At 48.1% G+C, this 71,419-nt stretch overlaps 2 protein-coding genes across 2 annotated transcripts in view; both read right to left on the reverse strand.

Annotated features, from left to right (window-relative positions):
• The window catches only part of MAPK8IP1 (mitogen-activated protein kinase 8 interacting protein 1), a 29,155-nt gene extending 16,647 nt beyond the window's left edge, over positions 1-12,508 (reverse strand). The window contains exon 1 of the mRNA XM_027837829.1: positions 12,402-12,508. Within this exon, the coding sequence (XP_027693630.1) occupies positions 12,402-12,508 (107 nt within the window). The remainder of the gene's footprint in view (positions 1-12,401) is intronic.
• Positions 12,509-16,265: 3,757 nt separating this feature from the next.
• On the reverse strand, positions 16,266-46,141 carry CRY2 (cryptochrome circadian regulator 2). Its single transcript, XM_027837821.1, has 12 exons — positions 45,807-46,141; positions 36,408-36,516; positions 34,420-34,562; positions 32,692-32,876; positions 32,294-32,382; positions 30,018-30,158; positions 28,587-28,898; positions 28,241-28,392; positions 27,617-27,819; positions 27,148-27,240; positions 26,120-26,303; positions 16,266-18,158 (listed from the first exon to the last, which is right to left on the reverse strand). Exons 1-11 carry the CDS (start codon positions 46,139-46,141, stop codon positions 26,164-26,166), a joined length of 1,902 nt encoding a protein of 633 aa, XP_027693622.1. The 3' UTR covers positions 16,266-18,158; positions 26,120-26,163.
• Between the last annotated feature and the right edge of the window lie 25,278 nt (positions 46,142-71,419).

A 71,419-nucleotide genomic window follows, 5' to 3' on the forward strand; every position in this document is an offset into this window, starting at 1 on the left:
CTATCCACTGCACCACCTAGCTGCCTCCTTTTCTTGACTTTCTTCCTCTACATCAAATTCTAAGATGGGTCAGTCAATTCTTCCCAACTGGTCAATTCTTCTCATCATTTTAAATGCAATTACTCCTTGTTAGTGAGAATCAGACCCAGACTAGAATTTCCTTCCCGGTTAGTTCCTTCACCTTTTGAAGGATGAATTTATTAAAGGAAGCCACATTATTAACTGTACTGTTTTGGGCAGAGGGAACTCTCTGTAGATGTCTGCTATTTGTAGTCATCCAGTGCTACAGTTTCATGCTTCCATGCCAGGCTTGTGACCCGATTCCCAAATTTCTTATCTAATTTTCTTTCCATCTCTGTGGGTCCTCTTCCAAATACTTGCCATCATACTTACACGTCCTGGTTCCTGAATGTCCTCATATAAGGATGTCATTAAATTCAATGCTACAACAATAACAACAACAACAATACACACACACACACCCCAACACACACACACATTTTCCCTATTCTGCTCCTTTTAAATAAGGCATAGCCTTCTAGAAGCATATCACATATACCTAGGTTATTAGAATGTGAACCACCTTTCTATTAAGCATTGAGAGTTATTCTACCAAATCTCAATGACACCTTTGACGTCAAATTTGTTTCCTTGTACTAGGCTTTCCAGTTCAATTTGCTTTTTATCCATTCTTTCTGCATTTGTATACAAACATTTGAGGTCATGGGTTTTGTTGCTGGCTCTTGGGTTTTGTTTCCTAGGAACATCTGGGTATCTTGACTCATTCTGTGGTATCTGGCATGGGGCTATACATAGGGAATTATCTCCATTTTCCCTTGCAATTTTGGATGAAGAATGAAAAAGCATTTATTATGCACATGCTATGTGCCAGGCAGTGTGCTGAATACTGGAAAAATAAATTCAAAAGTGAGAAAGTTTCTACTCTCAAGAAACTTACATTCTAATACATGAAGGCAATATATGTGTGTGTGCGCGTGGGTGTGTGTGTGTGTTGTGTGTGTGTGTGTGTGTGTGAGAGAGAGAGAGAGAGAGAGAGAGAGTGAGAGAGGTGTCAGGGAAAGGAGTTTTGGTCTGGAGATTCACAGGGATCGTGAATTTCATAGGACAGTCATCTGACATGCCCTTTTCTAGAGGTAATAGTATTAATGTGACTACTATGGCCAGAACAAGAAGGGAAAAGGAGGGTGGTACTATCCGAAAGATGGCTTGGGTAGATGACTGGGTGGGATGGTTAGCATCATCTGCTCTAGGACCCACTAGATATAGTGAGCTAGGTAATTTTGCATTTTCTCAATTATCGATCAAGATTGCTTGGGCTCTAGGAGATATGCAAGACTCCAGCAAATGCCTCCTTATGAGGCCTTGTTAGGTGAACTCCATTCCTGGACAGGAATCTGCCATTTCTGTATTTTGAGCTGTGGTCCAGAAATCCAATTCAATTCTCAGTTGCCATTTTTTTTTTTTTACTTTTTGATAAGGCAATCGGGGTTAAGTGACTTGCTCAGGGTCACATTGCTAGTAAGTGTCAAGTGTCTGAGGCTGGATTTGAACTCAGGTCCTCCTGACTCCAAGGCCAGAGCTCTATCCACTGTGCCACCTAGCTGCCCCTTCAGCTGCCATCTTCTTAACCATCTGTTCATTCCTGAATCTGCCTTTCTCTTCTGAAGCCCTTTGCCTTCTATCACTGGCAATAGGGATAAAACATAATCTCTATTCCTGAGGTCCTCAGTTTCTTACCCAATAACTTTTTAGCAATGTTTTCTGGATTTTTTCTGGCAGTGTCATTTGTACCCTCATGAAATGCCAGCAGAGGGTAGTGGTTATTTGGTTTGACAAGCCTTGGGAGATTCTCTTTAGGTCTTCATTCCCTCAACTATGAAATGATAGGGTTAGACTCAGAAGTGTGCTCCAGTCATCTCGAACTGACTCTCCAGGAGTTGATTGTTAAATTTCTGGTGGGAGCATTTACACCTCTAAAATCAGCAGCAAATGTTACAAATCAGCACTTGATCTGTTGTTTTGTTAATCGTCTAGACTTAATTATTGGAGAAAATATTAATAATGCAGATTAAAAATATGTCATGAGTATGTTGAGAGCCAGTTGTTAAACATTCACAAGCCAGCACACTACTGGTTGGACAATGTACCATCTATATCCTTTCCAACTCCACATCCTATAATACACCTACAGGCTGTACCATATAATTGAGCCTCAATTTAGAAGAACCTTGGGGCAGCTAGGTGGCACAGTGAATAGAGCACTGATCCTGGAGTCAGGAGGACCTGAGTTCAAATCCAGCCTCAGACGTGTAACACTTACTAGCTGTGTGACCCTGGGCAAGTCACTTAACCCCATTGCCTAGCCAAAAAAAACCCAAACAAACAAAAAGAACCTCCTTTCTCATCCATGAAAGAGCTATTTCACCCATATAAATGAATTTTCTAAACAACTGAAATTCACTCCTTTAAACACTAGAATGTTTTAACATGTTAAACCTTTTGGGGTGATATTTTTCTAAACTGCTTCAGACATATCCTCCCCTTCTTAGGAGGTGAATGAACATCATTTAACCTTTGTTTGGTGGCCCAGGATCATCATTTTCCAGACTAATCATTGTCCTGGGCTTCAATATCTGGACATTCTCAGGACCTCTAGGGTGGGTAAGGGTTGTTTGTCCCTGCACTGAAGAGGCCCAGACCCTGGGGGAAGGGCTTTTAGTTACAGAATCTCAGAGCTAGTAAAGTCTTCAAAACATCCAGCTCCCACTTGAAATCTTCCACTGACAGGGAACTCACTATTTCTTGAGGGAGCCCAACCTTTTGGGCATCTCTCATCATTAGGCAGTTTCCGTGTATTGTGCCTAGATCTGGCCTTAGTTCTCTTCAATTTTTCTTTCCTAGAACAACTCTTTGAAGGCAGCTATCATATCCCCCTAGCCCCCACCCCAGTCTTTTCTTCTTCAGGCTAAAACAATTCCCAAATCCTTCATGGTTTTGGCCTTATCTCAAGGCCATTTGCCGTCCCTACTGCCTTCTTCTATACTTTTTCCAGCTTATCAATGTCTTTCTCAAAACTTGGTGCCTGTTTTATTGTGGACACAAAGACAGGAAACAAAGCAGGTGCCCATCACTTGGGAAAGAGGAATCAGATCATGGCACGAGAATGTAATGGAATATTATTGCAACATAAGAAATAACGAATATGACAAATTCAGAAAACACATGGGAAGACAGGGCTGAACGGATTCCAAGTGAAGAAAGCAGCCCTAAGGAAGAGTCTATACCATGGCGACAATAATGTGTATGAAAGCCATACTCAAAGACAGAAGGACACAGAGTCGATGTAGTGACCAATCTTGGCTGTAGAGGAGAGGGGATGACATACATTTCCCTTCCCTTAGCAGAGGTGGGGATCTCCAGGTGCTGAATGCCCCTTTGCCCCCCCACTGCAGGTCAGCAACTGTTCTGTGATTTATAACTTCAGAGAGGTGCCTGTAGCCATTGAAAGGTTAAGTGATATGGCCAGGGTTACAAAGTCACAGAGAGGACTCAGACTCAGTTCTTCCTCCCTCCAAGACTGGTTCTCAATCTGATAAACCACCCCGCCTCACTGATGGGGATTATGATTCATACCCCAGTCACTGCGGTATCAATTAAGCTCCATTTTTCTTAAAGAAAAAGGTAGGGAAAAAAGTGAAGTAAACCACGGAGGCCACAACCAAACATAATACTCCACATGTCGTCTGACTAGGGCAGAGGACAAATCCAGCCTTAGACACTTCCTATCTATGTGACCCTGGGCAAGTCACTTAACCTCTTTCTGCCTCAGTTTCCTCATCTGTAAAATGTGGATCATAACAGTACCCACCTCAGGAGATTGTTGTGAAGAAAAAAATTAGATAATATATGTAAAGAGCCCTAGACCCCTATATGAATTCTAGCTGTTATTATTATTCCAACTCCTAAATACCATGTTTCTTTTCATGCAGGTTAAGATGTATTAGCTCTAGAACCAGGAGAACGTTGTACACAGCAACAGCCATATTGTGCAATGACTAACTTTGATAGACTTAGCCCTTCTCAGCAATGCAAAGATCTAAGACATTTCCAAAGGTCTCATGATGGAAAATGCTAACCACATCCAGAGAAAGAACTATGGAGTTTGAATGCAGATCGAAGCATACTGTTTGCTCTTTTTTTCCTTGTTTTGTTTTGTTTCTTCTTTCTTGTGCTTTCTCCTATCGGTTCTAATTCTTCTTTACAACATAACTAATGTGAAAATATGTTTAACAGGAATGTATATAAAAATGTATATTGGATATAGGATGTATATAGGAATGTATATATCAGATTGCATGCCATCTTGGGGAGGGAAGGGGGAAGGTAGGAAGAGAAAATGTAAAGCTCAAAAGCTTATGGAAGTGATTGTTGAAAGCTAAAATAAATTAATTAATTAAAAAATGTGTTAGCTCTTTGGGCTTCTATGTTAGTTCTTGTGTCTTCTTTTCATAGTTTGTCTATCTGCCTCCTCCACTGTCAGCAGCTGCTTTTTGCTGTAAGGATGCCTGCCTTCGCTCCTCATTCTCTGCTTCTGATCTGCTGACAATTATTGATCCCAATTATTTGGGAAACCAAATAATTAGCCTTGTCTAAAACAACGGTCAATAGGGGCAGCTAGATGGTGCAGTGGATAGAGCACCAGGCCTGAACTCAGGAAGATCTGAGTTCAAATATGTCAACAGACCTTGACTAGCTGAGTGACCTTGGACAAGTCACTTAACCTCTGTTTGCCTCAGTTTCTTCATTTGTAAAATGGGGATGGTAAGAGAACCTGCCTCCCAGGGTGGTTGTGCAGCTCAAATGAGATGATAGTTACAAAGTGCTTAGCACAGTGCCTGGCACACAGTAAGTGCCATATAAATGTTAGTTGTTGTTATTATTATTGTTAATCTCTGAATGAGGGCTTGACACAATCTAGTATGACAGAAAAAGTCCTGAGCCAAAAGTCAGGAGACCTGGGTTCCAATCTTGGCCCTGTAGTTACTAGCCCTGTGACCTAAAGGAAGTGGCTTACCTTCTCTTCCCTATGTGCTCAACTGGAAAATGGGAATAATAATAATAACTCAAAACACTATAGTACTTGTAATATTTATCAAGTGCTTTCCTCCCAATTGAAATAGACAATGAAAGGTCCATTATTCCCATTTTGGTGCAGTCATTTTTCAATTGTGTCTGACTCTTTGTGACCCCATTTGCGGTTTTCTTGGCAAAGACACTGGAGTGGTTTGCCATTTCCTTCTCCAGCTCATTTTACAGATGAGGAAACTGAGGTAAACAAGGCAAAGTGACTTGCCCAGAGTCACAGAGCTAGAAAGTATCTGAGGCTACATTTGAACTCTGGTCTTCCTGATTCCAAGCCTAGTGTTCTATCCACTGCATCACCCAGCTGGCCTGTTCTCCAACTCTTCCTGGTTGTCTTATAGTCCTCTTCTATGGAGGTGTCTTATCTCCATGTCTAGGTGGTGGCCTCCTGAGGACCTGGCTCAGGGCTGGTCTTGGAGAAGACCTTCAGTGAGTAATTATTGAATGAATGAAAATGCAGGCCCTGCAGTCCCTCCCATGTCAGGATGGCATGAAAGAGCTCACAGAATCGAGAGCTGGAAGAGGTCTCAGGGGACATCTAGCCCAAGCCCATCACCTAAACAGGAATCTCCTCTATGATATCTTCAATAAGTCGTCATCCAGGTTCTTCTTGGAGACATCAGGTGATAGGGAGCTCACCACCTCTTGAGGCAATCCATTCCATTTTGGGGTAGATCCAATTGTCAGGAAATTTTTTGCTACCTCAAGCCAAATTCTGCCTCTCTCTAACTTCTAATCACTGCTCGTGTTCTTCCTTCTGGGGCCAAGCAGAATTAGTCTAATTCTCTTCAACAAGGCCAGCCTTTCCAATATTTAAGACAACTCTGATATCCTTCCCTGAGTCTTTTCTTCCTCAGGCTAATCATGCCCTTTCCTTTAAATGACCCACATATTATCTAAAGTCATATGAAAAAATGCTCTAAATATATAAATAAATTATATTAATATAAATAAACATATTAAATAAATATATAAATAAATATAAATAGTGATATTGATTAGAGAAATGCAAATTAAAACAACTCTGAGGTACCACTTCACAACTATCAGATTGGCTAATAAGACAATAAAAAAGAAAACGATAAATGGTGGAGACAATGTGGGGAAAACTGGAATACTAATGCATTGTTGGTGGAGTTGTGAACTGATCCAACCATTCTGGAGAGCAATTTGGAACTACACCCAAAGGGCTACAAAACTGCATATCTTTGACCCAGTCATACCACTACTAGGTCTGTATCCCAAAGAGATGATAAAAAAGGGAAAAAGACCCACATGGACAAAAATTTTTATAGCAGCTCTTCTTGTGGTGGCAAAGAATTAGAAACTGAGGGGATGCCCATCAATTGGGGAATGGTTGACCAAGTTGTGGTATATGAATGTAATGGAATACTATTGTGCTATAAGAAATGATGAGCAGGTGGATTTCAGAAAACTTGAAAAGACTTACATGAACTGATGCTGAGTGAAGTGAGCAGAACCAGGAGAACATTGTACACAGTAACAGCAACATTGTGTGATGACTAACTCTGACAGACTTAGCTCTTCTAAGCAATGAAATGATCTAAGACAATTTTAAAAGACTCATGATGGAAAATGCTATCCACATCCGGAGAAAGAACTATGGAGTCTGAATGCAAATCGAAGCATACTATTTTCTCTCTTTTTTTCTGGCTCGTGGTTTCCCCTTTTTGTTCTGATTCTTCTTTCGCAACATGACTAATGTGGAAATATATTCAATATGATGGCACATGTATAGGCTACATCAGATTTCTTGCCATCTTGGGGAGGGAGGGAGGGAGGGAGAAAAAAATTTGGAACTCAAAATCTTATAAAAGTGAATGTCGAAAACTAAAAAAAATAAATTAAAATAAAAAATTAAAAATAAATGACCCACACATGTCAGAGTCTCCATCTCACCCACTATCCTGGCTACCCCACTCTGGAAGCGTTCAGCTTGTTGTGGTAAATGTGATACTTCAAACTGAACCAACCTCCTCATTTTGTGGATGAAGAAACCGAGGTCCACAGAGGTTAGGGAATTTTCCCAAGTCACGTAAGGACTTGTCCCAAGCCTTAAATAGCAGAACTCGCTCCTTTGACTCCAAAGATGGTGTTTATTCCACTGAGAGGTTGCCTTCTACGAGGGTTGTTTCCCTCGGGAGGGAACCCAGCTTCCTTAGCTCCCAGAGGTGGAGACTAAGGAGGTAACGTCATAACAGAGAAGGGGAAAAGAAACAGGAGGGGGCAGGTGCCCAAGATAGGCTCACCCTGTTACTGTCACTTCAGCCATGAGTAGGAGGCCAGAGGTGGCCCGAATGCACATCCCTTAAATGGGGGTGGGACCAAAGAGATCTGGGATTTCATTGGCATAGGTAGCTTCTAGTGGAGTCACTCTCTACCAATGCAGATCACCAACTGGCTGATCACTCATAATGACAGGGAGTTGCGTGGGACCCTGAGAGGTCAAGTAACTTGCAGAGTCACCTGGCCAGGACATGTCAGAAGTTAAACTCAAACATGGGCCAGCAGGCCCTGAGGTCAGTTCTGTATCCACTACCCCATATTCTTTCTCACATGATTTGCCACAAAATAAATTGCCTATGGGTCATTGGGAGCAGAGATTCCTGACATAAAAAATGTGTATTTATGAAAAAGTCATATTAAAAAGGGCAGCTAGGTGGTGCAATGGATAGAGTCCCGTCCTAGAGACAGAAAGACTTGAGTTCAAATCCTGTCTCAGACATTTTCTAGCTGTCTGACCCTGGGCAAGTCATTTAACCCTGTTTGCCTCAGTTTCCTCATCTGTAAAATGAGCTGGAGAAGGAAATGGCAAATCACTCTAGTATCTTTACCAAGAAAACCCCGAATAGGCTCACAAAGAGTTGGACACAACTGAAAAACAACTGAACACGCACATACTTTTAATAGATGGTTTTATGAAAAATTGCTACTATCTTCCAGTACCATCCACCATTAGAGCATCATCCCTTTCCCTCCCCTCCACTAACTTGCTTTGCAGCTTTGAGCAAGGCATTTGGCTTTTGTTTCCCCATCTGTAAAATGAAAGGGTTAAACCAGATAATTGTTCTGCCTTCCAAAGCTCTAATGTCCTGACATTCTTCAATGCATTCAGAAGCAGCTGTGAAATAGAGTGAAATAAAACAATCCACTGACCGCTCTGATAATGTACACTTTATTCTGCACTGGTAGCTCACCACACTTCTCTGCCACTGTGGAGGGCACCCCAATCTTCCAAGCTCACAACCTTGTATCCTCAGCTTCTCTCTCCCCATGCTTCTCCAACCTAAACAGCATCTCTCACATGTCACCTTCTCCCCACTCACACAGTCACCGCCCAAGTTCAGGCCTTCACCACCTTTTGCTTGGTCTATTGCAATAGCCTCTATTTGGTCTGCCAGCCTCCAATTTCTCCCTCACCACAATCCATTCTCCATTCAGCTAATAAGGTGACATTTCTAAAGCCCAAGTCTGACCATGCCCCTCTGCATCCAATAAATTTCAAGGGCTCCCTATATTCTCCCGGATCAAACGTAAAATCTTCTGTCACTTAGAGCCCTTTATAACCTGGCCTCTGCCTATTTTTCTAACCTTCTAGTTTTCCACATACACATTCTACAATCCATGACACTGACCTCCTTGTAATTCCCTAAATACGTCACTCCATCATCACACATATCTACGCCTTCTTATGGATATGTTTTCCCTCCTTACCTCTATCTAGCATCCCTGGCTTCCTTCAAGACTCAGTACAAATCTCACCTTCTGCAGTAGCCTTCTCCCAGTTACCCCAGCTAGAAATGCTTTCCAGTTGCAGGCTATCCTATAATGACTCTCTCTCTTTATTCTCTGATTTTATCTGTATCTGATTCTATATATCTTTATCTATATATCTATGTAGAGAGAGAATCTCTTCATCACTCTATATCTTGTCTGTACCAAATTATTTATATGTCTACTTCTTCAAGGGAGGGACTGTGTTTTTGCTATTCTCTGCATCACCCATGCTTGGCACAGTGCCTGGCACATAGTAAGAGCTTTATAAATGTTCATTGACTGACCTCCAATTTTCTCTTTTTGAAGACCTTTCTAGACTTCCTATCGGGTTCCAGTTCCCATCCCCCCTCCCCCTCCCTCATCACTCCTTCAGTCTGATCTTTATAGGGGTCTCTCTCCCCAGTCCTTTGCATCTAGGTGTCTCCACCTTTGAAATGGGTAAATCCTCTCTATTGTCTCTTCTGATGTTTTAAGAGGAAGGAAGCAATGGCTTTGGGGCAGCTGGTACTTTCTTACCTCTCGGAACAGGGGTCTTCTTCAACCCTCTCATGATTCCTTCTCTCTCCTGATTCCTACATCCAGGCCTCCCCACAATGACTTTCTCTCCTCTCTTCTTCCCTCCCCAACTCTGGTCGTGGCATGGACGTTGGACCAGTGATCCCTGGGAAAGTCTAGGCTCTCTTCCACTAACTTGCTATGCAGCTTTGAGCAAGGCATTTGGCTTTTGTTTCCCCATCTGTAAAATGAAAGGGTTAAACCAGATAATTGTTCTCCTGCCTTCCAAAGCTCTAATGTCCTGACATTCTTCAATACATTCAGAAGCAGCTGTGAAAAGAGAAGCTGACTTAGTATCAGGAGATTTGGGTTCAAAACCTAGTCTTACCAAGTCTTTGATTGTGGGCAAGTCATTTAAAGGAAAAACCTGTTTCTATAGGTCTTTAAATCTATTCATTAGGAAACAAATGCAAGCATTATTCCCATTTTACAGATGAGGAAATTGAGGCTCAGAGAGGCCACTTGCCCAAGGTCGCACCAGTAATTGGTTGAGCTGGAATTTGAACTTGGGGCTCCTAACCCAAATCTACACCACAATGCCATGAAGTCTTCACTGAGTCTCAACTTCCTTAAATGAAAATTGAGGTGACAATACTTGCTTCTTCTACCTCACAGAGCTGTGAAGGAAATGCTCTGCAGACTGTGAAGAGCTTGGTGCCAGGGCCACTGGGATTATCACCCTTGGCCATTGTAGGGATGAGGAAGGGGGAGGAAGAGGGTCAGGGAGAAAGAAGTTGAGAGGATTTGAGAAGTGAGAGCAAAGCGATGGTGGAGGGGATAGAGAGGAGGGGAACAGCTGGATCACGAAGCGTGCCTGATGCCTTGAAGCAAGAATCTCCCTCCTTGAAACTTGGTAGATCATAGTTCTTACACCCCCAGTGGAGCTGGGCTGCACAGAGCTATCCACAGTCTTTCTCCCAGGCCCCCAGATAGGCAGCTGCCTTGGGGGGTGCTATCTGGAGACCCAGCAGGGATCCACTCCATGACCTCAGGCCCATTAGCAATGAGTTCCCCATCTCAGACCGCCACTGTGGCTCAGGTGCTAAGTCTCTCCAGGCTCCTCCCCACTCCCATCCCTTTCACCAGACTGGAAGTCTCAAGGGCCCCTGTGGCTGGAAGGCACCATTAGTGACCCTCCGGGGGCCTTCAGTCTCTGGCATGTGCTAGCAGGAGGAGACAGACACAGACACAGGAACCTTCAGGCACTGGGCCCCAGCTGGGATCAGGCTGCCAGGCGGGGGGTGGGGAGAGCTAGTGTCATGGGAGAAGGGAAGGATTATTAGCAGGAGAAAGAACAATGATGTTTATTTGAACCTCTTTCTCCAAGGATCTCCAAGCACTTTGTAGACATGCTGCTCTCTGTCATAAAACTCCTGGGGTTGGGGACTGGGGGTGGGGTGGTGGGGTGGTGGTGGAGGAATGACATAATGACATAATTCAGCGACTGGAGCTCACACCTCCCACTTATCTGAACACACATACATTTCCTACTTCCTGTTCCATTCCCCCCTTGACCTATACCCTGTATGAACCAGGATCTATTCTAGGGCAGCTCCAAGAGGGAAAAAAGGTCCAGAGATGAGGGTCCTTTATGAGAGTCTCCCAGATTCAGTCCAGGCTGAGCAAAAAAAAAAAAAAAAAAAAAAAGGGAAAAAAAATCTCTAAAAACAACTTGCCCCTTCTGATGTTGAACTACCTTCCCAGGACTGCTTGGAGCTGCCTATGATGAGGGTAGGGGAAACAGGGAAAATAGCCTTTTCTCTCCTCCTTCCTCTTCCTTTAGCTGTCCTCCCCAGATGAAATGTCTGCCAAGGGACAGTACTCAGTCCATGTGGGAGAGATTCCCGAGGTCTGGGACCAATAAGGAGGCGCTAGAATAGAAACCAGAGCAAGTGGGTCCAGAGGCTACTCTTACCTCACTTGCTTTCTCTTGGGGGGGGGGGGGGAAAGCCGGCCAAGGAGCTCCTGTCGCTCTCCAAGGTGCTCAAACCACCTTTTATGTGCTCGGCGGCCATCCTGGCTCCCCACTTGGTCCGACCCGTTTGGGGGAGTTGTCAGCCCTCAGAATATCTCAGAGATTACTCCAGGGATTAGATCTAGGGCTCTCTCCCTATTCTCCTGGGGCTCTCCCATCTTTATAGGCTCCTAAGATTCAGAACTGGACTGTACCTTAGAGATAATTTAGTCCAATCCCCTTGACTGACGAGGAAGCTGAGACTCAGAGAAGTGACTTACCTAGGGCCACACACAATAAAAGGTCAGAGCTGGGTTCAAGCCTGGGTTTTCTTACTCCAGATTCAATGTCCACCTCCCCCCGCCCCCAGTATGCCTTGCTTAATCTCCGTTCATCTCATGTACGGTCAGTCAGAGGCCAGCTTTGCCCAGCACAGACCTCAGCCTCCCGATGGTGATGGTGGGGAGAGACAAGGACACGTGGCTCTGAGGCCCCTTCATTCTAAGGGCCAAGCACCGGCCTTCTCCACCTAGGAAGTCCTATAACCACCAGCCAAGGGAGAGCGGAACCAAACGTGAGCTGGCGATCCGGGTCGCTGGCCCAGAATCCTTATCCTCCCCACCTCGGCTGAAGCCCCCCGCCCACTGACCCCACCTCCAATTCTGGCGGAGGGGAAGGGGGACCCAGAGCGAGTCTGGGAAATGGCATCCGGCACCCTCTTCCTCCTCCTCGGTGCCCCGGCCTCCCTCCCCTAATACCGACCCCCGCCCCGTCCGCTACAGCTCCAAGGCGGGAGGGCCTTGCTCCTGGGGTGGGGTTAGAGGCTACTGTCCTGGATGGAGGAGAAGGGGATCCCCAGTTACCCCGGGATAGGCGAGGAGGGTAGAGTGCATGGCGGGGATGCGCGCCCTGGGCCCCTCGCGCTTCTCACCTGAAATTGGGAGGCGACACGATATGCAACCCCAGGAACGGGGAGACCCCGGGCGTGGACGCGGCGCCCCCGCCCCCGGCGCGCCCGCCGCTTTCTCGCTCCGCCATTCTCCCGCCGCAGCCCAGGCCATCCGGGCGGGCGGAGCGAGCCAGAGAGGAGGAGGAGAAGGGAAAGAAGGAGGAGGAGGAGGAGGAGGAGAAGGAGGAGGAGGAGGAGGAAGAGGGGGAAGAAGAAGAGGGGGAAGAGGAGGGGGAGGAGGAAAGAGAGGAGGGGGAGGGAAAAAAGGTGGAGGAGGGGGAGGAGAGAAAGGAGGAGGGGGAGGAGGAAAGGGAGGGGGAGAAAGAGGGGCAGGGGGAGGAGGGAGAGGAGAGGGGCGGAGAAGCTGCTGTTGTAGCCACCAGGCATCCGGAGGGGAGGGGGAGGAGAAAGGGGCGGGGCGCACCTGCGGAAGGCTCAGCCACACCTACAGCCCTGGGCTGCCGAGTCTTGGGGCTGGGCATCTGCAACAAGGTAGTACGGGGGCAGCCTGGGGCAGCCGAGAACTTGGTGGAGGCAGAGACTGGAAACGGTCCCAGAGTTGGAATTGGCTGGGTGGGAGGGACACCGAGGGACACGAAACGCTCTCTCCTCTCCTCCTACGCATCCCTGCAGCCTCCAATACCGCGGGGTAGCGCCGCTGCCGCTCTCCAAGGTGCTGAAACCGCCCTTTTTGTGGTTACCTACTATCCTGTTTCCACCCCCAACCTGTGCACTCTATTTTGGGGGAGTTGTCAAGCCTCAGAATATCTCAGAGATTATTCCCTTCCCTGGAAAAAAAATGCAGAATTACTGAGATTTAAAAGCCTGTTGTTTATGTGGGACCTTCACAGTCTCCTCCACTGAAACTCAGGTGGAGTGGAAAGAGCCCTAGGTACCTCGCCTCCACCACTTACTCTCCGTGGGACTCGAGACAGGTCCTTTTCCGGTCTGGGCTTCAGTTTCATCTGGGCCTCAGCATGTAAAATGAGGGGATTAGACTACACGTTCTCTAAGGCTCCTTCGTTTTGGGAGCTGTACATACAAAATGAGGAAAGGGTGGGGGGGAAGGGACGGGGTGGAGAAGGTGATCGGAATACATGTCTCCCAACTCGGATCCATTTCTTCCTCGAATACTTTGGATAACCTTTGGTCCCAGAAATCTGGACTCTATTATAGGCTCGAATGTTAGAGGCTGGAAAGGATCACAGAAATAAAATCTAATTACTCCCACTTCAGAGAAAAAAGTGGGTCTGGAGAGGCCCTGGAGCTGTAGAACTTGCAAGGTCCCACAGCTCATGGGGTAGCAGGGTTGACTCGAACCCAGATCTCTTTATTCCAAGGACAATGCTCTCTCCACTACATCAAGCTGCTCCTTGCCCTCCCCTGGAGCATCTTCTCCTGGCCCCTGAAGTCCCCTTCCCAGTCTTGGTCCTTTCCCACCTCCCAGCCTCCGATCAGCTCCAGACTAGGGACACTGTATCCTCTCTTTCCTAGTCCAAGTCTCCTCAGACTTCCCCACCCCCAAGGCTGTCAGCAATGTCTCTGATTTTCTCACCTCTCTGACTCTCTCTCTTAGCACCTCAATAGCTTTTGCTCTTTGTAAAGTGCTTCTCCCTAGGTTAACAAACTCTTCTTTGCCAGGGCACAAGCTCTGCCTCCTGGATAGCCACCTACTAATTTCATGACTTTCTGAGTTTCATTTCAGACTCTAGGGTTCTCCTACCCCTTAGCCATTTGAGATTATTTCTGTTATTATTTTTTCTTCTTTGAGGCCTCCACCGACACAAAGCCTAGGCTGAGTGGCTCCTTCCTGGTATACCTGCCTTGGCTCTCTCCTCTCCAGAGACTGGCACCTATGCTCTTTGGGCCCTGGGAGCTCCTAACACACCCCCAATGAGCTTCCTATGGAAATTCACCTAATGAGCCAGCTTATTACTGCGGATGCTGGCAAAGACCAGGGCCCCTGCAGCCTGTAACAGGCTCCAGCCCCACAGTTGATGGGGTTGTCCTGACCCAAAGATTATGTCCTGGATGTGTTATCTCAGCATCCACACCTCCACTCCTCCCTAAACTCCAGAACAGCCTCCTACTTTCCCAGGTTTCAACAGTCTGGCCCCAAGAAAGCATCTTGCCTAGAATTCCACCCCAATGGGCTCCTGCTAAGTACTAGAATGAATGCTGCACTTGAAGTCAGATCTGGTTTCAAGTCATTGTTGCTCATTTCTAGGGCCTTAGGCAAGTAACTACATCTCTCTGGGCCTTGGTAAAGTGAGGGGGCTGGACCAAAAGGTTCCTCCCACCCCTACCCCTAGGATTTCTGTAAGACTTGAATGTTGTAACCTTCTCATGTCCGCCTTCTGACACCTAAAAAAAGATGACAAAACAAGCCCCCCCCCCCCCCCCCCCGGGCAGCTTACCCAACCTTAAGTGACTAATAGGTGATGCTTAATAAAAGAGGGACTGGGGTGTTTGTTAGGATCCCCACTGCCTACTTAATGTGAAAACTCCTGATCCCAGCATTCAACTCCCCAAGCTGCTTTTTGGCCTCACCCCACTCTGCATCCTTTTAATCTATGCTACCCTCTCAGGTGTCCATGTGTTTGCTCATGGTCTCACAGCCAGAATGGGGTGTCTCCGAAGGCTAACTCAAGTGCCACCTTTTCCTCCAAAGAGCTCTCCAGGTGATGCCAACCTTGTTCCTAAATTTTCTCAGAGGATTGTCCTTTACCCTTGTGTCCACTTCATTCGGGGTCTTGTCCTTTCTACCCTCCGATTTGGGGCTCTGAGCTCCTGAGGGGAGCTGGTGTCCTACCTTAGCTTATGCAGCCCTGGCTTAGTCCCTAGTATATAATTGTGCTTAATAAACACTTGTTGAATTGGTTGCTTGGCACAAATCCCCACAGACACTGGCTCCATGGATGGAACACTGCTCAGAGCAGTCAGACCAAAAGCATCTGCAGGGAACATTCCTAGAATCCAACAGGCTGGGTGGCTCACTCTTCTCATCCTGAAGGATTAGGCCCTATCATTGTATTGCCGCTGGAACATCAGGGCCTCTTCCTATGGGCTTTCTCAGCCTCTGTAGGGAAGTTCCCTCTGTGGGAACCATGGCTGTCGATGATTATTTCTGGAGGTATGGGTATATAGGGTCCGTTCCCAGCCTGGCCTCCGCGCCCTGTGAGGTCTCTCGGAGGAAATGGGGAGGTGAAGATTTCTTTCCCTCCCAGCTCCATTCCCCCTACACATTTACGCCCTAAACTGGCCCTTCATGCTCTAGAATCCAGTCCAGACACAGATAAAAGGAAAGCTGGCCCAAGGCTGGTTTACAAAAGGCTATTGCTCAAAAGTAGTTCCAAGAGCGAGGGAAGGACACCGTCTTCCCCGCTGGGCTACACAGGCTTGGCATCTAAGGGGGCCAGTGCTTGGCCAAGCTGACATCACAGTGCCTAGAAAGTTGAGGGCTGAGTTGCCACAGCACTGTGCCATGGCACCACTGTACCAAGACCAGAAGCAAGCTGTCCTAATGGTGGCTGGGGACTCTCCCGGCAGGTGCAGCAAAGGCCAGCAGATAAGTGTGCTAAGACCCCACCACTCCCCGTGGGACTGCTGAATTCAAGGTTCTCAAGCTACAGAAACAGCCAGGGCTTCCAGGGACCCCTTTTCTGCCCCCTTGAGGGGGCTACAGCTCTACTAAAGGATCCTACCTTGGGCCCAGGCTTGCAACTAAGCAGAATTTGCCTCCCCCAACCCTGAGTCTGGAGAACAACTTCCTCCATCAGTCACGACAGCCTTGCCCACCCCCCACCCCTGATGGCTGCTGGACAGATGGCACGGCCACAGCACAAGCAAGGTCAGACGTTTATAAAACAAAAATATATTTTACAGGCAGACCACAGGAGAAACAACACACCTTCCAAACAACAGAAAGCAGCTTCTGAAGTCTCTGTACAAAGGGCACTGGGCCTATTGCCGTCAATCCCCATGGCTCCCTGAAGAACGAGCTGGGGAAAATCTTGGTGCAGTGGGCCCCAGAGGCCAGTCTAAGGTAGGGAGGGAAGGAGGGCTAATCCAGGCCTGGAGAAGGCTCATCCTGCTCCATCTGCAGCTCAGACTGGGGACGGGCTACAAATGCCAATAAATTAAGGAGGGGGTGGGGGGCAGAGGATTGGAGGTTTTGCTTTCTTTGGGGGGGGGTACAACCATCGAACGAGATGAGGAGAGGGAACCAGCAGTTATCTGACCTGGACCCCCACTCTGAGGCTGCTGCCCCATCTTCTTGCACTTCCTCCATGGTCCACACACCATCAGGCCAGTCTGTGCCCTGTCAGCAGCAGCAGCCCCGTCAGTCAGCAGAGAGGGCAGGGCCGTGGTCTACTGAACCCATTTCCCATTGCTCTTTACTCTCATGACCCTCTCTGGGACAAAGTGCATTTCTAGAGAAAACGAGCAGGGTAACAGCTGAATGGTGAAGGTAGCTCTTTGGACAAGAGTTGGGGGAGGTTTCGGGAAGAAGGTGGCCAAAATCTATGGATGAAGGACAGGAAGGCCGAGGAGCCGAGGAGGCTACACAGCTTCTGATTACAGGGAGGTCAGAGAGACGCAAGGCCCTGGGACCACCTCAGTGTCACAGAACCAGAACACACACAGACACACACACACAGACAGACAGACACACAGACACAGACACAGACACAGACACAGACACACACACAGAGTCTTTCTGCAGCCCCACGAGAGGCAGGAGTGGGAAGGAAGACTTTTCCAGGTCGACTCCAAGTTTTATTCCATGCTGGCTTCTGACTCAGCCCAAGGCAGGCCTTCACCCCTGTACAGGACGAAGATGAAGCGAGGCCAGAGAGGGGGGACAATGATGGAAGCAGGAGGCCACTGGACACCCCTGGAATTTGGGCCTCCCCTCGGCTGACTTCTCCTGGCCATCCCAGCACGCTGACCAGTTCCCAGGCCTTGGTGTCCGAAGCAGCAGGGGATGACTCCCTGGGACTGGATTGGCAGCCCCTCGAGGCCACCAGAAGAACTCCATTAAGAATTCAACCTGCGGCTGGTTGAAGGAGATTGCTATCCTCTGAGGCCCAGTATCCCTTTAAGCTAAGAAGCCATGAGCAGACTCTGCTTTTTAACAGAGTTTAATTTCTGCACCTGAGCTGAGGCAATGAGTCCTCGGGGAGCACGGCAAGGCAGGGTGGGCTGGGGCAGGTTCCCAAAGGGTCTTCCAACAGCCCCCTGCATGATGCCACGCTCCTCATGGTGCTTAGTCCTGCTCTCGGAGGAGAAGAGAGCTTCAGACACCCTTAATCTAGGAGATGCTCAGGCTCCACCCTGAGACAGCAGGGCCTGGCACTGGAGGGCTGGGGTCTGGGCAAAGCCGGGCAAGCGCAAGGCCTGGTCAGCATCACGGCCCTGACGGGAGCAGAAGCATGGACCTAGAGCCCTGATACAAGGAAAGGGGAGGACAAGGTCACCTGCTCTGGAGGCCCCTCCCAGGGCCCGACCTCTGGGCTGGTGGGGGGCTGGACAGCTGCAGCCCAGGGTGCCTCTGAGTGGCCTCCTGCCCACGACACATCACGTCACGCCCCTCCTTGGCTCCTCCCCACATGTGGGCACACACACAGGCACACACATACACTCTCTTCTCAGGGAACTCGCTTTCCCCGCAGTCTGCGGTCTACTGGCATTGCGGCCACCCTGCGCCCATCTTTCTGCATCTGCTCAGCTCTGCAGCTGGAAGAGGAAAAAGTTCAAAAGCAAGAGTCAGCCAACATCAAACCAGAGGAGCACACTGCCCCCTCCCCAACATGTCCCCACTGTCCCCCTCCCCAGGACAACCAGCCTGGGGCCAAGGGACAATAGAGGTGGGGGCTCCTGCTATGGGCAGTGCTCTGTCCACGGAGGACGGATGGGCACGCCATGCTGAAATCCAAGGGGACGCTCTACTGAGCCAGAGCTTCAAGGGCGTCAGATACTCAAAGGACAAGCACACGGGCCTCCCAGACAGGAGAGAATGACTGCTCAGGGCAGGGCCTCAGGACGAGGCTGCTCTGAACCACTAATTTCGAATGGGAAGGAGCAGGGTGGGCTCTGGGCTCGTGGCCCTGCCCAACACACATAGTCAAGGGAGCCCAGGCCAGGGTGGGAAGGGGAGCAAGGGGACCAGCTCGGGAAGACAAAGACGTCGCTCAGCTGGAGCAGAGGGCAGAGGCGGCTGACGGGGGAAATCCAATTTAAAACAGTTCTCCCTGAAAGCCAGGGCCTGTCTATACAGCGTTACTGAAACAAAACTGGAGGACTTTTGTCACCTGGAGCAGATTCAGTCACATGCATGTGTGTGAGTGTGTGTTAAGTGTAAGGTGCCGGGATCCTACAAGCAAAGGTCACGGAAGTTGAGGAAGCTGAGGAACCTAGGAAGGTGGGTGCCGTTTTGGGGCAGGGAGGCTGGGGACAAAGACCACTGAGGCTCCCCAGAAGACGGTAGCAGGCTGGAGCGGACTTTGAAGAGGGTGCAGCTGCTGAATGGCAGCACAGGAAGGGTCTGAATGTGGTATGGGGACTCAAGAAGGTGCCACCTGTTTGTTTCCCCCCAGCAGAATGCAGGCTCCTTGTGTCCGGTGCCTAGAATGGTGCCTGGCAGGCAGATGACAAATGCTTGGGAGTATGAGGGAAGGAGAGGCCTGGTCCTGGAGAGGAGGCCAAGACACCAGGAGAAAGTGAGGATTCACCGAGCACAAAAGAGGCAGGAAGGAGAGAGGAAGAGCTGAGAGGAGCAGGCACAGAGGCTGGGAGGAATGCTGGTGGTCATCATGCTCGAGGCTGAAGAGCCTCAGAGGTGGGCGAGGGGGGAGAGGCGGTAGAGCTCCAGGCCCAAACACGGACCTCGGCTCCTGCTCCACAGCAGCACGGAGGGAAGGGAGCAGGAGGACTGCCACGGCGGAGAGTCAGGGTGGACATTCCCATGGAGGTGGACACAAGGGCACAGGCCCAGGCGCCTGCCTGGCTCTGGCAGGAAAACAGTTCAGGAGGCGGCGGGATAGCCTCAGGAGCAGGGTGGAGGGATGGCTGAGGCCAGGCAGGGATGGGATGTCAGCAGCTGGGGCAGAGCCCCGGACACTCCATGCTAGCTCCAGTTTTCTAACCTGTACCTGTGAACGGACCCCCTTTACACCATCCTCACCAGGCAGGTACTAGCCTCTGCTTGAACACTTCTCATGATGGGGAACTCACTACCTGTGGAAGCAGCACTTCCATCCTCTGTCAGCTCTAACTGTTACAACTTTCCTGGCATTGCTTCCTTTGGGAGCCAAACAGAATGAGTCTCCTCTCTCTCGTAATGATTGAAAGGAAGAGACCTGAGATGCTGAGTCCATAGAAAGTTCCTAAAAGGCACCGTCTGTGTCTCAAGGTATTAGGAAGAGAGCAGGGAGCCCCCTGGAATGCTATGGGAAAAGACTGCTGGTTGGTGTTAGTGATCACATCGGTGGAAAGAAGGCATTCCACAAGGTGGCACTGGGTCTGATGGCACAGCACTCAATACACGGGGGGGGTGGTGCCATCATTCATTACAAAGATCCTGGAGGCCATAACTCAAGGTGAAATCCCTAACCTATGGAGATTTCCAATCGCTCCATAAACTCCATTATCTGGGTAATGATTTGTCTGGGAGAGGGCAGGATGGCAGGGCGGCTGAGACAGAAGCGTGTGTGGCGTCTGCGACAGTACGCTGTCCTCACAATGTGAGCGCTTGGGAAGATGCACTTCCTTAAACTATGTGCTAGACCCCAATTTTCATGACCAGTAAGTACAGGTTATCAATAACTAAATGTTGTTAAGGCCTCTTTCTGTTTCAGGCAGACACCTCTGTGTTTGATACACAGGTACGTACGTGACTGTCTGTATGTCAGCGAGCACTTTCGCACTCACTGCATTCCAGACACTGCGCTAAGGACCAGGAATAAAGAAAGCTGACCACAGGCCCTGCCCTTCAGGGCCTTGCAGCTGAGAAGGTGCAGCCATGCTATGAGCAGGGTCGGGGGGAGCCAGGAAAGGCCTCCTACACAAAGGGGGTGCTCAGCTGGGAGGCCTGGGCACATGAATGTCCAGGACCAGATCGGAGAAGACAAGAATACGAAAGGGCCGGGGAGGGCTGCGCAGCAGGCCAGAGGACCCGCTCCCCCAGGGCCTGGCCCAGTGCTTCACACGCCAGGGCTCCTGAGAAACATTTGTTGAAGGAGCCAGTTAGTGACTGATCTGGCTTTCTGAAGGGGCTGCTCTGGTGAAGATAAAACCTTCTGCCCCTTAAGTCTGGAGTCACACTGGCCTGGGGAAAGAAGGCTGCTTTCATCAGCCTCCCCCCATCCCTGGGACCTCTTACCCTAGTCCAGCTGCACAGAAACCCACGGGGTTGGGGTGGAGTGAGGCCGAGCTTGGGCCCCAGATCACTATGCTGCGTCAGCAGATGAAGACCAGTATGTTATCAGTAGAGGGGTGAGTCTGCAGAAAATAGGGAGCCCAAAGGTACCTCACAGCAAGAGATGATGGAGGCATAGCCAGAAGAGGCGAGGGGGGAAAACCCATCTGGCAGGTATCTGGCTCCTTTCAATCTGCCCTGAGCACGAGGCAGACAAAAGACTGCACACAAGGGAGGGAAGGCTGCCTGATTCCTTGTTTTAACAGGCTGGACAACTGTGCACACACAGCACTTCCTGGTCCCTAAACAATGCCCCCAGGAAGCCCAGAGCTCCCTCCAGGTCCTGGCTGGCTCACCTCCCATCCTGGGCCTGCTGAGGCTGGCACTGGGGTGGAGTGGGAGGGGGCCAAGCAGCTAAAGGAGCTGGAGAGCCTTGGCCCAGAAGCTGCAACCTCTGCGGGGGAGGGCAGGGCTTTGGTGCCTTCTGCAGAGTCTCCTGTGGGGAGATGCGAAGGCAGCTCTGTGCCCGGAGCAGAGGGCAGGCAGCAGACTGGCAATCATTCTGACCAGGCCCTGCCCCTACCCACCCAAGGCCTTGCTCCTAAGATGACTGAGTCTCTTCTCTTAGGGCCTCAGTTTCCTTCTCTGTAAAATGAAGGGGATGGAGATGATCCTCGAGGCCCCACCCAGCTCCAAATGCTGGGATTTTGGGACCCCACGACCAGAATTCCCTGAAAGTTTCAGACATGCTAGGACCACGTGACCACACAAGTCTTGTCCAGAAGATACTTTTGGCCCCGAGCGGCCAAAGAATAAATCGACAGGTAGCGAGACACAGGTCAGAAAATCAAGGAGCCACATTGTTTCTGGAAGCTCTGGAGAATGGGGAGCAGAAGGTTGGGAGAAGGGATGGGATGAGATGCTCCTTGCAGCCCCACCGCATTCACAGGGCTCTCTGCCAAGGGAGGGAGGTAAACACGTGCTCCTGCTCTCCCCAAACAACGAGAAAACTCTGCAAAGAGCTCGAGTACAATGGAAAGGGGACAGTAAGCAGCTTTAGGGATTCACAGGGAACCAGCTGGAACGCTGGCCTGTTCTCTTGGCTCAATGGGCAGAGCACCCTGAAAGCTAGCCCAGGGAAGAGGAAGCTGTGAGCATCCACTCTGGAGAAAGTTTGGACCCGGTGGTTTCAGGACACATATTCTCAAGAGACTGACTTAAGCTGCCACCCATCAGCACATCCTGTGGACGGCCACAGCCGTGAGCCAGAGATGCCAGACTCTTAGATCTTAGAGCTGAGAGGGCCCTCAAGGACTAGCTGGTCAAGGTGAGGGAAGAGAGGCAAAGTGAGTCCCCTAGAACGGGGGACAGCCCAGGTGACTAGTGCCCCCATTACCCCCTGCTCTTGTCATCCATCAGTCCCACCATCTGCTTATCCAGCCTGGGGGTGGGGCTCTGACTGAGGGGAAAGCGACATTGAAACTGGCATGAGGCATGGTTTCTGGGGTTCAAAGCGCTTCCTTCACACCGTGACAGCCCTGCTTTATGTGTACAAGCCTCCCGTGAAGGACGGAGGCAGGCAGCTGAGGGCTTGTCTTCATTTCACAAACAAAGTGCTGAGAAGGTCCCAGCTTGCATGCAGGGCCAACGTGGCTGTGTGGTCTAATGAAGAACATGCCGGACAAGGGGCAGGTAGAGACCTGTCCCATTGGCAATTCTTTCTTCAAGACCACTCTCATGGAGCATCACAAGACGTAAAATGGATAAAGTTGGTATTAAACCAAAAGGTTTTGCACAAACAAAACCAATGCAGCCAAGATTAGAAGAAAAGCAGAAAGCTACAAAAAAATTTTTACAGCAAGTGTCTCCGATAAAGGCCTCATCTCTCAAATACATGGAGAACTGAGTCAAAATTCATAGGAATACAAAGCATTCCCCAACTGATAAATGGTCAAAGGATATGAACAGGCAGTTTTCAGACAAGGAAATCAAAGCCATCTATACTCATGTGAAAAAATGCTTTAAATCACCACTGATTAGAGAAATGCAAATTAAAACAACTTTGAGGTATCACCTCACACCTATCAGACTGGGTGTGACAGAAAAGGAAAACCACAAATGTTGGAGGGGATGTGGAAAAATTGAGACACTAATGCCCTGTGGGTGGAGTTGTGAACTGACAAGCAGGCTGATTTCAGAAAAACCTGTAAAAACTTACATGAACTGACACAAAGTGAAATGAGCAGAACCAGGAGAACACTGACAGCTATACATACTGTACAATGATCAACTGTTAATGACTGAGCTACTCTCGGCAATGCAACGATTCAAGACAATCCCAAAGGACTCGTGATGAAAAATGCTGTCTGCCTCCAGAGGAAGACCTGATAGTGTCTGAAAACAGACCAAAGCATACTATTTTTCACTTTACTTTTTTGTGTGTTTCTCTTTTTTGGTCTATGTTTTTTTTCGCAACATGACTCACATGGAAATGATGTTTTGCACGATGGCACATGTATAACCTATTATCAAATTGCTTACCATCTCATGGAAGGGGGAAGGGAGGGGGGGAATTTGGAACTCAAAAAATTTTTTAAATGAATGTTAAAAATTGTTTTTACATGAATTGGGAAAAAAATAAAATACTGTCATGGAGGCCATACCCTTCCTCTCCAGTCCAAGGGTTACCATCTGAGGTTGGGTGTCTGCCTGGAGGGCAGCAAGAAGCTCCGCTCCTGCCAATCTAACTTGTACTCAATGCTACAGCAATCTTTCTATCCCTTCTTGGATTGAGTCACTCTCCTCAGCTTAACAGGCTGGCTCCCCATTGGCTTCAGAATAAAGTCCAAACACTTTTGAGGGGCACTCGAGGTTGACCCCTACTTATCCGGATACATCTCCTATACAAACTTCCCACTCACACCAGACCTATCATGTCACTGGCCCTAAATATGTCACAGCCAATCTTGCCTGCATACATTTTTTTCAGAGTACTTCCCTTCCTCATAACCAAGTCTTGGACATAACAAAGAAACTGGCTCCAAGAAATGAAAGGTCATTTCCTAGAGGACAGTCTCGGTTCAGTTGTCAGAGAACCCGAGCTCTGCCACTCGTGTGAGATAAGGCAGGACATTTCATCTCGGAGACTCTCCACGCTCATCTGTGAAATGGCAATGTTGGACCACGTGACCTCCAAGCTCCCCGGCAAGTCTGAACCTGGGGCCCTCTTGTGTGAGCTCTTCCTGCTCTCTGGCCCCTGCCTGGCTAAGCCTGTCTCCAGTTGTGGACTGGACAGAGCAGCTAGTCCTTGAAGCTCTTGAGCATTTTCCTCCCCTAGCTGTAAGCTTCCCATCCTCCATCACCAGGTCTTCGATGACCACAGGCAGTTTCCCTTTCATGGAGGCTCAAAGCTGGAAGGGACATGTCAGAGGACACCCGAGAGGCCAATCTCAACCTGGACGAGAGTCCCCTTTACTACATGCCTAGCAAATGTTGTCTTCTTTGCTTGAAGACCTCCAGTGGGGGGAGTCCATATTGGCCTCCTGGTAACCTCTCTCCATGGCTCCTGGCTGTGTCCTCAGGGGCCCAGCAGAACAAATATAATTCCTTCTCCTTCAGACAGTCCTTCAGCTACCTGAAGACAGCTTCCACAGGGCCCCCGAATCTCCTCTTCTCCAGATTAACCAGCTAAATAAATCCTGTCTCTGAACTCCTGTTACCCTGCACCATTCACGTGTTACTTAGCTCACACTGTCTTGTACCATTTATTAATTCTTTCCTGGGCATGTCCTGACATCATCCTCGCAGGACTTCACCCTTCTAGCACCAAGCACAATGTGGGACCCCAAGTCACAGCTCAGAAATTGCCTGCTGCTTTATTGCAAGCAAGTCACTCCATCTTTCTAGTTTTTTATGTCCAGGGCATCATTTGCCTCCTACAGCTAGGAAAACAAAGGAAATCGTTTCTGCTCGCTATCTTACAACCAGGACAAGTTTCATGAGGTCTTCAATGCTCTCAGAACAATGCGTGACAACTCTGGTAGTCCTCAGCAACAGTAAGAAAAACAACAAAGAATTGAGAAAAGGAATAAAGGACAGGTAGTTTTGTGTGTGTGTGTAAATGATACTGCCCTGTTGAAGGGAATTAACCTAAAAATAAAGACAAGCTAACCACCAGAGACCTAAAGACAGTAGGGATTCAGAAAGAAAGAGAAACACTAAGTAATGTGGATGATGGCATTGTCAACTCAAGAATCAAAGAAAGACTAAGACAAGGAAACAAATTCCAACGATGGGGCCTCCAGGGAGAAGGTGGACTCTGGGTAGGAATCCCCAGTGTAAAGAGAGAAGCTTTTCTCCAGAACTAAGGAGGCTCCTGCTAAGAAGAGGACTAACCCGGGCACCTCTGAGCTGTGCAATGAGGATAAATGCCCAGGACAATGGCGGGGAATGACGGACAGAGTGACCATGCTGGGCAGTGTCTGGACGGTCCTGGCCCAGCCATGGTCGGTCAGCTCCCTGAGGCCAGGGATCGGGGTCTTCTTCATACCTATAACCTCCCCAGCAACACTGAAGGGTGCCTAGCATGTTATGGGCAGTGCTAAGTAAGCACTGTTAGCCCAATGATTCCATGGGCATCTTAGCATCTTCTGAAGGGTTAGTGCTGCTCTCTGCTGGCTGGCCTAAGGAATTCAATGTGCTGGGAAACGGGCAGGTGGGGAGGAGGAGGAAGAGGAGGATGGAGTGGAGATGAAGGAAGGGGAAGGGGGGAGGGGGAGGAGGAACAACAGAAGAGACAGGAGTAGGGGGAGAAAGGGAAAGAGCAGGAAGGGGGGAGGGGAGCAGGAGGTGAGCTGCCTCAGAAAGCCTGTGTGTGCGGCACACACCTCTCCTTCCTGTCTGCTCCCACAGCACAGGCTCTGACTGGGCAGTCTCTCAGGGCCTCACATCCGGTGTTCATTCTCTGTCTCTCTCTCCCTTCCCCTCCCCCCTTTCTTCACAGATTCACTTCACTTTGAGGGGAGGAGGGATTGGGAAACAAACATTCTCTTAGCTGGCAAGGAGAGGAAAGGATTCTGACTTTTTTTTTCCATTAGGATTTTTGAAAATACTCAATTTCACACAGGTCCTAAGCAATACCCTGCAACTTCTGGATGGTGTGGGCTCTGCCCAAGTGAAAACAAGGTTTAGGAGGTTGGGGTTTGAGGCGTACTGAGCTCCCCTTGGCCACCCCAGCTCACCCTTGGATTCCCAGAGAAGGCCGACAGTGCCCAACACTCACCCTGTCCCCTGTCCCGACGCCCTCAAGGGAGGGGTCTCACTCTCTCACACTGTGCCAGCCAGCTCTGGGACAGGCAATGCCGCCATCACACGGGCCCGTTTGCTGTGCTCCTCTCCAGAAGCCTCCTCCATGGCCTCCAGCTTGCGTTTGGGGGATGCTGGGCTGCAGGGCAAGGGCTTTGGGCCTGCAGGGAAAGTAGAGTCAATTTAGAAAGACCTGGAAAGACTTGCAGGAACTGATGTTTAGTGAAGTGAGCAGAACCAGGAGAACGCTGTACGCAGAAACAGCAACATTGTGTGACGACCATGAGAGACTTCGCAGAAGAGATAGCTTTTCTCAGCAACGCAACAATCTAAGACAACTCCAAAAGTCTCATGATGGAAAATGCTATCCATATACAGAGAAAGAATTATGGAGTCTGAATGCAGATGGAAGCTACTATTTTCTCTTTCTTTTGTTGTTTTTTCTTTCTCATGGTTTTTCCTTTCGGTTCTGATTCTTCTTTCATGACATGAGTAATATATTTAATATGACTGTACAAGTATAGCCTGTATCAGACTGCACCCCATCTTGAGGAGGAAGGAGGGGAGGGAGTGGGAAAAATTTGGAACTCAAAATCTTATAAACACAAGTGCTGAAAACTAAAACTAAATAAATAAAAAAATTTGGGGGGGAAAAAAAGTTGAGTCCAGTTTTGTGTGCCTGTGTGCATGTTCAATCAAAAGAGATGGAGATGGAGAAAGAAGAAGAGAGAAAAGAAGAAAGAAGGGAGAAGGGAGGGGAAGAAGTGTGTCCAAACAGTGATGGTACTACACAGCTGTGGCCTCTGGAGGCTCCTTGGAGCGCCTCTGGGCATCAGCAGCAGCAGCAGATCTGCACCCCCCACCCCACTCCCCAAAGCCCAGGTCTGTGGGCTGTGGCTCCCAGCTGCCTTGGATGCTCTGAGGGCCAGCACCTGTCCTCTGGGAGCAGGGGCTCATCAGAGCAGCCACTTTGCCATACTGACCAGAAAGGGTAGTGGAGCTCACCTGTGCTGCTAACGCCACTGGCCTGGCCCATACTTGTCTCTGCCATGGGGTTGCTGAGGTCTTCCATGCAGGATGGGACGGAGGCCAGTAAACCTGAGGAAGGGTTGGGAAAGGGGAAGGGGAGGCAGTGAGACCAGTAGAAGAAGGGGGAATAAGGCTGGAAAGGATTGTGAGGCTTCCCTTCTGCCTGTTCACCCCCACTACTGCTTAGTATGAGTGTGTGAGTACACGCTCATCTGTGTGCCAGGGAGGACACGCGCAGCATTAGAATTGGCAGCACGGCCCTCCTCTCTGCCTAGGGGACCCTCACGAGAACAGGCTCACAAATGGCTTTCCTCCCCATCACCCCAGGGTGGTCACTGGGGAAGGACCCTAAGGCTCAGAGAGAAGGGATAGGTCTACATCTGGAGGAGTCCCCAGCACCCTCCCACTCCACTGGGCCTCCAGCCAGACTGGGCTCCACACTCACAGAGACCCCGGTAGCGGGAAAGCTGCTGGTAGATCTGCTTCATGCGCTCGATGTTGAGCCGGCTGGTTTCGGCATGGTTGACAATGGGCTTGGGGTAATCTACCCCGATGATGCACTTGGCTGCCTTCTGCACAGATTCGGGGGCGTTCCAGGGCTCATAAATGTAGCGCGAGGGGAATCCTTTCAGCTGGGGTAGGTAGCGCCTATAATGCACAGAGAGCCCTCAGTACACCCACACTCTCTCACACTACACGGGGCCCTCAGTATGCCCCAACTCTACGCAGGCCCTCAGCACACCCACACTCTCTCGCACTACATGGGGCCCTTGGTACGCCCCCACTCTACGCGGGCCCTCAGCACACCCACACTCTCTCACACTACACACAGCTCTCGGCACACCCACACTCTCTCACACTACACGGAGCCCTTGGTATGCCCCAACTCTATAGGGGCCCTCAGCACACCCACACTCTCTCACACCACACACAGCCCTCGGCACACCCACACTCTCTCACACTACACGGAGCCCTCAACACGCTCCCACTCTACTCGGGGCCCTAGGCAGGCCCCCAACTCTATCCTCTATGCTCGGCACGCTCCCACACATAAAGGGGTGGCCCCTACCTGACGTAGTCTCCACTGGGGTCTGTCCGGCGGCCAAAGCCCACAGGGCAGTAGCAGTGGAAGAACTGTTGGAAGAAGGCGCTGCAGGACAGCCACATCCAGCTGCCCGCATTCACGCTGAAATCAGCATCAAGGAGCAGCTCATCAAACACCTGAGGGACAAGGGGATGGGGAGACTCACTGGGGGGCGAGGGAGGGGGATTTCACCTCTGAAAGCTGAGGTCCGCAGAGGCCAAAGCCTTTCTTGTAATGAGCACAGAGCCGGCCTGCGAACCCAGGGCCTCGGCTGGGGGCACCTCCTCCGCCCAGCGTGGCCACCAGCCAGGCCTGGCCATGAGACACTCACCCGCACCCCGCTCTCCCAGCTGAGCCAGAGGTCTCCGCGGGTCAGGAAGCAGGCCACGGCGTGCCTGGCCAGGTGGTGGATCCAGCCCTCCTGCCGCAGCTGGGCCATGACGGCGTCGATCCAAGGGAAGCCGGTCTTGCCCTCTGCCCACTTGGCCAGGGCTTCCGGGTTGCGGTCCCAGGGGATCTGGATGCAGATGGGGTTCCCCTCCATTCGGTCAAACTTGGGGTTGTTTGTCGCTGCGGTGTAGAAAAATTCTCGCCAAAGGAGTTGCCCATACAGAGACAGCGGAGGGGTGTTATTCCTCTTGACCTGAGGGCAGAAGGGCAAGAGGTCATCTGAAAGACCCAGGCCATTAGCCAAGACTTTCCTACGGGGAAAGCTTGGGGCCACAGCAAGCCTGAGGACAGGGAGTGGTGTGGTGGTAAGAGTCCTGGACTGAAGTCAGAGGACCTGGATTCAAAGCCCTGCTCCTTATGACCCGTGATGACTCAGGCCAGGTGACTTCATCCCTCTGGGCCTTGGCTTCCCTTCTTTGGGCTCTAAGTGCCTCTTCTAGCCCTAAATCCTGGGGTTTTATAATGCCGTGGAGCCCCACCAGGAGCAATGGCACCACGTGTGTGAAGAGCAGTCAGTGGCCCAAACCTAGACTTCAAGTGCCACAACTCTTGGCTGGACGGCTAGAACACGTCAGGCAAAGAAAGGGGCGCCACGTCAGAGCGGGTCAAGCACCGGCCAGAATGGGCCTGAGGGTCAGGAGATCACCTTGAGCCAGAACAGACTCTGCCCTGCGGTCTCTTGTCTGGCCAATCAAAAACTTTGAAACTTTTCATTTGTAAGTATGAATAATGCTCTACCTCTGGAACCTGGCAAAACCAGCCCCACACAACAGCCTGGGGGTGTGGACACCCAGGACTTCAAAGCAGGCGGACCAAAGCTACTTTACGTAATCAGATGCTATGATAAAGACAAAGTCATAATTCAGAAATGGAAATAAAAGCCTATTTAAAAATCTACACACTCCATGCTGACTTAGACAGCTGGGTATGCTTTCTCTGGTCACTGGCTTTAAAGTCAGAAAGCCCTGGAGAGGCCATCTGGCCCAACCCTCTCATCTTCCCGATGATGAACCTGAAGCACCCAGAGAAGGGGGAGGGGACATTACTTGAGGGCAGGCCTGCTGACTCCAAATCCAGAGCTCTCTCCACTGCTCCATGCTGCCTGCTCTTCTATTTCTAAGGCTGGGGATGTTTTCTGATAGAGCCAATCTAAGGTAACCGTGGGCAAACCACAGCTGGCCGGCCCACTACCACCTCCTTCCCTGAGCCCCTGCCCCACGGCCAGGAGGACGGCCTGAGCTGTGGAAGGGCTACCCGGGCTCGGGGGCTCTGCAGCCGGAGGCCTTGCCATGTGGCAGTGTGCAGGCTTCACCTTCTTATACAGTTCCCAGAGACGGTAGTAGAAGAGGCGGCAGGATAGGCAGCCAAAGCGCAGATAGGGGCTGAGGCCCGTGGGGCTGGCCATCAGGGAGGTGGCGTTCATCCTTGGTCTCTCGTAGTTGGCGACCCAGGCCTAGCAGAAAAGAATCAAAACAAGAAGCATTCCATGTGCCTCCAGAGCTCCCACAACAGCCCACGAGCCAGGCATCGAACCCCTCTGTCCCCTGGCCCCTTCAAGAGGCCAGGTGTCCTCCCGGGCTCTGCTCCCTTCCCGTCAGCAAGAGAGAGTCTGCTAAGAGAGCACCCAGCCTGGGGTCGGTGGCTGATGATCGCTCAACATTTTACATGTGTGCATTTAACAGAACACTCTTAGAGTGACTCTAATCATGGGACGTCTCAGGCCCCGAGGCAAGCTGAAAGGGGCTCTCTCTCAACCGTACCATGGGGCAGCCATTTGTTTCATCTACGATGAGGCGATGACCTCGAGCAGGTCAATGCTTGACCTGAGGCTCTTCATCTCTCTCGGGGCCAGAGATCTCAGAGAGCACAGGCGGAGGGGAAGACTACCGGATAAAAGTCCAGTCCTGGCTCAGGCCCTGAAGCTGCTGTGTGCCTTTAAAGGCAGCTATCTAATCCTTCTGGGTCTTGCTCACCCAGCAAACCCAGGCCCTCTCGCAGAAATGCAGAGAATAAACATGAAGGGGCTCAGAGGACATGGGAATGCTGAGGGGGGCCGATTTCTCTCCCCTACAGCCACCAGGGGTCCCCTCCAACTTCCAGGACAACAAAAGGAGGGAGGTCCCGATCTTCTCCTGGGACCAGCACCATCACTCCAGACACCCTTTCCAGAGAACCACAGGCACTTCACCTCTATTCTCTTTGTTGTCTTATCTCTAGAATCAGGTCAGAACTTTCCTGGTCCACCTACAACTTTTCCATCTTTCAGCATTCCCAGGAGGCCCCCAGTATGCCTGGATGGAACTGGCTCAGCGGCCCAACAAAGCGGTTCCTAAGAATGGTGAGCCCACGCTGGGCAGGTATGGGTAGAGCCTTTACAAAGGTCTCCTTAAGACCCCAAACAACAAAGTCGGCCCCTTTAGCTCTCCCAACTAGCCCTGGTCCTGCCATCCCGTCTCTCATCTGGCTCCTCCTGTGCATCTCTGCCACCTCGGCCCAGCCCAGCCCAGCTGTGAGAGGGATGGACTGTCCTCTCCCTACCCTTGGGCATCAGGCCTGAGGTTCGGAGGCAAGCCTTTTGGCTGCAGCACACAGCAGTGCCCCATGAAGGAGAGCAGAGGCTGCTGGCAGGATCAAATCATGCACATTGTGCTAGGCTGTTGGCTAAGTATATGAAAGGCCAGGGACACGTTTCCAGAAGAAGCTTTGTCTGACTTTGAGGGTCCAATTTCCTTCATCTGACTTCTGGCCGAATTGCCCTGCATCTGAAAAGGGCTTGGGTCAAGATGGTACCCCTCATGGTCTCACACTCGAGCACGTCAGAGCTGGAAGGGACCAGAGCCCTCAACTGACTGGGTTGTTAAGCCCAAAGCACTGACTCTGTGTCAGCCAGCTGCTGGCCATGGGAAGGACCCAAAGACAAAGAACATTCACATCAGGCCCAGAACCCTCATCTCGTGGGAGAGCTGGAAGGCCTCTGCTGTGGACACATGAATCAAGTGGTCTCTCCTGAATCTGGCCCTGCTGCCTAGCTGCCCAGAGGGCTGTGGTCCTGATGGCTTTTCCTCCCCCTCGTCAATGCCTCCATCACTGCACGGGTGGAATCTTCAGCAATGCCACTCATTCAGCTCAGAAGCTGGGGAGCAGTGCACCGGAGCAGATGCAGAAAAAAGGGGAGGGGGAGGGAGGGAGCCCAGAATCCTGGGCTTAGCGTGGGAAGGGACCTGAGAGGTCACCCTCCAGTGCCATACCCACTGGCTCCTCTTCTCTTGGAGGACCTGGAGGCAGCTGGGGCTGGGCAGTGCTCACGCAGGCTAATGATAAGAGCCCACATTGGCCACCGGACGGTTGACAGAGCACCGTTCTCAGAACTACCCTCTGAGGTGGTTCATACAAGGACCACTGACTCCATTTCAGAGAAGACGACTGAGGCAAAGAGACACAGTGTGACTTGGCCAGTAAAAGGTAAACTAGACGTCTTCTCTCCCCAGGTGCACCGCTCCCTGAGAAGGGAAGGGAGGAAGGAAGCCTGGGCTTCACACTTCCTCTAGCAGGGATGTGCCCGCTTCCCCCCACCCCACGGATACCCACCTTCCTTTCCAAGTGCTTGTCCAGTCGGGCCAGAGCTTCCATCTCTCCTCCTTGCCAAACAGCTGGGCCAAGTCCATCGGTGGGGAACCCTGGCAGAGGAGAGCTGGGTCAGGGGGTGGAGGTGCCCCACAAGGAGGCTGCCACCCCCGCCCTACCCCCTCTCCTAAACGGCATCCTTCCAGGTCTCTACTCTCTGGTGGGCCCAGTCTTTCCTCCTCCTGTGACTCCTTCTCCCTTTTCTTTCTGCCCCCAGGTGCCCCCAGCCCTCTGACGGGAGGAGCCGTCCCTAGACCCCCGCGGCCTCCAGCCCGGCTGGCAGGGACCTCAGTGCTCCCTTCCACATGATCCTGGGAAGGTCCAAGGAGGCCAGCATAGACCCTGTGTGGGGGGAGGCCTACCGAGCTCCTCCAGGGAAGGCACACCATAGGTGTCATCGTGGTTCTCCTGAATCTCGGCTTGGCACCGCTCCATCTGCTGGCTCGTCACGCAGCTCACGGGCTTTCTAGGCAGCTCCATGCGGCTGATGATGGCCTGAAAGCGCTTGTAGGTGAGGGGTGGCTTCTGCCCGTTCAGCTCAATGATCCTGGGGATCCCAGAGGGTACTCAGAGTCACTCATGAGGCCTATGGCTGGGGACCCTGCCTGCTCACCCTAAAAGTCACCTGCCCAACACGCATACCATGAACAAAGTGCTGCTATGACACTTCACTGACTTGAGAAAAAGTAGAGGGCAGTATCACCATTTTACAGAAAGGGAAAGTGAGGCACCAACGAGCCAAACAGACGTGCCGAAGCAGGGCACTGAGCCAGCCAGGACTGGATGTCTAGACTCAACTGCCGAAAGAAAAGAAGGCCAGGGGCAGCTAGGTGGTACAGTGGATAGAGCACTGGCCCTTAAGTCAGAGGACCTGAGTTCAAATCCAGCCTCAGACCAAACACTTGACACTTACTAGCTGTGTGACTAAGTCACTTAACCCCAATTGCCTCAAAAAAAAAAAAAAAAAAAAAAAAAGATGGCGGCCAGCCATATCTCAGCTGCCCCGCTCAGCCACCTAGGTCACAAGATCAAGTCCCTGTGAGCCCATTTCCCTACCCTGGAGTGAAAATCAAAGGGGGATCTTTCAGCATGGCCTTTGGGACATTTCTTCCCCTGGTGGTAGGAAACAGGGCAAGGCCAGCTTATGTCTCCCCCCAAATGGGCTCTGCTGGGATCAGCCCCAAGGACGATTAGCTCAGCTCCCGACTCCAAACTGGCAGCAGCAGACACAGGGTAGCAGGGAGGGCTGAGGCTGGGCAGGCCACATTCCACAATGGTCCCCTTGAGCCCCCCGGCACCTCTGGTGGCTAGATGCCCCGTCTGTGGAGGGGGGAGGTCTGGGATGGTTTACATCATGGGGCATGCCCTTTCCTAACAGCCTCCTCCGTCAAAATGAGGGGCCGGCCCGGCCGAGCCAGATTCCCGAGACTCCTGCGGGCATTTAGGCCAGTGCATTAGCTCAGAGGTTTATGCAAGACTGGGCAGGGTGTGTTCAGTTCTCAGGCTTTCCCCTTCGTCAGAGACAGCAGGTGGGCGGAGGCCTTGGGCCACGCCCCCTTCCTCCCCTTCCTCCCCCTGGCCCTCCTCACGTGGAAGGGGGAGGGGAGCCACGCTGTGCCTGCTCCAGCCGCCTGGCTCACATGGAGGGCCGTGTGACCCAGCCTGTTGCAGTCACCGCTAGGTGGGGGTCCTGCGGCTGGGAAGCAGCAGGAGCGTGAATGCTTCCAGCTGGGGTAATCAGGGAGAGGGTTTCCTCCCTGCATCTCCCCTTTTCCCCTGAAAACCTACTTGCGAAGGCCTGGGAACACGGGAAGCCAGCCGCCCTCAGCAGGAGCTGCCACAGCTAACTACCTCCGTGGCCTGGAAACCCAGATCGGCGGGGCCCATCAGAACAGAGTTCTGGGAAGGGGTGGCTTGGACAAAGGGCAGAAGGGCAGCCAGACCTGCCCGTCTCTGGGGGGCCTCGGATGGGGATGCTGACTCTTCCTCATTCCCCCCAACTCTGACCAAGCAGTGTGACCCCGAGGAGACAAAGTGTCCCCGACGGCTCCCAGGGCCCTCCCCAGCGCCTGAGCCTGCAGGCCCCTCACCTGTCCAGGTCATAGAGGGTGTGCGAGTTTTCCGTTACCACCTCCACGCCGGCCTCCTTGGCCATCTTCACAATAGCTGCATCCCGCTCTTTCCCAAAGGGCTCTGAGTCATATTCAAAGGTCAGGCGGGTCACACCCCATTCCTGTGGAGAAAGTTTCTGCTGGACCCAGGGCTGGGGGGACCAACCCGGGCCCCACCTCCAAGGAGGGAATGGGGCTGAGGACAAACTGGAGGGGCAGATATGCTGCTGGAAACAGAACCTGAATCCTGGGCTGGAGACAGGCCCACTGGCTTGTCTGGTCCCAGCAGCTGGGAGGCGGCATCCCTGGGGAACCCCAGGGCCCCACCAAAATCAGCACAGCTGCCTCACTCACTGGTGGGGCCTGCGAGATGCAGAATCCCCCCGGCTCTGCAGCTCTTCTCCCAAGGCTGACACAGCCCTGCAGACCCTGCCCTAGTTTCCCTGGCAGACTTAAGCAGGGAAATAGTTTTGTGGTTTCCACAGCAACGTTCTGAGATCAGCTCCGAGCAAAGAAACAGAGCCGACAGGCCCTGAATGGCTGCCGCTGCGGCCAGAACCCCACCGATGACTGACCTCTCCTAACAGCCCCCTGCAGTCATCCCCACCTGACAGATAAAGAACCAAGGCTGGTAGAGGTGGGGCCCGGCAGGGGTGGGCTTCTAACCCAAGTGTCTCCTGACTCTAAGGGCAGGGCTCTGACCATTACATTACCCTGCCTCTCTGGAGCAGGGATCCTGCCTGCAGCCTGTGCCCTCGGGCAATGGGTACCCGAGAGGTTCAGATGGGGGCTGGGGGATGGGAAGAGAAACTTTTTCTCCCTGCCAGAATGGGCTTCTCGGGGCACTTCAGGGCTGGGTCAACAACCAGAAGACAGCACAGCGTAGAAGGCATTTGCCAAAGCCAAGCCTCTCGGGTGATGACGGCCTGGGTTGCCGGGAGCAACCTCCTAAAATAGCAGTCTCTATGTACGGGGCTGTCTGTGCCTCCTGCCAGGCCCGAGGCTGGGCTGGAGGGTGGGGAGTCCAAGGGAGATGGGCCATCGCTATTCAGAGAACTCCCCAAAACTCAGCTCCTGGAGCAAGAAGTGGATGAACCTGGGTAGCAATGGGAGGCCAAGCTCTAGAGCCTAAGGAAACTTAGACGCGGGCTGCTCTACCCCCTCTTTACAGATGTAAAAAAAGGACCAAGAGGGCCAAGGGACATGGTCAGGGTCACCCCGAGCAGAAGAGCTGGGCCCCGAACCTGGTGCTTGACTCAATCAGACTGCTGGGGGAGATAAGACAGTCACTGCAGGGCTGGTCCTGCTGACACACTGGCCCCTAGAGACCCTTGGAGCATCAAAAGAAGGATCTGGGATGGCAGGGGGCATGGGCCCAGGCAGAACAGGATATCCCAGAATGCTCTGGCTTTCAGGACTGGATCTACTCTCTGAGCACTGAAGGACACAGATGATCCAGGGAGCTGTGGCACACCCAAACTGAGATTTTTCAATAACCTACTGTGCAAGAAGTAGAAGCTTATTTAGGGAGGCTGATATTGCCCCCTCCCCCCCGGTAATCAGATCTGGGCCCCTTCCTGAAGAGAGAAGCCTGCAGAGGAAAGGGCCAGCAGCCTTGTTCAGTCTTGCTAGCTTGAGCCAAGAGAAATAGGGAAAGGAAGCCATCAGTGTCTGGGCTGGAAAGTCGGTCAGACACGCCACATCCCACGGCTGGGCTGAATGAAGAGCTTTTCTAACAAGAAACCTGTCTCGCGGGGCGCCTCCTCAACACTCCTGCCCATCTGCCCTGGAGGCCTCCAGCTCACTTGGCCTTCGTCCGTGTCGGCCCAGGTCAGTCGGGCCCCGTGGATTTCTCCCACTCCCTGAGTGTCCTGTGGTGTCTGTGGGGACCCCCAGAGCGCCGGACCAGGGCCGAATCTCAGGGTCAACACAGAGACTGAATTTCTCACCACCTACAAACCCCGTACCTTGAAGAGTCTTGGGAACACATCAGTCGGTTGTCCTCGGACGACGAAGAGGCGAGAGTTTAGTTTCCTTAAGCTGATGTCCAAGTCCTCCAGGGACTGGAGGAGGAACCTGTGACATCGAAGCAAGATAGGTAGTGACGGGATAGAAAAAAAAGCAATTCTCCTCATCAAAAAAAATTTTATGGTTAGAGCTTTTTTTTTTAACAGCACCTTAATTTCCAAATACATCCCTCCTTCTCTCTCTTGCACCAAAAGAGAAAAAACAAAACCAAACAACCCATCAACCACATCTGTCATCGGCGTACTATTCCACACCCGAAGTCCCCTGCCTAGGCCGAGGAAGGAGGAAGACGTCCCTTCCAGAACTCTTCTCCAGGGCCCTGGTCGGCTACTGAAGTCCCTGAACAACATGTCTGTGGTTTGCTGTCACTGCTGCAGTCACCATACGTGTTGTTCTCCTGGTTCTGCTCACTCCACTCTGCATCAGTTCAGCCAGGCTCCCCAGGCTTCTTGGAATTCCTCAAACGCACCATTTCTTCTGGCACAATAATATTTCATTACACTCAGGCACCACCATCACTGAGCCACTCCCCAGCCAATGGGCACCTATTTTGTTTGTAACCCTGAGATCTTTGGGTCAAAAGGCCTGGAGATTGCAGCTGTTTCTCTCTCTCCTAAGGAGAGGGCCTAGGCCTGCAGACTACAGGGCAGCAGAGCCTACGTCACTGCTGCACAAGCTGCACCGTGGCGACTGAGGCCTCGTCGCGGGCGAAGCACACGTGACCTTGGATGATTCCTCCACCTCCCCAGGCCTCAGTTTTTTTCATATTAGGGAAGCTAGATGGTCCTGTGAATAGCTTCAGGCTTGGAGTTAGGAAGACCTACGTTTGAATACTGGCTCAGATTTCCTCCTCTGTAAAATGGGGAGAATAACACTTATTTTACAGTGTTATTATGAGGATCAAAGGAGATAACACATGTAAAGTGCCTTGCAAACAGCAAAGCATTATAGAAACACTAGCTATGTACTACTGTTGTTATTGTTATTATTTACAAGCTATGACTATCCTCACTTGCCCCACCTGCCTCCTTTGATTGTAGGGATATCAGGCAGCATCCTATGCCAGGGGGCTGCAGTCTGGCAGTCCAGCTGTCTTTGCCCTGGCGTTGAGTCTGCACGCTGACGAGACCGGTGGGTCAAACAGAATCCACTTCTCTGGCCTTTCCTCCAGAGCTGGTCCGCATAAAGCCAGGGCAGATGACAAAGGGCTGGACATCTGTTTGGCGTGATTTCACATGTATTGTTTGGCATGATTTCACATGTATAATTGATATCATATTACTTGCCTTCTCAATGGGTGGGGGAGGGGCAGGAGGGAGGGAGAGAATTTGGAACTTAATTTTTTTAAAGAATGTTAAAAATAAATACTACCAAAGGGCTGGACATCTGCTGTCACACCTAAGCTAACAGCTTCTGGTGAGTCCAGGGGACGCTGCAGAGATAACCCTAGCCCTTCCCCTTTCTATATGTTGACAAGTGGTTTCTGTGAACCAGGATACTTCCAATCTATTCCTCAGACAAACCTAAGTCTGGCTGTGGTTAAACCATTAACATTCTGGAAGTTCTTACCCTAAAACACATTCTTGACATCTGCCCTGGAAACCAAGTTATGGTTTCATCAAGAGGACTTTGGGGACTTCTTCATTCAATTTTAGTGACACTCTACTATTTCAAAAACAACACTTCCAGTATTTTAAAGGGAACCCAGACAGGTAGGTCTACAGTGTCCAGGCATCTCTGAGAAGCCTAGAGCCTATCCTCTGGGCAGTAAAGCCAGGGAACAGGAATCTCCCCTCATCAGGGCCCTGCATTTTCTCCTCCAGTTTCAACATGTGGAGACTTCCACACTGTACTGTGCATAATGAAACCCAGCCCCTCCCACAGAGCATCCCATTCGAGGGGTGGGAGGGAGGAGCGTCCAATAGCCAGTCACTCAGAGATCTCCCGGCTGCCAGCTACCACCAACCCCAAAGCTGCTGCTGACGTACAAGGCAGGGCGGCCATCACAGACCTACATTCCTCCACAGACTGATTCCAGGGCTTGGGCCAAAACATCGGGTCAGAGACCCTCCCAGGGAGGGGGGAAGGAAAACTCAGATCGGCCTCATGTCACCCCATGGGAAATGAAAGCTCAGTCTGTGTGAACTGCTGTGTTCTGAAAAGCTGACACCTTCAGAAATGGAAAGTGGAAAGAAATGGAAAGGAATGATGGGCTTTTGTGTCACTACTGCTCTGCCCAGAGGAAAAGTGAGCATGGGCACATGGCAAATGACCTGATGCCACCTGAAATAGGTGTGGTCTCCCACAGATGGCTCAGAAGCAATGGAGTGAATTTACATATCAGGACCACAAAGAAAAGTCTGTAAGGGAAGGGGGGGTGCCCCCCAGTGGCTCTCACCATGCACTTTGAAGACAACCACATAAAGGTTCTCAGAGCTGGAGGGGCCTTCAGAGGCCCAGCTGAGACATCTCACGAGGACTCCATGGTGCTCAAGGAGGCCCATTCTATGACCAGGAAGTCCGTCCTCACACTGCTCTCTTACCTCTTCTCCATACTAGGCACCTCCAGCTCCTTCAAGGGACCAGAAGTGCTGGAGGCCCCTGCCTAGTTGGGTCACTCTTCTCTGGACACTCTCCAGTTTGTCAACATTCTCCCTAAATGTAGCCATCAGAGGCTGCTCAGGCTTATTGCTGGCTCAAGGCCGCAAGCCATTATGGCTAGAGACCTTTTACAGATGAGCAAAGTTAAGTGACCTGTCCAAGGTCACACAAGAAATGGCTGACCCCAATTGATAAATGGTCAAAGGATACGAACAGGCAGTTTTCAGATGAAGAAATTAAAGCTATCTATAGTCATGTGAAAAAATGCTGAAAATCACTATTGATTAGGGAAATGCAAATCAAGACAATTCTGAGGTACCACATGACACCTATCAGATTGGCCAACATGACAAAACAGGAAAATGATAAATGCTGGAGAAGATGTGGGAAAATTAGAACACTAATGCATTGTTGGTGGAGTTGTGAACTGATCTAATCATTCTGGAGAGCAATGTGGAACTATGGTCAAAGGGCTATAGAAATGTACATACCCTTTGACCCAGCAGTACCACTTCTAGGGCTGTATCCCAAAGAGATCATACAAATGGGAAAAGGACCAGCATGGACAAAAATATTTATAGCAGCTCTTTTTGTGGTGGCAAAGAATTGGAAACTGAGGGGATGCCCATCAATTGGGGAACGGCTGAACAAGTTGTGGTATATGAATGTGATGGCATACTGTTGTGCTATAAGAAATGATGAGCAGGCAGGTTTCAGAAAAACCTGGAGGACTTGTATGAACTGATGCTGAGTGAAATGAGCAGAACCAGGAGAACTCTGTACACAGTAACAGCTACACTGTGCAACTACTGATGTTGATAGACTTAGGCTCTTCTCAGCAATGCAAGGATCTAAGAGAACTCCAAAAGACTCATGATGGAAAATGCTATCCACATCCAGAGAAAGAATTATGGAGTCTGAATGCAGATCCAAGCATACTATTTGCTCTTTTTTTTCTTCTTTCTCATGGTTCCTCCCATTCATTCTAATTCTTTACAACATGACTAATGTGAAAAAATGTTTAATAAGAATGTATATGTATAGCCTACATCAGATTGTGCGCCATCTTGGGGAGGGATGAAGGGAGGGAGGGGGAGAAAATTTAAAACTCAAAAGCTTATGGAAGCGAATGCTGAAAACTAAAAATAAATAAATTAAAAAAAAAAAAATGGTTGAGCCAGTATTTGAACTCAAGCCCTTTGACTCCCAACCCAGTGGCTTCACCCACCACACAACACTGCTTCTAATGTACACTCATCTTACTTATACTTTACTGCTTTCAGGTGCCATGATGCCTTTGGCGTGAGCCTCCCTCTCTCCCTGCAGGTGACAACCACTCTACATCTAGTGGCATTTGTGGCCAAAATAATTTGTCGTCAGAGCTGGGCCAGTGCCGGAAAGCAGACATACTCTCTGTTGCTTGGCCTCTGCGGGAAATTGACCCAGCTTGGTACAACCTGCTAGACCCTGCATTGAACCTCTAAGATCCCAGGATTACATTCCCAGTGGGATGAGGCAGTAGCGAATGACGTCAGGGAGGACGCTAAGAAAACGGGTTCTTTTCTCAGGACAACAGGGTATGGAGGGTATCCTTATGTGGGCGAGGGTCTAAGAAAAGTGTAACCACATAGGTAAAGGGTCCTGGTTGAAGGCACCAAGGACAGCTAATCTGGAGAAAAGAAGAGCTGGGTCAGGCATGATAACTGTGGGAAAGGGGTTAGCCCCCTTCTGTCTGGCCTCATAGGGCAGGACAAGGAACAATAGATGGAAATCACCAAGAGATAGACTGAGGCCTGACATAAGGAAAAACTTGTTAACAAGGAGAACTTTCCTAAAATAGAGTGAACAATCCCAAGGTGAGTGGAATGAGAGCTCTTTGTCTCCTTGGAAGTCTCCAACCACAGGACAAATGACCATTCGGTGGATGTTGTAGAGGAGATTATTATTTGCCCAGGGGTCAGACGAAAAAAATAGTTCCTGAGATCCTTCTACCTCAGGGGCTCTGTGACATTTTATTTAAGCTCCCAAATGGAGCCAGAAGCAGCCTACTTCTATCACCAAGCATTCTAGACCCATATTCGCCAAAATATGTACGCCTCTCCAACTTGTCTGGGTGGCAAGGGAGGCAGCTGGGCCAGGCTAGGAAAAAAAAGATACTCCCCTCTCCTGAGCCCAGGGGGGCAGAGGCAAAGACTCAGGCTGGGCATCCATGGAGCCATCCCTGACGCTCTTGAAGGGACCCAGGCCCCAAGCACCCCACCTGGGCAGGAGTGTTTACATCTGAACACGTCCCTGCTTTGCCCAGTGCCTGGAAGCAACCTGTCCTACGAGCCCCCCATTTCTTGTCTTCAAGATGCATTTTGCCTGTTCAGTTCGTTTCAATCTGTTTCTCCTCATTAAGGTTAAGTTTCCTCTCCACATACTAATTTCCCTGGCTTCCTTTAAGTCTCAACTAAAATTCGATGTTTTACAGGAAGCCTTTCCCAACCCCTCTTAATTCTAGAGAATGACCTCTGTTAATTATTTCCTATTTATCTTGTGCAGAGTTTGCTTTGTACATATCTGTCGTCTCCCTCATTCGACTGGGAGCTTCCGGAGGACAGTGACTGTCTTTTGCCTCTTTTTATACCCAGAGCTTAGCATGATGCTTGGCACACAGTAGGCCCTCAATAAATGTTCACTGACTGATTCGGCTACTTCCAGCACCTTCTAGGGACAGTCGGCTCTGTTCATCTTTCCTTCGAAGCGATGGCGCCCACTCGCTATGCTCCATCTGGTACACTACCGTTATAGAAAGGGCCCAGACAGAGGCCTGGCTGAATTCATCTTTGTTCATCAGAGCCAAGTTCCTCTGAATTTGGAGGCCTCAGGCTGGCCACCACTTACAATCAGTAGCCAGGACACTTGGGAAGAGAGTATGTCTGGCCTGGGGGAGACAGAAGCCCAAATGCTAGCAGAGAGTTGAGGCCCTGCCCCCAGAGCACTGTCATCAACTCTGCAGAACATCAGGGCAAGCTGAAGCTGGGCCAGCCAGCTTTGGCAGACATTGATATTCTTGCATCAGATATAAGCAAAGGCCTTTCCTGCAGCCCCACCCCAGCTTCCATTTATCCCCATAGGAGGAAGAAGAAAGCCCTTCATCCTTGGGGTTCAGAGCAGGGCTCCAGAGTGCAGGGCTTTGATTCAGCTTCAGCTCCTGGCACAGTAGGTCAGGCCCATGCAACAGAACATGTGAGATCTCCCCTTCTGGGCCAGAGGCATGGGGAGTGCCCCCCACAAGGGGCCAACCAGGATTCTGTGTGGAAATACAGAGAATCGCCTCACCAGACTGGAGGCTCAAGAAGGGACACCGGAGGTCCATGGTCAAACAGAAGCCTGAATCCCCTCAGGAGAGAGCCTTTATGGACAGTCATAATTCCTTAAGGAATGAATAAGACCCTCCCAGTTCCCCTCACATCTCTTCTAGGCCAAGTCTTTAGCAGGGGGGATCGGTTCTTATTGAATGGCTGAAAGGCACTTGCTCTTTTGTAAGAGTGCTTAAAGATATTCCATATTTGCTTTTGTGAAATGAAGGGCTTTAGCGGTCCGGTCCTTGCCCTTGGCCAACTTTCCGTCATCAGAGGACAACATAAAGAAATAGTAAAGCGAGTACTTTTTCAGCAGGTTCAGGTTTCTGGTCTCTGCTGCATGCATTATTACCCAAATAAGAAGGGGACCCAGGGCCTAGATGTTAAACCATTTACAATTATAAAATGCTTTCCCTACTACTGATTTAGAAAGGTGAGGATGGAGGTTTTCCTCCCCTATGGACAAATGCAAAACCCAAACCTTGAAAGCAAAATGGTTAAGTGACTGGTTGGGGTATCTGCTTGGATGGCTTAGAAGAAGGCACAGCCTCCCTGATGAGTGTGCCACAGCTCTGACCCGTGTACACCCCAGGCTACCACCTGCCTTCTCACTGATCCAATCCCAGAAAAGCTGCATGCGTACTGGAGTCCGACTGTGCTGAGCCACCCCCAATCAGAGAGAGCTGACAGGCTGCTCTCTCCAGCTGCCGCCATCCTGCAGAGCTCTCACTTGGGCCTGCCTGCTGACCGCTGCAGAGGCTGAGGTACACCCTGATGCCCCAGGTCACTGACAGTGTCTGTCTGAGGCCATGTGCAGCAAACATGTTTGTGGCCCCTGCCCACACAAGCTGCAGTTCAGGCAGGCCTCCACACACAAACAGGGGTTCTATTTTAAATGCCAACATCTACAACCGGAAGGCAGCTCCCATTCTCTTCTTTTGGTTCTGAGGTATGCTAGGACTGTCCCCAGGATCCCTGGCACACTGGAGGTGGACGCAGGATGAGGAATGGGTGTGGGGGCACGCCTGGGAGGTCTAAAAGCAGCTGATGCCACCCAGGGCCACTTGCAAGTGGCCAGCAGTGTGCTTGTTTGATGTCTGAATGCTGTCTCATTACGGTCTGTCTCTGGTCACCCTGCCTCCCTCCCCCACCCCCACCTGGCGGGAGGCGTCTTTTGGCTTCAAGGCCTCAGCAGTACACCAGCCCATTCCATCAGATCTGTGTTGCTTCACCTTCAGCTCTGTCCTTCTGGACCAGTCAAACAGCCTGTACCACACTGGCAGGGTTTTAAGGCTCATGGGATGCTATATTAGTCCCACAATATGTAACTCAGGTGCCTGTGGCCTGCCATGTCATGTCCCTCCTTTCATTAAATCATTTGAAAAATAGTCACAGAACATTCACGGCAAGTACCAAAATCTATACCCCACATGGCTCCTGCCAAACTCAAATGCAATTAGTAACCAGGCACTTTTCAATGAACCACACAGTCCTGTCCAATTTCCATTAAATAATGCACACTGGAAAGGCAAAGTTATTCCGGGCTCTAGCCCTCAGTTTCTTACTCTAAGAATAAGAGACTCCAAATGTGCCAACTCTAACTCCTAGGAGGTGGTGAAATGCCCCTGAAAATGACGAGACACGCAGGTGCAAGACAGCCCGAAGGTCATGGCACATCTGGTGCATTGCCCTGTGAAAGGGGCACAAAGACAGAAAAGCCTGATCAAGGTTTTTTACTTGCTAATCAGAAAAGATGCTGGGGGGAGGGCAGTGATGCTGATACTGATGATGGGCACCGTCACTTATTACTTGAGGTCATGAGTTTAACATACCAGGCTTCTATTTATGGAAACTGGAGGACAAGTGTAATGAATGACAACAGAGACAAAGCAGGTTGACTCAGTGACCACAGCTCTACTCAAAGGGCATCTAATAGGTCCCAAAGTCAGAAGCTGCCACCAGCTACTCTGGAGGACCAGTCACCCTGGAGCCAGAAGCGCCTCTGCCTACTATCAGAGAGACTCAGACAAACATCTCTCTGGAACAATGCAAACAAACCATTCTGTTGCATCACATTGTAGAGTACAGAGTGGGTACACGGTGTCTCCAATCTGCACTGCTCTCGCCTCTGGTTGCAGAAGTAAACACAAGCTATCATCAAACTGTTGCTAAGCCTTTCAAGAACCTGTCACCATCCTGTCTGGAACATTAGCAGTAGGGATACTCTTGACATCCCAGCTTTCCTGTTCCCTACCCCCAGGTCCACCCTACGTAAAAGATGACTCTGCATGGATATCTGTTCTCCAAAGTTCTCCCAGAAAGTACAGGAAAGGGTGAAGCTAAACTGCTCATTCCTCTACTAAACTCAGCTACTGAGAATTCTTCCAAACCAGTTTAACACTGGATTAGAGCCCAGGACACAAGATACCTGTCTCAAAGACATCTCTTAAGCCTTTATTTATACCTGGAAATGTACATGGTCCTCTCTCTGGCATTAGCCAAGACGAGGTCCCGATGACGGACACTGGGAAGAAGTGGAATGAGGAGAAGGAAGGTAATTCAGGAAGCAAGGACCTACTGAGGTCACAACAGGGGGACCTATTAAAAGATCCACCAAGGTGCAGAAGGATATGGATATACTTCAAAGGCCAACTTCCACTAACCTTAGCTCTAAGCACACCTGAAATTCCTGTCCTTGCTGAGGGTCAGTTCTCCCTTTCCAGAGACCCTAAAATCACCTTCCACCACCGTCTGCCCACCTCCCTAATAAAGGTAACTTCACAGCTTCTTCTCACCCAGAGGGAGCCAACCCCTCAATCCAGGGGACCGGAATGTCTGGCCAGATGTCTCTTCCGGGGCCTTATTTTCACAAGCCCTGGGGTTCCTACCAGAAACTTCTCCAGTGCACCCACACCTGGCCCCGTCCTTAAACCATCCTCCCCTTTGTTCTTTAAGGTTACCTCCTTCCCTCACCTCCAATGATCACCTCCCTCCAAACCCCTCTCCTTTAGGAAGTTTCCTTTCCCTTGCCCATCCCTTCCCATGCCCCCTCCTCTCCACTGGACTCCCCTCCCACTCCTCTCCCTTCAAGCGCTTACCAGAGTACCTGGTACACAGTGGGCGCTTAATAAGTGCTTCTTTCCTCCCTGACTTCCATCTCGCCTGCCTTGCAGAGGTCTCCCCTCTCCAGCTCCCGCCTCTCTCCAGGGAGTTTCCCTTCCTGTCCTCCCCTCCCCCCACCCCGGGGTCTCCCTTCGAATCCTCTCCGGACACGCCCCTCTCCTGTCCCCCTCCTGTCACCGCCACCCAGCCATCACGTCACCTCTGCCCTCTTCCCCGCGGTAGGCCTCTGCCTTCCCCTCCGGCCGCGCCTGTCTCGGCCCCGCTCACCTCCAGCGGTTGATGCCCACCGAGGACGAGGCCGCGAACCACGGGTCGAGAATGTAGACGCATCGCACGCAGCGCGCCCCGCGCAGGGCCGCCTGCAGCGCGGGGTTGTCGTGAAGCCGCAGCCCCTTGCGGAACCAGTGTACCGAAGAGGCGCCTTCCTCCGGGGCCGGGGCCGGGGCCGGGGCCTGGGCTGGGGCCGGCGTCGGGGCCGGGGCCTGGGCTGGGGCCGGCGTCGGGGTCGGGGCCGGAGCCGGAGCCGGAGCCGGAGCAGGAGCCGGGGCGGGGGCGGGGGCCGCGGCCGCAGCCGGCACCGTCACCACAGTCGTCGCCGCCATCACAGTCCAGACTGCGGCCGGCGCCGCGGCTCCGCCCAGGTTGGGCCCTCAGGCCCCGCCCCCTCTCGATACCTCGACCAATGGAGCTTTCTCTGCGGTTGCCGGCCCGCCCCACTGCTCTCAGAGAGCCAGTCCTACTGGTTCGGGGCTTCCCGCGGGCTGATTGGCTCAGAGGCCCGGGATCGGTCCCGCCCCGTCACGTTCCCACCATGTGTGTCGGCCCAGGCAGGGGGCGGGGCCCAAGGGCGGGGCGGTGGTGACGCACTGCGCCTGCGTGGGCTGGCGTCCCGAGGGTTTCTGGCTACGTCTGTTTGTCTTATTCCACCCTGGATACCCAGGGAAGCGTCTGGTCCTGGGCCCGCCCGCGCATCGCGGGCATGCGTGCTCCTGCCTCCCGCGAGCAATGCTCCACTTGCAGCTTTTGCCCCACCCTACGGGCCCCGCCTCTCCCTGAGTCCTGTTCTGGATGGGGTGGGGGAGGGGCGGGGGAGTGTCCCCAGCGGGGGCGGGGCCCAGTGGGAGGTGCGAGCCCCCTTAGCTGTTCTCTTGTGGGGCGTGGGATGGGCCTTGGGCTCTCGGCTCTCGGCTCTCGGCTCTGCGGAATGAATGAGCGCTCTGTTAGAGGAGCAAAGCGGTGCCAGCCCTCAGGTTTCCAGGGCCTAGGGGGGCCCTCGCTTTCCCCTTCCTCTTCTTGCTCAGGGTGGGCTAGCCCCCTGAGGAACAGGAAGCACCAGGCAGGCAACCAGCATTTATTAAGCACCTACGGTATGTCAGGCGACAGTATACCACCTGTAAGAATAGGTGCCGCAGGTGCCGTATATACCTATACATACATGCGTACATATTAGATATAGGTACGTAGTATACACACACATACGCAAATGATAATTTATGTACTGCAGGGCTTCTTACCCTTTTGGGGTCACAGACCCTTTGGCAAGTCTGGTGAGCCTTATGAACCCCTTCTCTGAAAAATATTTTTAAATGCATAAAACACATAGGATGACAAAAGAATTATTATATTGAAATCCGGCTATCGAAACGTTTTTTAAAATGAGTTCATAGCTCCCATGTTTAGAACACCTACGTTATACTTCTCTTCCTTCTTTCCTTTCTTGAAACATTGCTAATATGCAAACATTTTGTGTGACTTCACACCTATAATTAATACTATGTTGCTTGCCTTCTCAATGGGTGGGGGAGGGGATGGAGGATGGCAAGAATTGGGAACTCAAAAAAAACTTTTTTAAGGCAATTGGGGTTAAGTGACTTGCCCAGGGTCACACAGCTAGTACATGTCAGGTGTTTGGTCTGAGGCTGGATTTGAACTCATGTCCTCCTGACTGCAGGGCTGGTGCTCTATCCACTGCGCCACCTAGCTGCCCCAGAGCTCAAAATTTTTAAAAAAGAATTAAAATAGAGTGTAATTATTAAAAATAAATAAATTTTTAAAAATTAAAGACCCCTTGCTGTAATAGAATGTAAGCTCATTGAAGGCAGGGACATTTGGTTTTTGTCTCTATATTCCCAGCACCTAGCCTAGCACAGTGCTTGACAGACAGTAGGTCCTTAATGCCTGTCATTTGAGTGATCAATCTTTTCTAACCCTTCCAGAGCTAATATTCTGTATTCTAAAGTCTCTTCCAGCTCTGTGATTCTATGATTCTCCCTATAATAATTTAGAACCAGGAAGTAATACTGGCATTGACCTTTGGGCTAGAGTCCTAATGCCACTTTGGACGTTTGGGGAATTGAAGCAGGTTCAAGGAAGAGCAGAAATGCTTGAAGGAATGACAACCAGTTGGATTTGTTCCATCTGGTGACAGAAAGGCTCAGAGCTGATATAATAACTACAGGTGAATTTTGCCTGGTGAGATTCAGGCAAAAATGAATGTTTTATGTTGCAGGGTGCACAGGTTCCACAGACAAACTGTTCCAAATGGACAATTAGGTAAATTGCCTTACAACTGGGTTTGATGTTTTTTTTAGTGGACTCAATATGGTGTGGACCAGGCTAGGACACTACATTTAAAGTCAAATCCTGCCTTTGAAGTTTATTAGCTATGTGACCCTGGTCAAACTACTTAACCTCTCAGAACCTGTTTTCCTTATTAGTAAAATGGGTTAACAATGGTAATGGAACTCACTGTGAGGATCAAATGGAATGCCTTGTGAGTTCAAATCTGGTCTCAGACACTTATTATCTGTGTGACCCTGAGCAAGTCACTTTACCCTGTTTGCATCAGTTTTCTCATCTGTAAAATGAGCTGGAGAAGGAAATGGCAAACCACTCAAATATCTTTGCCAAGAAAAGCTCAAATGGGGTCAGGGAGAGTCAGACACACACCTGAACAATAACAATGCAAAGTGATTTGCAAATTTTAAAGCCCCTGTCTATATCAGTTGTTATTATGTATTTGAGGACGTCAATGCCTAATGATATTGGTCAGCGCAATCTTATTTAGGATATGATCCTCTATGCCTCAGAGATATACAATTATTGTAAGAAATGTGAGTCATCTGCAGGAATGGGCAGATCAACAGAAGGATGGCTTAGTGTGCAATAAGAGAGGTTTACTGGAAAAGCTTACATGAACTGATGCAAAGTTAAGTGAGCGGCAAAACCAAGAGAACTGTCGTACACAGTAACAGCAATATTGTACAACGATCAACTGTGAATGACTTAGCTACTCTCAGCAATACAATGATCCAGAACAACCCCAAAGGACTCATGATGAAGTATGCTAGCCGCCTCCAGAGAAAGAACTGACAGAATCTAAATGCAGACTGAAGCATGCTGTTTTTCCATCCTTCTTTCCTTCCTTCCTTTTTGTTGTTTGAGTCTTCTTGTATGAAATGACTAATATAGAAACGTTTTACATGATTGCACTTGTTTAACCTATATCAGACTGCTTACCATCTCAGGGAAGGGGAGAGGGAGGGAGGGATGGAGAGAGAGAATTTGGAACTTAAAACTTAAAAAAATGTTAAAAATTTGTTTTAACATGTAATTGTGGAAAAATGAAATTTTTTTTTAAAAATAAGAGAGGTTTAGATTAGGCTTGAAAAAGAACTTTCTATTAGCAAGTGTTTTCAGCACTGGGGCATGCAACCAAGAGAGGGAATACAATCAGAATTTAGCCAGAATTTAGACACTGACCTCAATAAATGTAAAAAAAAACAACCTTGGAGGAACTTTTCCAGGGGTACATCGCAGTTGCCTTGAGGACTGTCAAATTTACCCCTCTGAAATCAGAAAATGCTATAAATCAGAGCTTGATTTATTATAGTTTTCCTGACTATGCAGCAAGTGTTAGTGATATAAATTAAACGTAAAAGCATGTTGTAAGTGCATTTTTTTTCCTCAGAGAGTCAGTTATTAAACATTTATCAGCACACAACCTGAACTCTTATCAGTACCGTGACCAACCAGGATTTTAGAGGACTCACTGTGGCTCTCACCTCCCACTTCAGAGAGATGATGGACTCCAGGAATGGGATGGGATGTGCCTTGTTAGATACGCCAATGTGATCATCTGTATTGTTTCAATGTACTTCTTAGTGGGAAGGAAAGTTAAGGAGGAGGGTGGGGAATCATTGGAAAGTGACAGCAACGTAAAAAAAATTTTTTTTCTTAAAAAATATATTTAAAATGGGACACAATCAGCCTTCTGTACTGTGTGTTTGAGGTATAGTCAGTCAGCAAGTGTTTGTTAAAAGCTTCCTATGTTCCAAGCGCTGTGCTAAGTGCTAGGGTTACAAAGAAGGGCAACAAACAATTATTATTTTTTTTAGTTTTGCCATTTTTATTCTATTTGCATGGCCCAGCCATGAGCACTGTATATTCCATAACAAACAATTCTTTTTTTTTTTTCCATGACAAACAATTCTTAAGGCACTTACGTTCTAACGAGGGAGACTGCGTGTAAATAACTGGGTCATACAATGTATGTACAAAGGAGGTGAAAGCGTTCTGAAAGAAGGTGTTAGCAGCTTGGAGGACTGGGAAAGGCCTACTGAAGAAAGTAGGATTTGAATTGAGTTTTGAAAGAAGACAGGGACACCAAGAGGCAGAGATGAGAACATTCCAAGCATGAGGCACAGTCAGTATGAAGACATGGAGGCTGGAGATGTGAGGAACCACCAGGAGGCTAGTGTACTTGGAGTGTAGAGTTTGAGGGGAGTAAAGAGGCCAGGTTAAATGCCTGATCTGGGAGGTAATAGGGAGCTGCTGGAGCTTATTGGGCGGGGAGGGGAAGAGCTGAGAGAATGGATTGGAGTGAGGAGACACTTGAGGAAGGGACACCAATAAGAAAGCTATTGCAAGTGGATGGAACACCAGCCCTGAAGTCAGTAGCACCTGAGTTCAAATCTGGCCTCAGACCAAACACTGGACACTTACTAGCTGTGTGACCCTGGGCAAGTCACTTAACTCCAATTGCCTTAAAAAAAAAAAAGCTATTGCAAAAATTATAGGATTGGGGTTAGAGCAAGCCAAGCTTAGAAAAGGAGCATGAGAAGACAACCTAATTCTTGGTGGAGGCGGGACATCTACACTGTTCCAAATTGTACATTTTTTTTAAACTTTTTAAATCAAGAATGCTGATTCGTCGTCTTCTTCTCCTCCTTCTCCTCTTCCTTCTCCTCCTCCTTCTTGCTCTTAGGGGAAGAGATACTGGGGGAAATTTGGAAATGTTAAAAAAAAAGATCAATAATTTTTTTAAAAAGAGATGGCTATTGCAATAGTTTGGGCAAGAGGTAATAAGGGCTTGGACTGTGTGAGCAGAGAGAATAAAATCTATGTGAGAGATACTGTGAAGGTCAAAACAATGAGATCTGGCAACTGATCAGCCATGTAGGGGAAGTGTGAGTAGGTCAAAAGGCAGATACCAAGACTGTGAGCCTGGGTGACTGGAAAAAAAAAAGGTGCTCATGACAGTAAATAGGGAAGCTGGTGACAGGGAAGGTTTTTTGGGAAAGGTAAATGGTTCTGTTTTAGACTCATTGAGTTTGCCTAAAGGACCGCCAGCTTGAGTTTTCCAAAGGGCAGCTGGGCTGAATGTAGAACTCTTGGAATCATCTGCATGGAGATGATAATTGAACCCTTGGAAGCTAATGAGATCACCAAGTGAGAGAGTGTGGAGGGACAAGAGGGCCAGGACAGACACTTGTGTGACACCCCCAGTAAACGGGCCTGACACAGGTAAGGATCCATCAAAGGAACCTGAGAAGGAGGGGTAAGAAGGGTGGAGAACTAGGAGAGAGCAGTGTCATGAAAACTTAGAGAGGAGAGAATTTCCAAGAGGACGTGTCAATCAAGAATGGCAAACACTGTGGAGAAGTTAAGAAGGATGAAGAATGGGAAGAGGCAGCTGATGGCATGTTGGAGAAGGGGCTGGGCCTGGAGTTAGGATGACTTGAGTTCAAATCTGGTCTCAGACACTTACTAGTTGTGTGACCCTGGGCAAGTCACTTAACTTTTAACTGCTTCAGTTTCCTCAATGGCAAAGTGGGGCTAATAAGAGCACCTACTCCCAGTGGTGTTTTGAGGATCAGATGAGACTTTTGTTGTTGTTTAGTCACGTCTGACTTTTCGTGACCCCATTTGGGGTTTTCTTGGCAAAGATACTGGAGTGGTTTCCCATTTCCTTTTCCAGCTCATTTTATGGATGAGGAAACTGAGGTAGACAGGGTGAAGTGACTTGCCCAGGGTTACATGGCTAGGAAGGGTCTGAAGCCAGATTTGAACTCAGGAAGATGAGTCTTCCTGACTCCAGGCCTGGTACTCTATCCTCTATGCCACTTAGCTGCCTCGAGATAATGACATAATATTTGTGCAAAAAAAAAAAAACTTAGAACAATACCTGGCCCATAGTAAGCACTATATAAATGCTTATTCCCTTCCCCTGTCCTTCACCCAACTGATAACTCTGGGGAGGACAGTTTCTTTTTTTAAGGATGGGGGAGGCATGGGTGTGTTTATAGGCAGTAGGGAAGGATTCAGTAGATTGGGGAAGATTAAAGATAAATGAGTAGGGATGATGGGGGGAAGGGCTAGTCTGCTAGAGAAGATGAGAGGCAATGAGATGGGCTCAAAGGTGCACTTAGAAGACTCTGCCTTGGCGAGAAGAAAGGCCAAAGTGAAGACAAGCTAATGGAGGAAGATGTCTGAGCTATGGGAGATGAGGAGACAAGAAAAGGGAGCTCTCCTTGAATGGGATCCATTTTTTCAATGAAGTATGACACAAAGTCCTCAGTAGGGTAAGGGGATGCCATGTGAAGCATAACAGTGTAATGGAAAGTTGGCCAATAGGAGGCCCACCCTGAGAGCATGGGTCCTACAAGCAACTACTCTGTCCATTGGCCATACTATATTTGGAAGTGAACTCAGTGGAGGCTTGAGTTTACTTTTCCCAGACACTGAGGCAGGATAGGAGAAAGTGTGTCCCCAGGTGATAAGGAAAAATATATTTGTATTTTTATTCTTGCTATATCTTTTCAATAAATTTACCTTTGTAAAAGCTAATTGCCGTTAATTGATTACATGATACTGGGATGTTAGTCACTGGTGAGTGTTGATAATATAAGGGAAATACTAACTATAACTGGTAATTGACATTGGGGAGAACACACTGAAATTGGAGTTTGGGGGCAATAGTAGTAGAGAAGAGCCTCGTAACCCCTCCAGGGAACACCTAGAACCCTGAAGTGGATAGATGTAGTTAGCAAGCCTCTGGAGGATCCAGCTCTTTAGTGCAAATGAGAGTTGGGATAAATAGCTCCAGAATTTACATGTACTACAAGAAGGTTTGGAACAGCCACTATAGAGTGAGATATTGTTAGAGGGCAGCTAGGTCTAGCAATGGAGAGAACACCGGACCTGAAGTCAGGAGGACTAGAGTTCAAATCCAGCCTCAGACCAAACACTTGACACTTACTAGCTGTGTGACCCTGGGCAAGTCACTTAACCCCAATTGCCTAAAAAACAAAAATAAAAAAAAGAGTGGGATAGTGAAGTGATTAAGAGAAATAGCACAATTGCCTTGCTGCAGTGAGAGCCCAGTTGAGAGGATTACATAGATCTGAAGTGGAGCCAATTAGCACAGTTTTGTGATCTTCTCCAGCTCTGTTCAGAAGCATGTGAATATGCTAGAAGAAGGTGGATGGTAGAAATAATATAGAATTGGAGTTTGGCAAGGGGTTACTGGCAATTAGACAAGGGGCAAGGACTTTGAGAGTCGAGGGTAGTTTCAAGTTGAACTGGTTCACCAAGGGTTCAAGATAGGGAAAGGAGGGCAGTGTAGACGATGCATAGGTGATGGTCTGGAAAGAACTGAGCAGTGGAAAGAATGGAGGTTAAAGTGATGATGACGTCATACATAAGACTCCATGAGCTCCAGTCTGGCCTTTGACACTTTCTGGTTGTGACCTTGGGCAAGTTACTTTACCCTGTTCGCCTCAATTTCCTCATCTATAAAGTGAGCTGGAGAAGAAAATGGCAAACCACTCCATATCTTTGCCAAGAAAACGCCAAATGGAGTCATGAAGTGTTCAATGTGACTGAACAACAACAAAGATTGGAAAGGGTATTGAGAGAAACGGCGTCATCAGTCCGTGGAAGCAATAAGAAAGGAAGAGGTTTAAGACGAAAGGAAGTTTGTTATTTATGGAGCAGGTGTTCCAGAGGTCGAGGAAGAAGGCGTGGTCAGATCACGAGCAGATATTGATGGGTTTGGTTGAGGAGGATGGGGGCCAGGGAGCAGCGGGTCACTGGGGATAGGGACCTGGGTTTGTATGTCGGTAGCCAGGGTTTCAGAATCGCTGGGATATGTAGAATATACAAAGTAGGAGTATGCTAACTGTTGAGAAATGAACCCAGGCAGAGGATCACCAGATGGAGAGAGGTCCATCGGGGGGATACAGGTGAATACACCGTCCAAGGTTCTTCCTTGAGGCCCCAGTTGGAGAAGTCCCTGGAGCTAAGGCAGAAACAGGGAGGTGGGTGGTAGGGTCTTATTTCAGGTATGGGGTTGTTGGGGGTGGGTGGAAAATGCCCTGGGGCATACATATAGATCTATATGGAGCCAGGGGACTGGACCAGATGACCTCTAGAGGATTTCCCAATTGTGTACACACCAAGTCCTTAGGAAATTACTTGCTGATTGATAGCCAAGCAGCTTTCTTGGTTGGGAAGGGACTTTCTGGTCCAGCAGAAAGCGGTGGTTCTTACTGGTTCCACAGTCAAGGACCTCAGGTCAAATTTCATCTCTGTTGCTCACTGTCCGTGTGACCTTGGGCAAATCGTTTTACATCTCTGTGCCTCAGTCTGCTCCTTTTTAAAAGGAGGGGGTTAGACTAGTCCTTCCAGCTGATCCCGAGGCACCCCACGGTGGTATCTTGCCTGAGATGATCATGCCTTCTTGTGGTGGAATCATTGGGTGCAGCTTGGTACTCAGGGTCCGGTCTAGGGCTTGGGGCTAGGGAGAAGATTGAAACCCAAAGGGAAAGAGAAAGAGCTGGAATGTATCAGCAACTTGTATTGCAAAAGAAAAGTCTCATAGGCCTCAGAGAATAAAGCAACATCGGATTTTTAAGCTTATGGACAAAAGGAGAAGAAACCAATTAATCCTGCCCATTTGTGCCTCTCATTGAGCCTGGGCAGTGGGCTCATCCATTAACTTCTCTTCTGTCAATCAATTTGCAAGGCAAAATGTAAGACCACGGCATTCCTTAGCAGTCTGTCTGGGAGCTATTCTGGTGTTTTCCTAAGCAAGTGCTCCTCCCGTGGGATTTCTGAACTTGACCAAAGAAGATATGAACTAGCTGGAGTCTTGAACCTGCCGTCTACTAGGGGTGTGGTCTCCACAAGTCAGCCTCCATCACCCTGTCTCCCATCTGTAAATTGGGGATAATGATCCCTACCCTCAGACCTCATGGGTTTGTGGTGAAATGAATAATACATATTTTTATATATAAGAAATACATAAATAAGAAATAATTTTAAAAATAAGGTGAAGGGTTTGGAAGCACTTTGGTTACCTGTAAAGTGCTTAATAGGATGGCTAAGTTGGCAAGTGGATAGAGCTCCTGGCCTGGATTCAGAAAGTTCAAATTTGACTTCAGGCACTAGCTATGTGACCCTGGGCAAGTCATTTAACACTGTTTGCTTCAGTCCTTCATCTGTAAAATGATCTGGAGAAGGAAATGGCAAACCACTCCAGTATCTCTGCCAAGAAATGGGGTCATGAAGAGTCAGATATGACTGAAATAACTCAACAACAGCAAAGTGCTTAGCAGAGGACTTGTCTCTTAGGAGCACGGTCTTCAGAGTTGGAGGGGACCTTACGATCCCCCATCTCCCCTCCCAATTTTACAAATGAAAAAGTTATTATCCTACTAGGTATGTCTGTTTTAGAAATACATGATTGTAGGCTGGATAATAACTCAGGTTTTGCGATTCATTGATGTTTACTACTACTAATAATATTAATAAAGTGTTCACATTTCCATAGAGCTTTGTAATTTACAGTTTTCTTACTACAATCCTGTGAGGCAGTACAAGTAGGATTATTGCCATTTTACAGTTGAAGAGATTGAGCCTTAGGAAGGGAAGGTCACTTGCCTGGTGAAGTATCTATAAATGAGATGAAATATTTGTAAAGCACACAGTAGGCACTTCATAAATGTTTGTTCCCTTCCCACACTAAAAGAATGAGAGGAAGGCCTCAAACCTGTCAAGTATAACCCCTAGGGAAGATTTGTGGAAAGACACGTATGACACTATGTGGAAGGGTCGTAATCTGCACCTCCATGGTGGAGGAGCACCTCCATGAAAGAGATCCATAGAATTAATGAACTATGAATGTATGATCCGCTGGTTCAGGGCATGAGGTGGTTAAGCTGCCCTGGATCCTTGTGAGTAAAAAGTACTGAGTCAAGATGAAACTGCTAAATCATGAGCCTTATTGCTGATGCCTGACTGGTCTTGGACTTTGGCTCCCCAAGCAGGTTAGAGTTCTTTGAACTTCTCCTTGTGTGTGGGAGGGTGGGGAAGGGGGATGCCTTTATCAGGTAAGGCCCAGAAGGCTGGAGGAGAAATGTTTTCTGCATTGCTACCCAGAGAGGGAGCATGATGTCCTGGATAGGGTGCTGCTGGAGCCAGGAGTTCTGGGGGCCAACCCCTGCCTCTAGCTGTGTGGCCATGACTATGGCACTTCCCTCTCCGTGCCTCAGTTTCCTCATCTGTAAAACGAATGAGTTGGACCTCCACGGACTCTCCCAAGTCCTTCTTGGTTCTCTGTAGCGTCAATGTCTTCCCTCGGGCATCTTCTCCAGCCCCTGTTCGTGTCTTGCGTGTGATCGTGCCCCACTGGACTGTGAGCTCTTTTGAGGGGCAAAGCTGGTTTGCCTTTCTTTATATCATGTGCTCTTAGTGCTGTGCCTGACACATTTTTGTTGTTCAGTTGTTTCAGTAGCGTCCGACTCTCCCTGACCCCATTTGGAGTTTTCTTGGCAAATACGCCGGAGTGGTTTGCCATTTCCTTCTCCGGCTCATTTTACAGATGAGGAAACTGAGGCAAACAGGGTGAAGTGACTTGCTCAAGGTCACACAGCTCAAAAGTGTATGAGCCTGATGAGGGTGGGATCTGGACCCCAAAAAGGAAAAACCCTGGACTTTCCCACAAGGCCAAATCTTATCCACCTAATCTATCTCCCGATGGCCCCCGGCCACTTCCCATACTTAATCCTATCTGGACTCCATTCTGCCTTGGCCACATGGTCCAGGGCCCAGATGTTCTGTTTGCCCCAGTTTGCTGGCCACACCCATCCAGATCTCCTTAGACCCCTCCTCCAGTCACCCCAAACTACTTGGCCACTCCCAGATCCCTCCCACAGTCTTTCTCTATATAAGGTCCATCTTCTCTCCTTTAAGGTGCTCAGATTCTTAAAATCTAGCCATTGCTTAGATTCTTTAAGCGTCTAGCCAAGGGCTCAGATTCTTAAGATCCGGCCCACTTCCATTAGTGATACAAATGCTTGTATTCCTTAAGAATCTAGCCAATATGGCGGCTGTTCTAATAAACCTTGCCTTTGGCTGAAAGAAAGCTTCGGTCGAATTCATTCAGGCAGGCCCGTGTGTTGTGATTTTGGGGTCCCAGCACCCCTAAGCCCCTAAACCTCAACAAGGCCAGATTTGAACTCAAGGAGATGAATCTTCCTGACTTCGGGTCCAGCCACCTTGATGTCCCAGCCTGACTAATGTTTGTCATAAATCTGTACAATGGGAAAGAAACTATCCATTGTAATGTGCACAGTGGGCGCTAGGCGGTGCAGTGAATAGAGCATAGGGCCTGGAGTCAATAAGACCTTAGTTCAAATCCGACCTCAGTCACTTACTAGCTGTGTGACCCTGGGCAAGTGACTTCACCCTGTTTGCCTCAGTTTCTTTATCTGTAAAATGAGTTGGAGAAGGAAATGGCAAACCACTCCAGTATCTCTGCCCCAAGTGGGGTCATGAAGAGTCAGATATGGCTGAAATGGCTAAACAACAAAAATGTGCATAGCAAATTTTTGGTAGGTGCAAGTCTGGAATGCAGTGAGCACGCTGTTTCCATTAGGGCTCAGGTCCCCACCCCCAAATCCCTGGAGACTTCTGGAGGTACATTTGCATGTATCTTTGCAATCACTCTCTGGATTGGAAAGTGCTTTGTTATCTTGCTTAGCCCTCAAGGCAATTAGGTGAGGCACCCTTTGTCCCCATTTTACAGATTAGGACACTGACCGTCCAAGACCAGAAATAACTGATCTGAGGTCATGGGACAGAGTAAAGCTATGCACTCAGGATTCCAACTAGGTCTTTCAACTCCAAGTCCAGAGTTCTTGCCAATACACCAGGATGGTTGGTAGAATGATAGATGCAGCTTTGAGGAAGACATCACGTGACCAGGACAGATAAGAAGTGAACCTCTTGATAGGGCTGGGGTTGTGTGACTAAAGGCCAGCTGGGGCAACTTCCTCACAGCTTGTAATTTATATAGAATTGCTGCCTTTGCTGGACCTGGAGGCAGGAAGAGCTGAGTTCAAATCCTACCCCAGACTCTAGCTGCAGGACCGAGTAACTTCTCTGTGGCTCAGTTTCTTCATCTGTCAAATGGGGATAATCTTAACACCTCCCTCATAGGATTGTTGTGAGGATCAGATAAGATGATATATGTGAAGTGCTTTGCAAATCTTTAAAATGCTGTAGAAACACCACTTGTCTTTAGCAACAGCCTACTGTTTTATAGATGAGAGAGAGGAAGGGAAAGAGGGAGGGAGGAAGAGAGAGACAGAGAGACAGAGAGAAGGAAGAGAGGGAGAGAGAGATGGAGGGAGAGAGAGAGTGCATTGATTGAATCCAGAGTTAGAAGACTTGGGTTGGGCCCCGTTTCAGACACTTACTAGGTCTGTGACTGTGGGTAAGTTGTTTAAACTTTAACCTTAGTTTTCTCATCTATATAATAGGTGTAATGCTTGTACCATCTAACTTATTGGATCATTGTGACTCTAGATTTTTATAATAGCTGACATGGCAGCTAGGTGGCGCCATAGTGCACAGAGCACCAAGCCTGAAGTCAGGAAGATATCTTCCTGAGTTCAAATGTGACCTCAGACGCTTACCAGCTAGGTGATCCTGGGCAAGTCACTTAACCCTGTTTGCCTCAGTTTCCTCATCTGTAAAATGAATTAGCAAACCAACCCCAAATGAAGTCACAAAGAGTAAAATGAGCTGGAGAAGTAGGTAGCAAACCACTCCAGTATCTTGACCAAGAAAACCCCAAAGGAGTCAGACATGACTGAACAACAACTAGGCATTGTAATAGGTTCTGGGGGACTCATAGTCAAAAGGAAAACAGTCTCTGCCTTTGAGAAGCTTACGGTCAAACCAGTAGAGTCAATGAATTGGTGCAAGGATTTTTCGAGTCCTTGTTAGCCATTGCATGAATAAGCCAGCACAGGATATAGACAGACAGGTACGCTGCAGTCTGCAGGGGATCAGAACGGGATGGACATGTGTGTCTCACAATTCCACAGATGACATTTATATGTGTGTGTGTCCACACATACTCACACACATATAAATATATACATGTTTATGTGTGTATGTGTGTATACATGCAGTCTCTCCTCCTGAGCTACATGACCCGAGTTTGATCAGGTAGGTCCATAGGCAGGCTTGCAAAGCAGTTTTAGGGTACAGTATGACCTTGAAGGGCAAGTAGAAAGGCTCTCAGCAAAAGAAAAAGGATGAAAAGGCCCGCAACAGAACCTTTTATACCAGAGCAAAGAAACCCTATCTTCTTTATCGGTCGGTCGGCTCGTGAACATTTGCCTTATTAGCTAGGATAAAGAAAAGTAGGTGAGTTCCCGGAACAATTCAGTATCTTTTGTAATTGTAAAGTGATTGGGGGAAGGGAGGTACTGAAAGAGACATTCACTATATTCAGTCCAGAAAAAAGAAATCTAATAACAGCAACTGTAGCACGAAAGGGCTCGCCCCCAAATCCACTGTCACCTGTCGACCGGACAGAACTGGCCACTAACCTGTGGGTGACCGGAGCAGAACAGAGCAGGTCAGAGACAGACTCAGAAATCAAGCAGACGTTTAATTTCAAAGTGAGGGAAATGGCTTGGAAGCCAGGAGTGTATCTAGAAACATGTGTTGGAACCCCACCCCTAGTAGGGGGACCCAAGACAATGTGGGCAAATCTCAGTACTTATACCGATGGAGCCACAGTGAGCTGTAGCCCTGACGGTGAGGGGTAACAGCAATAATGAGACAAGCTGGATTCATCGAAGGACTTCATGACAAGAACACCTTGAGTGTGAGCTCGGAGAACACCTGGTGCTAGTCAAAGCGATGCAATAATTATGTGAAATAATTCTGGGATTTTGCTGTGGCTGAGATCATCCAGAGGGTGTGCGCAAAAGATTGTTGTTATGCCAAGCTCAGGGCACAGCCTGCTTGCTGGGTCCTAGCTCTGGAAAACGGGGCATCTCCTCATATCTTGACATACCAATACAAAGAACGGGTCTATGTAAAGAGGAGGTGGGGTAAGCTTGGAGGGGAGAGCTCTAGCAGCTGGGGGGAGCAGGCATCTTCCTGCAGAAGATGGAGCTTGAGATGAATTGGAAGGAAATCCGGGATTCTGAGCACTAGACAAACACAGTGCTGTCTTTCTCATTTTAGCTGTGATAATGACTTACTTTGTCTGGACTTGTGATTTTCACTCCTCTTCTCTGCCTTATTTACCGCTCAGGTCACTTAAACATAGAGTTAAGTAGCTTGTCCAGACTCTCACAGTCAATCTGTGTCTGAGCTGGACTTGACCCCAGGCTTCCCTGAACCTGGTGCCAGCTCTCTACTATCCCACGCTGCCTTTCAAAAATAATAGGTAGTAATAATAATAAAAAACAACATTGTAGGGGCATAATTACCCATTAGTTTTTATCACAAAGATTCATTCTGTCCTCACCTTGGTGACCTCAGTGTTTACCGAGAAAGCACTCTGGTGTGGGGGGAATATCACTCAGGAAAGTCTTGGATTCAAATTCTGTCTCTGTTAATTATTAGTTGTGCAACTACTGACAAGTCACTAAATGGTCTTCAGGTATAGTTTTCCTCTTCTGTAAAATGGGTTTAATAATACTTATAATAACCATTTTGTTCCCTAATTGATAAATAGTCAAAGGATATGAATAGGAAGTTTTCAGATAAAGGCAAAGTTATCTATAGTCATATGAAAAAATACTCTAAATCACTATTGATTAGAGAAATGCAAATTAAAACGACTCTGAGGTACCACCTCACACCTATCAGATTGGCTAAGATGACAAAACAGGAAAATGATAAATGTTGGAGGGGACGTGGAAAATTGGGACACTAATGCATTGTTGGTGGAGTTGTGAACTGATCCAACCATTCTGGAGAGCAATTTGGAACTGTGCCCAAGCGGCTATAAAACTAGATATACCCTTTCACCTAGCAACATCACTACTAGGTCTGTATCCCAAAGAGATCAAAGAAAAGGGGAAAGGACCTATATGTACAAAAATATTTATAGCAGCTCTTTTTGTGGTGGCAAAGAATTGGAAATTGATGGGATGCCCATCAATTGAGGAATGCCTGAACAAGTTGTGATAGATGATTGTAAGTAAATATTACTGTGCTGTAAGAAATGATGAGCAAGATGATTTCAGAAAAACCTAGAAAGACTTATATGAACTAATGCAAAGTGAATTGAGAAGAACCAGAACATTGTACACAGTAACAGCAACATTGTACTATGATTAACTATGAATGACTTAGCTGTTTTCAGCAATACAGTGGTCCAAGACAATTCCAAAGGATTCATGATGGAAAATACTATCCCTATCCAAAGAAAGAACTGATGGAGCCTGAAGGCAGATTGAAGCATACTATTTTCACTTCTTTTTTGGGGGGGGGGGTCCATGAATTCTTTCACAACATAGCTAATATGGTAATATGTTTTGCATGATTAAAAAAAATGACCAGGGTCATTGTGAGGCTCCAAATTCTAATGTATATAAAGTCCTTTGCATGCCTTAAAGTGTTATAGAAATGTCAGTCCTTGGTGTTCATGTTCATGACTTTTCTAAAGAATTTCATCAGTAAAAAAGGATGGGCTGGACATTTAGTGACAGCTAAGGGTAACCAATGGACAGACCCCCTGGATCATTGATATCAATACAATGTCAAGAGCACAGTGGGTGGACTACCACCCCATGATAAATTTGTGGGAGGACAGGCACAAGAATCGCACAGGCTAGGGAGGAATGGATGGCCCTACATCATTGGAAGAGGTACCCACATCCACGAGATCTCAGATCTGTTAGACCCATATAACAATCCAGGTCAGGACCACACCTTCCACCCCACGTCAGTTTCCTCATTTCTAAAACAAAGGGGTTGGATCCCTTGACCCTGGGGTATCCCAGCCACTGAAAGGGTTGGTCACATCTTAGACGTCACCATCACCCCAAACTGTCCTATCTCCAAGATCTCGAACTCTGACAATCTCTCAGGTTACAATCCCCTTTCGTCCCCCCTTCCCACCGCCTCATTCTTCTTCTACTAGTTTTTCATTTTCATCTTGACAGCTGGTCCTTTATCCTTCCTCCTTGTTTCCCAGTCCATCATGCCTGCTCTGATCTTTTTCTTCCCTTCGGTTCAACTCTGACCTTTAGAAAACCATTTCAACAAGGCACTCTCTAGAATCTTTGAACTCCTTGCCCCTTGGGTGCTTATGCCATTCACGCCCTGCCTAATCTTTAATACAGGATTGCCCTTCCACCTAAATTCTCTGGTCCCATTTCTGAGATGCTGAACACTGCTGGAGTAAATAATGAGACCTGTTGTCATTGTTCAGTCATTTTCAGTTGTGTCCGACTCTTTGTGATCTCATTTGGGGTTTTCTTGGCAGAGATACTGGAGTGGTTTGCCATTTCCATTTCCAGCTCATTTTATAGATGTAGGAACTGAGGCAAACAGGGTGAGGCAACTTGCACAGAATCACACAGCTAGGCCTGATTTCAACTCAGGAAGATGAGTCTTTCTGACTCCAGGCCTAGTGCTCCATGCAATATGGCGCCACCTAGCTGCCCAATAAGACTTGGGTCTACTGCAAATTAATGTTATCCAACCTCATAACCAAGACACATGGCAATTCTCCTACTTATGTCTGATCAGCTCCTGATCCCACCTCCCCACGGCAAATGCTCCCAATGTTCTCCTCTCTCCTCAAGCTCTATCTCTGCCTCCTCCCCGTACAGATGTCTTCACCTCCTACTTTGCTCGGAAGGCTAAGGTCCTCTCTCCTGATCTCATCCCCTCCTGTCTCCTCTGGGAGACTGATTGATCTCTCAATCATCTTCATTCTCTTCTATCTACCGGCTCCTTCAGCCCCACCCCGCCTCAATGCCTCCAGGCTTCCCTGATCCTAAAAAAGTCTTCCTTTGCCTTTCCATTCCTTTCCATCTTCCTTCCCCTTCATGTCCCACCCCTCTAGCCCATGGTTAGAGCATCCTCTCCATCTTGGGGCACAATCATGAGCCATTCAGGAGTCTCATGGCTGTACCACCAAGGACAGAATTAATAGGATCCCAGGCATCTAAATCGGCCTCATGGGACATCAGATGGAGTGGAATGACCCCTAGTGTTACATTGAAGAATTTTGTTTGAATCTTTGTCCTCATCATTCTTGACCTTGGATCGTACTCATTTGTGCACATACCCCATTCCTGTATTAGATGAGAATTTCCTTGAGAGCAAGGATTGTGTATCTCACCCCTAGTTTACAGAGGAAGAAACTAATACCTAAGCTGGGGGTGGACCTCTTCCTTTCCAAGATGGTAGCAGAACTGGGTAGGACTGCTTGGTTATTTGAAAATTCTGAGGCTCAGCAGGGATAGGAGACTTGGCCAAGGTCACATAATTAGAGACAAAGATAGGATTAGAAAGAAGGCCTCCTGACTTGCCATTCAAAGTTCTTTCTTTAAAAAAAAAATTTTATTGTTACCTAATGGTTTTTGACCTTGTAGTCATTTCCTGATATATTGCCCTTTGTTGACAGAGAATGACCCCGAACTGAGAAAGGGTTTAGAAGGAAGTTTATTAAGTGCTCCAGCAGAGGGGAGACCCCAAATGTGACTCTGGTCCCACAATCTCTCCAAGTTTTACATTACACGGAGCTTGAACAAAGGAAAATGGAAACAGCTGACAATGGACCAGCCAGCAGCAGTTTCCAAATATGAGCATAGGTTGCTTGTGATGTGTAATGGAAGCAAACTTCCTCCATTCCGGGCAGCTGGCTCTGCCTCCCTTGGAAGCATTCTGGGGTCAGCATGACCTGGATGTCCTGAGTGAAGCATTCAGCCAATCTAGTGTGGCAGCCACACAGGGCTAGGTCCAAACAATGCAACGATTTCCCCATGGAGTCATGTTACTGGGGCTGCTGGCGGCTTCTGAACCTCTTCCTTTTTTAATACATATCCCAGGGATCAGTTCAGTTGCTTTTCAGTGACGTCAGACTTTTAGTGATCCCATTTGGGATTTTCTTGGCAAAGACACTGTAGTGGTTTGCTATTTCCTCCTCCAGTTCTTTTTACAGATGGGAAATTGAGGCAAACAGGGTGAAATGACTTGCCCAGGGTCACACAGCTGGTAAGTGTCTGAGGCCAGATTTGAACTCAGGAGGAGGAGTCTTCCTGACTCCAGGACTGGCACCCTATCCACTGATTTAGCTACACCCTGTTGTACAAGTCCACTTCTCAATCTGTCCCATGTGTGACTCAGAACTGGGTAAACAAGGCTGCCAGTTCACACCTGTCCCTGTCACAATGCCCTATAGAGTTGGCCTGGTAAGAGTCTGAGACTTCCTTTTGTCCTGTCCAACTTCTCTTTTGGTGTCTTTTTTTTTTTTTTAACCTAGCCTTAACCACTGAATGGGCGTTGTTTCAAACTGAGACCTGCTACAGATCTTCGCTTCATTTAAAACGCCAAAGTCTTCCTCCGCATCCGGGGCCATCTCCAGTCGCCCTGATGTGTGTTTGGCCACTGGAACCCGATGGCTCGGGAGGAGAAAGTGAAGCTGGTAACTTTCCACAGCCCTCCCTCACTTAAATCCAATTAACTTGCAAGTCAAGGCATCATCTCCCTGAAGTCAAGTCCTCTGAGAACAAAGGACAAACAACAATTTCCCCACACCCAACTGTTTAATTCTCTTTGTAACAATGGAAAACTGCGCAAAACCGACCAACAAAATTACTTTGTCTGGCAATGTATACAACAGAATAGCAATAGTATAGCAGAAGCTCCAGTAGGTCCCCAGCTTTTCTCAAGAAAAAACTAGGTGTGTGTCATCATTTACTTTTGGGGACAAAGGTTGGTCAAAGAAACGAATCTTTAGTGTTGTTTTCATTTGCATTATTTTAGTCATATATGGTCTACTTTCTTTGCCCTATATCAGTTCATATGAATCTTTCCATGTTTTTCTGAATTTTTGATATTCATTGTTTCTTACAAAGCAATAATTCTCTACTGTCCTGATATGCACGATGCTGATATTCATTTAGTTCAGCTGTTTTGTAATTGACGGACTGATATTTTGTTTTCGGTTTTTTGTTACCACAAAAATTCAGCTGTGAATATATGAGATCTTTCTTTTTGTCTTAAGTCAAAGGGTATGAACAGGCTAGTTCTCTTTCTTATATAATTCTTAAATAATTCCAAATACTTTTAGTGATTGGACCAAGTCATAGCTCTACCCACCAGGTGGCGCAATGGATAGAGCACTGGCCCTGGAGTCAGGAGGACCTGAGTTCAAATTTGACCTCAGACACTTACTATCTGTGTGATCCTGGGCAAGTCACTTAACCTCTGTCTGCCTTAGTTTCCCCACCTATAAAAGGGAAATAATAATAGAACCTACTTACCGGAGTTGTTGTGAGGAGCAAATGAGATACGTATAGTGTGCTTTGCAAGCCTTAGAATTCTGTATAAATGATATTACTGTTGTTGTTTTCATTATTGTTAGTGTGTCTACCACCACATGACTCCTGTAGGCTGCCCATTTCTGTCTTTGATCATTGTTGTCAAATTGATGGATGAGAGGTAGGTGAAATCCCAGAAGTTGTTTTAATTTGTGGTTTTCTTATTATTAGTTATTTCAATTCAATTCAACAAGCATTTATTAAATGCCTACTATGTTCCTAGATACTGCTGAGCTCTGGTGATACAAGGACAAAAGTGAACATAGCCTCTGACCTCAAGGAACTTACCACAATTTGACACCAATAAAGCGAATATACAATAGGCCCAGAGGATCTACAAAGTGATTTCTGGGTGAGTGGCAGGGAAGTATCAGTAACTGGGGGAATGGCCCAGACCAACCATCCCTCATTCTCTGGACTTAGTCACCCTCGCCTCTCCCTCCTCCTCCTTTTCCTGCTTCCTTTTATGTGGCGTCTTCTCCTATTAGAAAGTAGCCCCTAACTTCTACTTCTGGGAGCCAAGATGGCGGAGTAAAAAGGTAGTCGCTCTCACCCTCCCCTATCAACCTCTGAAAACCCAGAAAATATCACCCCAGAAAAAACCCTGGAACAGCTGAACCAGAACAAAGATGGGGTGCAGCAGTGCAGTAGCCCAGGTAGCTAGAGGGATTAACGGGAAAAGCCCCTCTTACCCTGGGGGAAGGGGAGCAGTACCAAACAGGAGTCGCCCAGCCAGCTAGTGGAAAGACCCACTTCAGCACACCAGGAGGAGATTCTGGTGCCTTGGCATTCTACAGCAAACAGGTCTCCCAGTGCCTCAGGAAAAACAAGAGAAGCAGCACTACAAAGGGCCCCAGGTGGATAAGCACCTGGCAGCATTCCTCTGAAAGGAGCTGAAGAAAGCAACCTAGAATTGCCTGAAAGTTCCAGCCTTGCTGATTCCAGCCCAACACCAGGTAAGCTGTCAGAACCCTACAGCCTCCAACTGCCAACCAGGCAGAAATCCCAAAGCCCAGGTGGTCGAGCAGGCAAACGCCAACAGCTGTACCTCCGAGTGCCTCAGTGAGGGTGGGTTAACTGGTGGAAATCAGCTCAGAAAACCACCAGGTGCCTCGTCATTCTACAGCAAAGAAGTCTCCCAGTGCCTCAACAGAAATAAGGGAGGCAGCCCTGCAAGGGGCCCCAGGCAGATAAACACCTGGCAGCACTTATCTAAAAGGAGATAAACAAAGCTAAAGGAAAGGAAAAGCAGGCAACCTAGATTTACCTGGAAGTCCCAGCCTTGCTGATTCCAGCCCAACACCAGATAAGCTGCTGGAACCCTACAGTCTCCAATTGCCCACATAAGAGGCCCCAGCACACAAAGCCAGTGACCAAGACCTAGGCTCCCAACACAAGAAGCTTGGGTCAGTGCCCTCTGCTCCGCAGCAGGAGAGCTTAATCTCTGCAAAGGCCAGGGAATAAAGAAACACCATGAGTAAAAAGAAATGTATGATAGATTCATATTATGAGAAGAGTGAAGATCAAGACAGAAATTCTGAAGAGGACAACACTGTCATCAGACCCACATCTGCAACATCAAAAGGGAATATGAACTGGTCTGAAGCCCAAAAAGTCTTCTTAGAAGAGCTCAAGAAGGATTTTAAAAGTCAAATGAGAGAGGTAGAGGAGTCCTTTAAAAGTACAATTGGCCAATTGGAAAAAAAGTACACTGAAGAAAACAAGTCCCTAAAACAAACAATTGGCCAATTGGAAAAAAAGTACAATGAAGAAAATAAATCCCTTAAAAATACAATTGACCAATTGGACAAGAAAGTACAAAATCTAACAGAAAAAAACAATATGTTAAAAATTAGAATTGAACAAATGGAAACTAATGACTCTATGAAAAAGCAAGAATCAGTCAAACAGAAACAAAAAAATGAAAAAATAGATGAAAATGTAAAATACCTCTTGGGTAAAACAGCTGACCTGGAAAATCGATCCAGGAGAGACAATTTAAAAATTATAGGCCTACCTGAAAGTCATGATGAAAAAAAGAGCCTGGGCAATATCCTTCAGGAAATCCTAGAACCTGAAGGTAAAATAACTATAGAAAGAATCTACCATTCCCCGCCTGAAAGATATCCCAAATTGAAAATGCCAAGGAATATAATAGCTAAATTCCAAAATTACCTGATTAAAGAGAAATTACTACAAGCAGCCAGAAAGAAACAATTTAAATATCATGGAACCACAGTCAGGATTACACAGGACCTTGCAGCCTCTACATTAAAAGACCATAGGGCGTGGAACATGATATTCCGTAAGGCAAAGGAGCTTGGAATGTAGCCAAGGATTAACTACCCAGCGAAAATGTGTGTGATTTTTCAGGGAAGGAGATGGATATTCAACGAAATAGGGGACTTCCAAATGTTCCTGATAAAAAGACCAGAGCTCAACAAAAAATTTGATCTTCAAGTACAAGATTTGAGAGAGACATAAAAGGTAAATGGGACAGAAAGATACAGTATGTTGTTAATAAGGGCAAAATATTTACATCCCTACACGGAAAGATGACACTTGCAGCTCTTGAGAATTGTACTGTTATTATGCCATGTTAAAGGAGTATACATAAAGGGGGTGGATATAAGTTGACTTTGATGTAATGAAAAAAAAAATTAATCAAGTGCGTTAAATGGATCCAAGTAAGTGGATTAGTCTGAGCTAAGAAAATGTACTGAGAAAGGAGGAGGCAGAGAAGGGTGAATTACATTACAGGAAAAGACACAAAAACCTATTAGAGCAGAGGTAAAGAAGGGAGGGGGACGAGCATTGTTTGAACCTTACTCTTATCAGATTTGGCTCAAGAAGGGAATAACATAATCAGTTAGGTATAGAAATCTAACTTGCACTATAGGCAGTAGGAGGCAAAAGGGGAAAGAAAAGGGAGGGGGGATAGAAGGGAAGGAAGAAGCAGTAAGGGTAAAGGGGAAGAAAAGGGAAAGGGATAATAGAAGGGAGGTGGGACCGTAGGAGGCACTGGTCAAAAACAAAACACTAGTGAGGGGAGGAAAGGAGAAAGGAGAAATAAAAGCATAAATGGGGAAAAAAGGATGGAGAAAAAGACACAGAGAGTAATCATAACTGTGAATGTAAATGGGATGAACTCTTCTATAAAATGGAAGCATATAGCAGATTGGATTAAAAACCACAATCCTACAATATGTTGTTTACAGGAAACACATTTGAAAACGAGTGACACATACAAGGTAAAGGTAAAAGGCTGGAGCAAAATCTATTATGCTTCAGCTGAAGTAAAAAAAGCAGGGGTAGCAATCCTGATCTCAGACAAAGGAAAAGCAAAAATAGATCTTATCAAAAGAGATAAGGAAGGAAACTACATCCTGCTAAAAGGCAACATAGACAATGAAGTAATATCATTACTAAACATATATGCACCAAATGGTATAGCATCCAGATTCTTAGAGGAGAAGTTCAGGGAGTTACAGGAAGAAACAGACAGCAAAACTATACTAGTAGGGGACCTCAACCTCCCCCTGTCTGAACTAGATAAATCTAACCACAAAATAAACAAGAAAGAAGTAAAGGAGGTGAATAGAACATTAGAAAAGTTAGATATGATAGACCTGTGGAGAAAACTGAATGTGGATAGAAAGGAATATACTTTTTTCTCGGCGGTACATGGCACATACACAAAAATTGACCACCTACTAGGGCATAAAAACTTCACAATCCAATGCAGAAAGGCAGAAATAGTAAATGCATCCTTTTCAGATCATGACGCAATAAAAATTATATGTAATAAAGGGCCATGGAAAGATAGACTAAAAAATAATTGGAAACTAAATAATCTAATCCTAAAAAATGATTGGGTCAAACAACAAATCATAGAAACAATCAATAATTTCATTCAAGAGAATGACAATAATGAGACAACATACCAAAACTTATGGGATACAGCAAAAGCAGTTCTTAGGGGAAGTTTTATATCTCTAAATGCTTACATAAATAAAATAGAAAAAGAGGAGATCAATGAATTGGACATACAACTGAAAAAACTAGAAAAAGAACAAATTAAAAATCCTCCATTAAACACCAAATTAGAAATACTGAAAACCAAAGGAAAAATTAATAAAATTGAAATTAAGAAAACTATTGAACTAATAAATAAAACTAAGAGCTGGTTTTATGAAAAAACCAATAAAATAGATAAACCTTCGGTTAATTTAATTAAAAAAAAAGAAAGAAGAAAACCAAATTACTAGTATCAAGAATGAAAAGGGTGAAACTACCACCAAGGAAGAGGAAATTAAAACAACAATTAGGAATTATTTTGCCCAACTATATGCCAACAAATTTGACAATCTTAGTGAAATGGATATATATTTACAAAAATATGAATTTCCCAGATTAACAGAAGAGGAAGTAAAATACTTAAGTAACCCCATCTCAGAAAAAGAAATTGAACAAGTCATTGATGAACTCCCTAGGAAAAAATCTCCAGGGCCAGATGGATTTACATGCGAATATTATCAAACATGTAAAGAACGATTAATTCCAATACTATATAAACTATTTGGTAAAATAGGTAAAGAAGGAATCTTACCAAATTCTTTTTATGATACAAATGTGGTGCTGATACCTAAACCAGGAAGAATCAAAACAGAGAAAGAAAATTATAGACCAATTTCTCTAATGAATGTGGATGCAAAAATTTTAAACAAAATATTAGCAAATAGATTACAGCAACTTATCACACGAATAATACACTATGCCCAGGTAGGATTTATACCAGGAATGCAGGTCTGGTTCAATATAAGGAAAACTATCAGCATAATCCATCATATCAGCACCAAAACTAACAGAAACCACACGATCATCTCAATAGATGCAGAAAAAGCTTTTGACAAAATACAACACCCATTCCTATTAAAAACACTAGAGAGCATAGGTATGAATGGAGTCTTCCTTAAAATAATAAATAGCATCTATCTAAAACCTTCAGGAAGCATAATATGTAATGGGGACAAGCTAGAAGCATTTCCAATAAGATCAGGGGTGAAACAAGGATGTCCATTATCACCACTGTTATTCAACATAGTACTGGAAACGTTAGCTTTAGCAATAAAAGAAGAAAAAGACATTGAAGGCATTAGAATAGGCAAAGAAGAAACAAAGCTATCACTCTTTGCAGATTACATGATGTTATACCTAAAGAATCCCAGAGAATCAAGTGAAAAACGACCTGAAATAATAAACAACTTCAGCAAAGTTTCAGGCTATAAAATAAACCCACATGAATCATCGGCATTTCTATATATTACCAACAAAGCCCAACAGCAAGAAATAGAAAGAGAAATTCCATTTAAGCTTACTGTAGACATTATAAAATATTTAGGAGTCTACTTCCTGAAACAAACCCATGAACTCTATGAACACAATTACAAAACACTTTTCACGCAAATAAAATCAGATCTAAATAGTTGGAAAAACATCAGCTGCTCATGGGTAGGCTGAGCTAATATAATAAAAATGACAATTCTACCTAAGCTAATTTACTTATTCAGTGCCATACCAATCAAACTACCAACAAATTATTTGATAGAGTTGGAAAAAATAATAACAAGATTCATTTGGAAGAACAAAAGGTCCAGAATATCAACAGAACTAATGAAAAGAAATGCAGGGGAAGGTGGCCTAGCCATTCCAGGTCTTAAATTGTAT

Source organism: Vombatus ursinus, unplaced genomic scaffold (assembly GCF_900497805.2).
Source record: "Vombatus ursinus unplaced genomic scaffold, bare-nosed wombat genome assembly UNPS02014822.1, whole genome shotgun sequence".
In the NCBI taxonomy this organism is placed as follows: Eukaryota; Metazoa; Chordata; class Mammalia; order Diprotodontia; family Vombatidae; genus Vombatus; species Vombatus ursinus.

Coding starts and splice junctions, on each gene's coding strand:
- CRY2 (XM_027837821.1), bottom strand. CDS start 46,141: ATGGCGGCGACGACTGTGGTGACGGTGCCGGCTGCGGCCGCGGCCCCC. Junction 28,899..30,017: donor TCTGGGAACTGTATAAGAAG/GTGAAGCCTGCA, acceptor TTCTGCCCTCAG/GTCAAGAGGAATAACACCCC. Junction 28,393..28,586: donor GCTGGGAGAGCGGGGTGCGG/GTGAGTGTCTCA, acceptor CTTGTCCCTCAG/GTGTTTGATGAGCTGCTCCT.